At 47.9% G+C, this 70684-nt stretch overlaps 4 protein-coding genes across 5 annotated transcripts; 1 reads left to right on the forward strand and 3 right to left on the reverse strand.

The window, feature by feature from the left end:
• Positions 1-4485: 4485 nt before the first annotated feature.
• On the reverse strand, positions 4486-17052 carry PIGT (phosphatidylinositol glycan anchor biosynthesis class T). The gene is made up of 12 exons (XM_079946163.1): positions 16801-17052; positions 16071-16248; positions 14273-14400; positions 13870-13970; positions 13636-13722; positions 13021-13108; positions 12834-12931; positions 12566-12731; positions 11691-11891; positions 6883-7048; positions 6684-6767; positions 4486-6024 (listed from the first exon to the last, which is right to left on the reverse strand). Exons 1-12 carry the CDS (start codon positions 16985-16987, stop codon positions 5772-5774), a joined length of 1737 nt encoding a protein of 578 aa, XP_079802289.1. The 5' UTR covers positions 16988-17052; the 3' UTR covers positions 4486-5771.
• Positions 17053-22747: 5695 nt separating this feature from the next.
• On the reverse strand, positions 22748-25242 carry DBNDD2 (dysbindin domain containing 2; the record flags this gene model as incomplete). The annotated part of the gene is made up of 3 exons (XM_079945388.1): positions 22748-23415; positions 24775-24912; positions 25104-25242. 3 exons carry the CDS (start codon positions 25240-25242, stop codon positions 23210-23212), a joined length of 483 nt encoding a protein of 160 aa, XP_079801514.1. The 3' UTR covers positions 22748-23209.
• SYS1 (SYS1 golgi trafficking protein) lies at positions 25135-60130 on the reverse strand. 2 transcript variants are annotated; one of them, XM_079945387.1, is made up of 4 exons: positions 59961-60130; positions 59502-59743; positions 58094-58161; positions 25135-25250 (listed from the first exon to the last, which is right to left on the reverse strand). In XM_079945387.1, exons 2-4 carry the CDS (start codon positions 59661-59663, stop codon positions 25244-25246), a joined length of 237 nt encoding a protein of 78 aa, XP_079801513.1. In that variant the 5' UTR covers positions 59664-59743; positions 59961-60130; the 3' UTR covers positions 25135-25243. The 2 variants fall into 2 exon arrangements, with proteins under 2 accessions (XP_079801513.1, XP_079801512.1); XM_079945386.1 differs by lacking the exon at positions 25135-25250 and adding an exon at positions 55717-56940.
• TP53TG5 (TP53 target 5) lies at positions 47236-50135 on the forward strand (the record flags this gene model as incomplete). Its single annotated transcript, XM_079944582.1, has 4 exons — positions 47236-47283; positions 47585-47659; positions 47860-47990; positions 49490-50135. 4 exons carry the CDS (start codon positions 47236-47238, stop codon positions 49998-50000), a joined length of 765 nt encoding a protein of 254 aa, XP_079800708.1. The 3' UTR covers positions 50001-50135.
• Positions 60131-70684: the final 10554 nt, after the last annotated feature.

Consider the following 70684-nt stretch of genomic DNA (forward strand, 5'->3'; position numbering starts at 1 on the left):
CTCCCCATGCTGATGCGTATAGATCAACACTATGCTTTTGTTTTTTGGCCACACTGTGCAGCATGCGGGATTTAACTTCCCCAGTGTCCCTGCAGTGGAAGTCAGAGTCTTAACCACTGGACCACCAAGGAAGTCCCAACACTATGCTTTTGTTTTTTGGCCACACTGTGCAGCATGCGGGATTTAGCTTCCCCAGTGTCCCTGCAGTGGAAGTCAGAGTCTTAACCACTGGACCACCAAGGAAGTCCCAACACTATGCTTTTTAGTGACTGCATAATGGCCCACGGATCCCCTGTTGGTGAACATTTACATATTTTCCAAATTATAATTCTTTGCAATTATAAACAAATCTACAACAAACATCTTGATGTCAAGTTATGAGAGGCTATATGATTTTGGGGAAATTATGGTCTTATGATTTTGGGGAAATTACCAAACCTCTCCGAGCCTCAGTTTCTTCATTTGTGAAGTGGGGACAGTAATATCCTCTCCATTAGGTTAAATAATGGCAAGTATAGCAAACACCTAGGAGGGTACTTGGTGTAGAATAAATGCTGGGGGAAAAATACTCATTAGTTCTTTAAAAGGACACATAAGTGACAATCCTGTTCTTCCTTTACCTTGCAGCCAATCTTCAGCAAGAGGCTTCCCAGGAGTTGCTCCAAACTCCCCCTGCCCTCTGCCAGCTCCCCGCAGTGAGGGGCCCTTGCAAAGCCTCTTTGCACCGATACTTCTACAACTCTACGTCCATTGAGTGTGAGCCCTTTACCTATGGTGGTTGTCAGGGCAATGCCAACAATTTTGAGACCACAGAGATCTGTGTGAGGGTCTGCAAACCCCCTGGTGAGTCCTCTGATGGAAACAGGAGGAGTAATGGAGGTGACAGCATGCTGGGCATGTGAAGGGAGGTGGTGTTGGCGAGGATGCTGGCAGTGATTCAGATGATCATGTAAATATGGAAGTTGGTGATGATGGGAATAATGGGAATAAGAGATGGGTCACCGTGGGCTGGTGATGGGGGTAATGAGGTGTAGACAGTAAGGCTGCGGTGGATGGTGGCATGGATAGTAAAGATGAAAGGAAGCTTGGTTATTGCAGTAAGCCCTTTTAAAATACATGGTGGGGCTGGTAAAGGTGAAGACGGCAATGTAACTTTCACAGGGGGGATCGTGATGAACGTGATTGTAGCACTGATCACGGTGGGAGGTGACAGAAATGAGGAGGCCCCCAGGTTGGTGGGTGTTGAAGGGGTTGGGTAAGGAGTCCAGCTTGATGGCTCTGGCTCTAGGTCGCCAACAGGCCAGCCAAATAGGGAGCTGGCTGTCGTCTCCCTTACAGAGACCAAGGTCAAGAGCAGCTGAAGGTGATACCTGCACGTTCCCAGGCCTTGACCGAAAGCTGGCTCGGCTGCCATTCCTGCGCAGAGGCCCTGCTCTGAGCCCATCCTGTAACCCTCCGGGACTAAGTCAATAAAGTGTTCAAAGTTGATGTGACCTGAAGCCTTCCTACAAGGGCCCTGGGCCTGTCCTCCAAAACTGCTCACAGCCACAGGGGCAATCAAACCTGCATCACCCCCACCCCTAACCTCCTTCAGACCCACATTGCCCTGTGTCCCCAGAATGAAGATGAGGACAGAGGACACAAGTTCCCCTATCGCCAGGGGTCCTCATGCAGGCCAGACTGAATGGAAATTTGGGGACCTTGAGTGTCTGTCCCTAGATCCTGGCCTGCTGCTCTTTCCTGCCCGGGGCTGCAGGATGAGCCAGAAGGTTCTTCCTGTCCAGCAGGAACCATGGCCTGGAGGAGTGTGGAGAGGGGTGGAAATTCAGGGAATCTTGGCCAGCTAGGGTGGCACTCCCCTCTCCACCCAGAGGGATACTGGAAAAATGAAATTTATACATATTTTTTAAAGTGTGGTAAAATACATACAACATGAAATTTACCATTTTAACCATTTCTAAGTGTACAACTTAGTGGCATTATGTATACTCACGTTGTTGTGCTAACGTGACCACCACCCACCTCCAGAACTTTTTCATCTTCCCAAACTGAAACTTGTACCCATTAAAAATTAACTCCTCTTCCCCCTCCCTGCAATCCTTGGACACCACAGCTCTAATTTCCGTCTCTGTGAGTCTGCTCCAGGAACCTCAGCGAAGTGGAATCACACGGTATTTGTCCTTTCGTGACTGGCTCGTTTCACCTAGCATCATCCATGTTGTAGCCTGTATCAAAATTTCCTTCCTTTTTTGGTTTTTGTTCTTTTGTTTGTTTTTGTTTTGTTTTCGCTGCTCCGCACAGCATGAGGGATCTTAGTTCCCCAACCAGGGATTGAACCTGTGCCCCCTGCAGTGGAAGCACGGAGTCCTCACCACTGGACCGCCAGGGAATTCCCAAAAGTTCCTTCCTTTTAAAGACTAAATAATATTCCACTCTTATATACATTTTTGAAAACCAGACAGGTCTGCCTGACCACCATGCCCACCACCCCCTGTAACTGTCTCCTCCTGTCCTGCGTCTAATCTAACCACTTCCTCTTGCTGAAAGGGAAACTGCTGGGCTTCCCTGGTGGCGCAGTGGTTGAGAGTCCGCCTGCCGATGCAGGGGACGCGGGTTCGTGCCCCAGTCCGGGAAGATCCCACATGCCGCGGAGCGGCTGGGCCCGTGAGCCATGGCCACTGAGCCTGCGCGTCCGGAGCCTGTGCTCCGCAACGGGAGAGGCCACAACAGTGAGAGGCCTGCGTACCGCAAAAAAAAAAAAAAAAAAAAAGAAAGAAAGGGAAACTGTTGCCCAAAGTCAAAGAGCAATACTAGAAGCCAGAACCTGGAATCCCTAGGCTAGATCCCTGTCCTGGTGATGTCACTGGTTCCCTTGGTGTGCCCTTCCCACCTCCATCCCCTTCAGATATCCTATTGCCCAGGAGCCAATCTAGATCATGTGAAATCACATCAGGAAGGACATGCTGAGTAGCCAGCCTTGCCCCAGGCTCAAAGTGGGAACCCAAAGTTGAATGGACCGGGACTTCCCTGGTGGTCCAGTGGTTAAGACTTCGCCTTCCAATGCAGGGGGTGCAGGTTTGATCCCTGGTCTGGGAGCTAATATCCCACATGTCTCACGGCCAAAAAACCAAAGCATAAAACAGAAGCAGTACTGTAACAAATTCAATAAAGACTAAAAAAAAAAAAAAAGGTCCACATCAAAAAAAAATCTTAAAAAAAAAAAAGTTGAATGGACCCTTGGGCTTTATCAAAGGCCTGAAATACTTAAATTAAATAGACATGAGTACATATATATTTGAGACAAAGGGCATGCTTTTCTCTTTATTTCCCCACTCTCTGTCGTGTTCTGAACTGTTACCAGAGACTGAGCTCTAGAAGATAAGCGTGAGGGTAGCCTTAACGACATGCCAGGCATTGTTCCAGACACTGCAGCTACAAAAGACAAATCCTGGCCCTTATAGAGAGTAATCGTTAATAAACAAGATAAGTAAGACACACAGCACTTTAGATGGTGGTGAGGGCTACAGAGGAAAACAAGATAGGCAAGCGGTGAGCTGGTAGCTGGAGCAGCAATTTAAAATCGGGTTGGCCAGGAAGACCTCATGAATAACTTGATGGTGGAGGTGGTGGAGAGGAGTTGGATTCTGCATTTATTTTGAAGGGAGAACAAACAGATTTGTTGACAGAGCACAATGGGGAATGAAAAGAAGGATCAAGGATGAGTCAAGGTTTCTGGCCTGACAACTGGAATGATGAGAGCTGCCATTAGCAAAGATGAGCTGACGATGGGTGAGCATGTTTGGGGTGGGGGTGGAGATTATCAGAAGTTTGGTTTTGGGGATATTGAATTTGAGATGCCTTTAGACATCCAAGTGGAGATGGCAAGTAGGCAGCTGGGTAAATGAATCTGGAATTCAGGGACTAGCCAAGACCACTTCCCTTATCTGCCCACCTGCATTCTTATCTCACCGACACCCTGCGTATTTACTGCTTGGAAGTAAACTTGAGTAAAAGCATCTGGACCCAGTTGCTTTTGCCCATGGTCTGGACTAGCTCACTCACATCACCTCCCTTCCTAGACACACACACACACACACACACACACACACACACACACACACACATCGTTTGTATGTTCTAGAGGCTCTTGGAAAACCTTCAGAGGTAACCTGAACAGCCCCATCTATGTTAGCTGTACAGACATGACCAATCCTACTGTGCTAAAGACTGCACTCATACTTGTGGGGTTTCTAGAAAGCCCCTCACCCTACCCATCCCTACCTCTAGACCCCAGACCCCAAGCCAGAATAGCCCACACCCATTCATACATTTATGTCTGTTGACAGCACTTACAACTTGTCCTGAGTGCAGTCAGGTCCAGATGGCGGACAGCCCCTGTGCCTCCAGGAAGCTCCTAGTCTAATGGAAGTTAAAGGACAGTAACAGCCAGGGTGATAAGGAACATGAAAGCTAAGTCCAAGGAGGGGAGGGGCACACAGCAGCTCGGTGTATCAGGGAAGAATTCCTGGAGGAAGGAACATCTCACCTCGTTTTGTAAGTCAGAGTGAACCTAGCAGTTGAGGGGGTCATGTGGTTGGTGGAGCAGGGCATTTTGTTTGATGGGCAATCCACCAAACCACTATGATGGGAGAACTGGGGGAGGGAGGGGCAGACCACAAGTAGCTTATACAGTTGATGCCAAGTGTGTAAGGAGAAGAGACAGACGATGGGGGCAGGGCAGACATCTGCCTAAGGACTTGTTTTACAGGAATCCAGGGTTATACAACCAGGAGAGGTAGGCAGGGGTGGGCTTCAAAGCCTGTGGGTGGTCTAAGGACCACCTGCAACAGAAGCTCCAGAGGAGCCTGATAAAAACATAAAAACTCGAAGTCTAGGCTACACCCAGAACGACTGAATTCACAGGGTCTGGACCCCAGGAATCTGCACTATTTCACAAGAGCCCCACATGATTCTAATACACAGTCTGGTTGGAAAACCACCACACAGAGTTCTTCCGTCACTCCAGCCCTACCCTTGGTGATGGGGACTGGTTCTCAGGGCTCCTAAAAGGCGCAGGATGATTCATTTTCATGGTCATGGAAATGTTGATGTAAAACACTCCCAGCCAAACCCAGGGAGTTCTGGGAATTACAGTCAGACATGGGCGGGGAGGGAAGCAGGAGACGGGAAGGAATTTCTGGCAGGGGTGGGAGGAGGTAGGGGAATTTTATTTGGTTGGTTGGTTGTTTCTTTGGTGGGGAGGAGGGGATGGGGTAGGAGGTCCTGTTCAGGCACCCAGCAAACACGCCCTAGTCCCCAGCTCTTCCCAGGCCTCAGGGACAGGAGGCAAAGAACCAAGGAAATAGGCACTTTTTATTCCACACCCAGTGAACTCCACCTACTGCACGATACGAATTCCTCAGCACATCCTATTATCCAGGCCACCGTATAACAGAACTTTCTGCAGTGATGGAAACATCTGTCCTCGCTGCCCAGTACTGCAGCTGCTGATCACTTTTGGTTACCGAGCACTTGAAATGGGGCTAGTACGGCTGAGGAAGTACACTTTCAATTTCAATTAATTTCAATTCAAACACACATCTGGCTAGTGGCTACTGTCCTGATAGCGCCACTTGAGGCCCTGGCCCAATCCAGGGGTCAGCTTGGTTCAAAAACTGCCTCGGGGGAGGGCACGCGGCAGAAGCAGCCCTGGGGGTCCGTCACCACCCGCCTCGGAGAGAAGCAGCAGCCAGCGGTGAGGAGGGCGCGCCTCAGAGCGGGGGGACGCCTCGGGCGCGCCGGATGAGGTTGGCCAGCCGCCTGGCCAGGCCGCCCTTGCGGGGCTCCTCAATCTGGAAGGTTCGGGTGAGGAGGTTGTAGAAGGAGCCGTAGCACACGGCCACCACTGTGCACGTGAGGCAGATGACGTTGTAGGGCATGCTGAAGTCCGGCGTGGGCAGGCTCACCAGCAGTGGCTCCGTGTAGAGCCGCACGAAGTAGCTGGAGCTGTCGGAGGCTGGGAAGCTGGGGGTTGGGAGGGAGAGGTGAGGCTGGACTGGCTGCTACCCGCGCCGTCTCGCCACCCCCTCCTCGGACCGCACTGGGCCAGTCTTGGCAGTAAGGGTTTTCAAAGCCTTCTTAGCCTCAAAGCCTTTTAAAGCTCAACACAGAAATCTGATCACAGGAGAGCAGCTCCGGTGCTGAGGGAGAGGGAAGGGGCCCTGCCTCCACTTGGCTGCCTTTTCCTTAGCCTTCTGGTCTCAGCCTAAAGGCCATCTCCTCAAAGCAGCCTTCCTGAATGACCCACCAGACTACTCCCCAGTGACCTAGCAGCTCCCCTCTAGACTGAGCACAGGAAGGGCAGGGGCGAGTCTGTTTTGTTTACTGTGGTACACATGGTGCTCTCTGAAGTACCTGGCATCTGATAAGCGCTCAATTAAATATTTGTTAAGGGAAATAATGAGTAAACTTGGGCTATACATACTGCGCTTCTCACCTATTGATTCTCCTAGAAGCTCTTTAGGATCATTCCATAAAGGCTGTACAAATATTAGAGACCACTAGGGTTTTAATTAGGACTGAGGGAACCTACTCATTAATTTGGAAGAGGCAGCATGTAGCCCCAGCCCAGCCCGCAGGAACCTGATCCTCTGTGCTGGTGTCACGGCTGAGGTCACACTTACAGGGTGCTGAAGAGGGGACTCTCTTCCCAGTCCACGGGTTGGGCGGCCACCTCGCTGGGCACGAGGGCACTGAGGACAGATGGGCTGCAGAGAAGCAGACAGATATTCTGTGAGCCGTGTCCCTCACAGCTCCTCCATCAAGGGTAAGTGGCAGAGAGGGTGGGTCAGGAGGGTGGGGGCAGCAGGTCGGGGAGCCCACCTGACGTAGAAGCCGTGGTTGGGGTCTGGGGTGTACTCGGTCCACTTAAGCAGCGCCCGCTCAAACTGGATGGAGACCTTGGTGACCGAGCTGGCCGGTAGCTGAATCAGCATCTCCAGGAGGTGGGGCTGCATCCGGTCCTGGGCAGGCTGGTAGTGGATGTAACCTGGGGGAGAGGTAGGGGCCACCCATAGCTCTTTTTTTGTTAGTTAGTTAGTTAGTTAGTCAGTTATGGCTGCATTGGGTCTGTGTTGCTGTGCGCAGGCTTTCTCTAGTTGCTGCGAGCGGGGGCTACTCTTCATTGCGGTGCGTGGCCTTCTCATTGAGGTGGCTTCTCTTGTTGCGGAGCATGGGCTCTAGGCGCGTGGGCTTCAGTAGTTGTGGCTCGTGGGCTCTACAGCGCAGGCTCAGTAGTTGTGGCGCACGGGCTTAGCTGCTCCGCAGCATGTGGGATCTTCCCGGACCAGGGCTCGAACCTGTGTCCCCTGCATTGGCAGGTGGATTCTTAACCACTGTGCCACCAGGGAAATCCCACCCATAGCTCTTTCCTGGGCTCAGACTACCTGCACCTCTCATCCCTACCTATCAAGGCCTTGGGGCCTGGATCGGGGTGCCCAGAAGGAGGGTTTTGGATCACAGAAGCCAGGCAGGCTCACAGGAGGGAGGACGATCGCAGAAAAGGGAAAAGGTGTTTCCAGGGCAGCCGCCATCCCAGGACGTGTTCAACCTAATCCACCTTCACATCATGAAAACTGGGCCACCAGACATCAGGTGCCTCACGTGATGCGAAAGGCAGTCCACAGAACCACCTGGGAAGTTTTCTTGCCAAAAATATAAGACCTGAATCTAATCAAATTTCTAAATCTAACCACTGATACTCAAGAATACACAAGGGACAGGAACATGTTAAACACGGGCAAATCCAGAATGCAGAACATCCTATACAACAAATGACCCAGTTTTGCCAACAAATAAATTAAAAAAAAAAAAAAAAGCCTGGGAACTGTTTTATAGGTTAAAGGAGATTTAAGAGTACCACACTAATCAAGACGTGAATAACAAGGGAAATGAGGGTGAGGGGGAGTGTATACGGGAGCCCTGTACTTTCTGCTCAACTTCTCTATAAACCTAAAACCTAAAAGTCTATTACCTTAAAAAAGAGAGGGAGAGAAACTTAAGAGCATATCAAGCAAATGTAATGTGACGAGGTTACTTTGGTCCAATTCAAACAAACCAACTATAAAATTATTTTCAAGAACACTGGGGAAACAGGAGTGACAATGATAGATTATATATTTGTGTACTTTAGTATTTAAAGGTGAATTGATACAATGTCTAGAATTTAAGATACTCCAGCAGAAACATAACCAAACCAATAAATAAAGGGAGAGATGAAACAAAAATGACGGGAAGCTGTGGAACAGAATAGAGAGCTCAGAAATGAACCCACACTTATATGGGCAATTAATCTATGACAAAGGAGGCAAGGATATACAATGAGGAAAAGACAGCCCCTTCAATAAATGGTACTGGTAAAACTAGATAGCTACATGCAAAAGAATCAAACTGGACTACTTTCTCACACCATATACAGAAAAAAACCTCAAAATGGATTAAAGACTTAAATGTAAAACCTGAAATGATAAAACTTCTAGAAGAAAACATAGGCAGTATGCTCTTTGACCTGGCAATATTTTGGGGGGTATGTCTCCTCGGGCAAGGAAAACAAAAGCAAAAATAAACAAATGAGGTTACATTAAATTAAAAAGCTTCTGCACAGCAAAGGAAACTATCAACAAAATGAAAAGACAGCCTACTGACTGGGAAAGGTATTTGCAAACGATATATCCGATACAGGGTTAATATGCAAACTATACAAAGAACACATACAACTCAACATAAAAAAAAAACCCAAAATTACAAACTGGGCAGAGGACCTGAACAGACATTTTTCCAAAGAAGGCATACAGATGGCCAACAGGCACACAAAAAAATGTTCAACATCACTGATCATCAGGGAAATGCAAATCAAAACCACAATGAGATTATCACCTCACACCTGTCAGAATGGCTGTCATCAAAAAGACAGCAAACAGGGACTTCCCTGGTGGCACAGTCGTTAAGAATCCACCTGCCAATGCAGGGGACATGGGTTCGAGCCCTGGTCTGGGAAGATCCCACGTGCTGTGGAACGACTAAGCCCATGCACCACAACTACTGAGCCTGTGCTCTAGAGCCCACGAGCCACAACTACTGAGCCCAGGTGCCACAACTGCTGAAGCCTGTGACCCACAACAACTGAGACCACAAGCCACAACTACTGAAGCCCATGTGCCTAGAGCCCATGCTCCGCAACAAGAGAAGCCACCGCAATGAGAAGCCCGCGCACTGCAATGAAGAGTAGCCCCCACTTACCACAACTAGAGAAAAGCCCATGTGCAGCCACAAAGACCCAACGCAGACAAAAAAAAAAAAAAAAAAAAAAACCACAACAAATGACAAGTGTTGGTGAGTATGTGGAGAAAAGGGAACCCCGGTGCACTGCACTGGGAACGTAAATTGGTGTAGCCACTATGGAAAACAGCAGGGAGAGTCCTCAAAAAATTAAAAATAGAACGACCATACAATCCAGCAATTCCACTCATGGGTATTTATCTGAAGAAAATGAAAACATTAATTCAAAAAGATATATGCACCCCAACGTTTACTGAAACATTATTCACAATAGTCAAGATATGGAAACAACATACGTGCCCATCGATAGACAAATGGATAAAGAAGATGTGGTACATATAAACAATGGAATATTAGCCATAAAAAAGAAGGAAATCTCGACATTTGCAACAACGTGGAAGGACCTAGAGGATCTTACACTAAGTGAGATAAATCAGACAAATACTGTATGATATCACTTATATGTGGACTCTGAAAAATAAAAACAAATGAACGAACATAACCAAACAGAAACAGTCAGAGATACAGAGAATAAACAGGTGGTTGCCAGAGGCTGGGGGGGTGGGGGGCGAGGAGAGAAATAGGTGAGGGAGGGTAAGAGGTACAAATTTTCAGTTGCAAAATAAATGAATCACAGGTATGAAATGCATAGTGTGGGGAATATAGTCAATAACTACGTATAATATTTGTATGGTGACAGATGGTAACTAGACTTATCATGACGGTGATTTTGAAATGTACAGAAACACTAAATCACTATGTTATGCACCAGGAACTAACATAGTGTTATAGGTCAATTATACTTCAAAAATAAACAAAAAAGGGGACTTCCCTGGTGGTCCAGTGGCTAAGGCTCCGCGCTCCCAATGCAGGGGGCCCGGGTTCCATCCCTGGTCAGGGAACTAGACCCCACATGCCGCAACTAAAGGTCCTGCATGCCACAATGAAGATCCCGCACACGGCAACAAAGATCCCGCGTGCCGCAACTAAGACCCACCGCAGCCAAATAAATAAATAAATTTAAAAAATAAAAAAATAAACGAACTCATAGAAAAAGAGATCAGATTTGTGGTTACTAGAGGTGAGGGGTAGGGGGAAGGGGAATTGGATGAAGGCAGTCAAAAGGCACAATCTTTGAGTTCTAAGATAAGAATTAGGAAAAAAAAAAAAAGAATTAGGGATGTCATGTACCACGTGGTAAATATAATAGGCACTGTTGTGCATTATGTATGAAAGCTGTTATGAGTAAATCCTAAGAGTCCTCATCACAGGGAAAAAACAATTTTTTTTCTATTTCTTTAATTCTGTATCTGTACAAGATGGTGGGTGTTCACTAAACTTACTGTGGTCACCATTTCATGATAGATGTAAGTTAAATAAGTATGCTGAACACCTTGAACTTATAATGTGCTATATGTCAATTATATCTCAATAAAACTGGAAGAAAGACATCAACAACAACAACAAACAAAAAATAGTATATGAAGCTGGAGACCGCTGAGGCTGGATAATGGGTACATGGGGGGTTCATTACACTATTCCATTTGGGTATGCGTTTGAAATTTTCCAGAGCGAACGGTTAAAAAAACAAAAGAAACAAACAAAAAAACCCCGAAAATCCTACAAAATACATTGGTAGGATGTTCGAAGTAGAGATTTTGAAGGTGGTACAGATAGTGGAGCTGAAAATAAGTAAAACTATTAACCACAGGCTTGAAAATATGGTAAACAACAGAGGGGTTTAGAGAAGATTGTAAGTCTAGCTGTTTGGGATGTGCTGTAACCTCTTCCTAGGAAGTCGTCTTCTGTATTACTAGTCTCCCTCCACTCCAAACGAAAACAAGTGCTTTTGTGCTATGCCTGGCATCTCTTAGAAAGCACTCAGTAAATATTAACTCTTCCTTAGAAAAATAATAGAAAATAAAAACAAATTTTAAAAATCACACCTCTTTACCCCACCCGAGGAAGCAAAACCATCTATTCCAGCTGTTATCTTCTTTGTTTCCAGTACTCTGTTTTTCTTGCTAACCCATTCTCCACCTGAAAGAGCCTATGAATCATCAGAAAACAAAAACATGTGCCCAGAGCACCAGGAAGCAAATGAAAAAGATATGGAAACTCCTGCCCTTATCAAGTCCTATTAAGAGTCACCAGAACTACGTGGTTTAACTCTTTTGGCTTTATAAATACTTCCAGATCTGGCATTGGTGAGGTTACCCTTTCCATTTCTCAAACTATTCCTAACTCGTGACGCCTGTGTAGACTGCCGAGGCACTTCCGGAATGACGCTGAGAACTGAGGCTTTGGGGGACCTGGAGGGGAGGTGGCGGGCTGGGTCGGGACTCGGCACTTACTTGGCTTGTTCTCCTTGCCCTTGGAGGTGATGGTGAGGGTGTGCACGTACAGCCGCAGGTACCAGGGCACAGTGTCCAGCAACAGCACGGGGAAGGCCCGGTACGGGTGGGTGTTGTACAGCAACGTGCTCAGCTCCCCGTTGTGCAGCCCGTAGCCGCTCACGTACCGCTGGGCGTACAGGAAAGGTGTGGGTGGGGCCTCTGTTCAGAGAAAAGTCAACAGTTAACCACTGCTTTAAAAAAAAAAAAAAAAAGCATCATTCCCCACCTTCACTGCCTGGGCCAGGTTCAGAGTCTCAAAGCCAGGGAGGGGAGGGGGTAATGCTTTGCATTCAGAACTGGGAAACCTGCATTCTGGAACCATCCCTGGCTTCCCCAACCCACAGCAATGATAACAGAATTACTAATATTTACTAAGTACTTATACAGGCCGAGCTCTGTGCCCCCAAACCAAGTGCTCCTCACGATATTTCACATTTTTCCTTGGTAACACTGAACATAATCACAATTGTTTGATGCCTGCTTCAACTATCAGATGTTAATGTTGCTCGAAAGCAGGGTACTTCTGTCTTCAAAAAAATTTTGTTGACTGAATGAATGAATGCATGATTGACCTCCATGTTTTCCATTAATTACCTCACCTGATCCGCTAGGTATTACTGTCCTCGCTTTCAAGACGAGGCAGTAAGGTTAGGAACCTGCCAAGGGCACAGAGCTTAGAAGAGGTGGAGTTAGAATCAGGACGTCTGACTCAAGAGTTCTGGGTCTAAACACAAGCCTGTTACCTCGCGGTGAAGAGGCAGGACTGTGAGTCTCCCCCACGAGCTGAACCCTCTGTAGCCTATGGGGGCTGCGGCTGCCCACCTCCCACCCACCATTCCCTGGGGGTCTCTTCCACTTGAGCTGGAGGTTGAGGCTGCGCGAGCTGTTGATCACGGCCGTGTCCAGCAGGTCGTAGACGGCATAGGTCTTCCGGGTGCCCAGGACGACGTCCTGGTACGTGGTGAGCGGGGCCGGGTACACCTCCAATGTCTCATTGTCCTGGGGACACAACGGCAGGGCTGAGAAGTGAGCGGAGGGGCAGGCTGGTCTTGGGGGCTGGGGGCGGGCGATGTGTGTGGCTGGAGGCCTTAGTCTTAGTACCTGGCTATAGTTGGTGACGTCCACATAGACTCGGCTCTCCGAAGCCAGGGGGCAGGGCTCTGTGAGGGTTCGGGAGAACATCCGAAAGAGGGACCAGTCTGAGGAGCAGAGAGAGGGGTTGAGCAGGGGCGGGACTACGTCTGCTCCACGTAGATGGGGTGGGGCTGGCAGTGGGTGGGCAGCTTACCTTGCTTCCCCTGCCCCGTGACGAAGGCATCAAATACAACGGACAGGGTCTGCCTCAGCTCCCAGGAGATGCTGGCACAGCGTGCATCCTACCACGAGGGCCAGAAGGCAGCAGTGAGGGCCTGCCACTCCCCCAGCCGCACAGCCCCAGGGACTACTACCCGGACTCAGTCCCTTGTCCATCCTGTACCTCCCCATCCATCAGTTTGCTACCACCCACTACCGAGCACTTGCCCTCGTGCCGGCAGCTTAACGCCCATCACTGGGATGAACCATCACTGATAACCAGAGGAACTGATACTACTATTATTCTCATTTGACAGATAAGAAAACCTGGGAACTAAAATGACTCACTCAAGGTCAAGTCAGCTGGTGAGTGGCTGAGCTAGCAGCTGCACCCACACGGCTATCACTCTTAACCACGACGAAGACTGAGTGAATGCTTGCCAGGCAACCACTCGGTTTCCTTGGTGCGTGGCCAGTGCCCTGACTCATCATCATCACATCTCCCACTGACTACTGGCTCAGCCCTCGGTAGACACTGGGCTATGTGCTTTACCTGCACCTTCTCTCAGAGCCCCTGGATGGCCCCCATCGCCTGTTCCCCGTGACTTACTCTGCAAACAGGGCGGATATGCACTGCCTGGGAGTGGTAGCTCGTGTGAAACAGGCGATCGGCCTTCAGCAGCACAGAGAGACCTGCCTGGAGGAGGTGGCAAGAGAGAAAACGTCAGTGTCCCACACGGCAGGGCACCCGGGCATGGGGCCGAGGTCAGGCAGTGAGGGGGCATCTGCCGACTCCATCCACTCTCTGGGGCTCCCACCTACATTGAGGCCCCTCTGGCCTCACCTTGGAACTGCAGGGCAAGAGCTTCTTCCACGGGGTGAGGTTCTCAGTGCAGACGACCTCCCGAGGCAGCACCGCATAGCGCAGGAAGGAGTGATCTGTGCCTGAGAGATGGAAGCCTGTCTGGGGAGGCTCTCAGGTCGCCCCTCCTCAGGACCCACACATACTCTCTAGTACCACCGCCCTAACAGTGTCAGCTCAGGGGGAAGCGGGGAGGACACCCTCCTCCCTTTGGGAGAAGGTAATGCGGAGACAGCAGAGTCTCGGGAAACCTTCCTCTGGGGCCTGCACACCCAGGGGATTTATGACCTGGCCCCGCTGAGGAAGAAGGAAGCAGAGGGGAAAGGAGGCAAAGGCTTGCGTAGGAGGAACAGGAAGAAGGAAGGGGCCGTGGAGGCTGTCTCACCATTGGCCAGCCCCAGGGGTTTGAAGGAGGCGCTGGGCGTGACTGTGTTGGTGGAGTCAATGAAGTTGAGAGAGGCGCAGAAGATCCCCGAGAGGACGTTACTGAGCTCCTTCCAGGACTTATCCACACTAAACGGAGACACAAACCCACTCACTGTCCCAGGGCTGCGTCTGCTTCCTCACTCCCCTCTGGACACCCCTGCATCCCCAGAGGCCTCTGCTTGGGTGGTTCCTCCTCCCGCCTAGTAATGCCCTCCTAACTCCTCTCTGCTCCCCTTCGAAGAGGTTCCCTCCTCCAGGAAGCCTTGCCGCCCTCCTCAACCACAGCCTCCTCCTGGGCTGCTGCAGTTCTGACCATCCGAGCCTCTCACCAGGGTCCTCCTGGGAAATGGCTGGGTGGCAACAGCATCTCGTCCTAAGCATCTTTTCTCCTCAACTAGGCTGTGAGCAACCTGAGGGCAGGGAGCAAGTCTGGGTCACCCACGTACCTCCCACAATGCTATGCAAAATGCCCCACACGCCAGAGGCTGAGATCAGCTCACTGATCCAACCTGAGGTGTGCTCAGCTGGGCAAAACGACATACTTCCCTGTGAAAACCCTGGGTGAGTCCTGATTCTACGCTCAGGGTTGGGAAGTCTTACATCTACAGAGGCTCACTGAGCAAGGGAAAACAAGCATTCTAGGACCCCACAGAAACATCAAATTAAATTAGACTTTTTTCTTAGAGAAATACCAAAACAGATTTGCTCTTTATACTAATAACAGAATAAAACTAGAATTCTGAACATCACCTCCATATTATAGGTAATTATGAGGGGAGACAGTGACAGCAGAGCAGATGGGACAAAAGGCAAAGAAGCCAGGGTTCAGACAAGAGAGGAAGCCTTGGCTACTGTGGGGTTTGCTCCTCATTTGACATCACCTTAGAGCTGTCCTGGGGGTTTTCAATAGTCCTCTGTTCAGAGCTTTCCAATTGCTCCAATCCTTAGGCCTCAAATAAAGACTGCAAACTGGAAGCCTGAGAGCTCTACCCAAACCATAGCCATGTTTCATTTGACGTGCACAACGTTAACCCATGTGGCATTTCTTAGATGTTTTAATTACTTGCTGACACTTAAACTTGCCAATTTTCACATTAAAATCCAGATTGCTGGTAACTCGTTAAAAATGAGAGTATCTGACGACCCTAGGCCCCTATTCCCACGTGGCAACAATCCATAGGATTGAGTGGCAGCTGTCCTCCCAAGCTCTGCCACAGGCCTCATCACTCCCTATTCTGACTCCATTTTTTTTTTTTTAATCATACACGTGCTACTGATTTCCCACAGTCGGATTAAGAGGATACTGTGGTCCAACCACAGTACCTAACCACCTCCCTCCGCCCCGCAAATAAAAGCAATTTTTCTAATACAGAGATCTGGTGTCTTGTAGGCCAATTCTAGCCCACATATACTTTGTTTGGCCCTTGTGGCATTTTGTTATTATTATGTGAATGAATGTCTTTTAAAAGGCTGTCCAGTTTGCCACAGCTTCCTACTGCCTTACATCTAAGTAAGCTTCACATATTTGTTATCTGCATCTGTAGATACACACACACGCTACCTCAGGTCTGGAAGTATTAGGGGAAGGAAGTATATTCAGCCAAGTAAAGAATGCCACTACGTCATAATACTTCTTACTTCCAACGCCATATTTACCCCCATGGAACTGCTGCCCCCAAGGGCAGTAGCAGGAGGACAACACCTGCCCTGCCCTGTTCCCACCACAGCCTGCCACAGGCCTCAAGGTGGGCACTCACTCAGTGACGGTGTCTTGGAACCAGGCCCACAGCTCTGCACCTGATGGGGCCTGCAAGAAGGGTGTCCCCCAGTATCGAGTCCTCCAGAAGCCTTGGGTTAAGGACAGGTGCAGCTCCCGTAGAGAATACTTGGAGATCAACTGCCCCAGTGCTTTGGGGAAGAGCCTATAATGAGATACTGGAGAAGGAGGTGCAGGTGAGTGATGATCCTGGAGGGAGGGTTCTCAGCCACCCCAAAGAGACAATACACCCCAGTTCTGGGGTCAGAGGAATCTAGATTCCTGACCAGACTCAGTCACTTACAAGCGATGTGATCTTGGACAGGTGCCTTACCTCTCTATATCTCCAATTTCTTCCTTGTAACCATTCACAGAACTTATCACCGTGCCCAGCACCCACGATAAACCGTAACCGTCAATAGCATCATCATCAGTGTTGTCAACAGAGGGTTTTAACTAAATGTTTAGAGTGGCAGCCTGGAGCTGCGGAGAGAGCACTGGACTAAAAGTCAGGAAGAGTCACTGCTCCTCTCCGGGGCTCAGTTCCTTCACTGGTATAACGGGATTCTTCAAAAACTATCCCATCCTTCTACAAGGACCATCTGTGTCAGGCCCCAAGCCCAGGGACCAGAACCTCACCCAAGGATCAGTCCTCGCCCCCAAGGCTAGCCTCCACCCCACTCCCAGCAGGTGCCACAGATATCTTTCTCCCGTCAGTGTCCTCTTCTCACCTTCTTCCCGCTGCAGCTCCGAATCCCAGCGCGTGCGGAACTGGAATGTGGCGGCTACGTCCCCAGAAGGCAGCGGGGTGATGACGAGCTCCTCCCGCAGGCTGTCGCGTGGGGGCTCCGTCTGGCCCCAGACGCCCGGCCCGAGAAGCAGCAGCACCAGCAGAGAAAGCGGCGCTGCCGCCGCCATAGCTGCGGCTGTTTCCGCCTCCCAATGGCCCCGCCCCCGCGAAAGGCCGGCTTCCAATAGGAAGAGCGTTTGAGAAGCGACTTCCGGTGCCGTCCCGGAAGCCGGGGTGCGGCTACGACAGCGACTGCCAGGATAGGCCTTTGAAGGGCTGCTGGGTGTAAAGGGGCGCTGATAGGGCACAAAGGGCAGTGGGCACGTGGCGTGGCTGGGACCTGGATTGAGGACCCCCGCTTCCCCACGACAAAGTTCTTAATAATACCGACCGCCATTGTGCCTCCGTGATAGTTGAAGAAACAGACTGAAAAATTATTACTTTTGCAAGGTCACACTGCCAGGCTCCTGTCTCCCTGAGCTTCGTGTCTCTATTTGCCCTGTCCTAAGCCTAGCCAAGAACTTTACTGCAAAACCCTCAAATAACTCACCCTTTTATTATGAAAAATTTCAAACATACAACAAAATTGAAAGGATGAATACCTGTTAAAATGACCATCTGTATCCGCATCACCCAGATTCCACTATTAACATGTTACTGCACTTGTTTTATCACATATCAGCTTCTATCTCCCCCAATTCATCTTATGTTTTGATGCATTTCAAAGAAATTTCAGACATAAGGACACTTCCCCTTAAATGGTTCAGCATGCATATCATTAACTAGAGTTCCATAGCTGTTTACATTTTTCTTTTGGTGTAAAATTTACAAACAATGAAATGCTCAACTCTGAGGTGCACATTCATTGAGTTCAACAAATGGATACACCTGTGTAACTCTTCAAGATATGTTTGGAAAATCCCTGAAAGTTGGCTAATGCCCCTTGCCAGGCAATGTCTGTGACCCCTGCCTTCCAGATGCAACCACTGTTCTGATTTTTCTCCAGAAAATGGATTAATCTGTTCTAGAGCTTCGTATAGATGAAATCATCATATAGTATGTGTACTTTTTTTGTAAAAGGCTTCTTTCATGGGAAGAATGTTTTGGAGAATCATTCATGTTCTTGCATGTATCAGCAGTGTGTGTCTTTTCATTTCTGTGTAGTAGTCATACATTGTCTGAATATACCATAGTTTATCTGCTCTCCTGTCCATGTACACCTGAGTTCTTTCAAGTTTTTAGTTCTTATGAGCTAGGCTGCTATACAAGTTTCTTTGTAGGCATATGCTTACATTTCTTTTAGGTAAATATTTAGGAGTGGTCAAAGAATAGGTATATGTTTAATTTTACAAGAAACTGCTAGATCTTTCTCCAAAACATGTCATTTCATACTTGTACCAACAATGTATGAGAGTCCCCATTGCTCCACATCCTGGTGAACATTTAATTTGCGGGGCTTTTTCGTTTTTGCCACGTGGGCGTGTTTGTAGTAGTATCTCATTGTGGTTTTAATTTGCATTTCCGTGGTACCTAGTGATGTTGAACAGCTTTTCATGTGCTTCTTGGCCATTCATATCTTTTTTGCGAAAGATCTGTTAAAATCTTTTTCCACCTCTCCCCTTTTGTGCTGACTTGAGTTGTAGGAGTTCCAAGCAATTCCTGCTTTGGTTTTTCCACCTGCCCAATGGGGTACACATTCATGAAGGATTTTGTAGAGTCTTTTGGTAAAACTGACAACCATCTGGCTCTGAAGAACCAGAGATTTGGTGTCTGCCGGGTCTGCCTAGATATACCCCTGACCAACTGGAGAGGAAGTGTCAAAAAGACGTCTTTGTCTCATTATGCTCTCATTCTACTTACATCCAGTGTTCCTGCCCCACTAGACATGGAATAGAAGGAAGGCCACGAGCTTAGATGTCAGACAGACGTGGGTTCAAATCCCCACACCAGCCTTTAATCCATATGAGCATGAGCAACCTGAGTGCCACTCTTCCTGCTCTGTAAAACAGATAAACCTGCTTTCAGGGTTGTTGTAAGGATCAGAAATCAGGTACATGTAGAATCTGGAATGTAGTAAGTGCTTAATAGCCTCAACTAACCTTTACTCCAAGAGCTCTGTGAGGCAGGCACTATTATCTCCATCTTACAGATGAGTAAACTGAGTACAGAAACTGAGATAATTGCCTAAGATCACAGTGAGTGATGGAGCCAGAACTCGAGTCCACACTATCAACTTCAAAAACAAATTTTTTAAGGGAGTTGCTGTTATGATTATGATTACCTTGTACTTCTATGCTTTGTTTCCTTTTGAAATTGCCTGTCCCCATCACTCAAGACCAGCCACCCCCAGAGAAGACCTGCCTTCTCCCTCTCTAGTGTGCTACAGCCCACATTATAGTTCCATTATCTGTGGCCATGTCTCTTCCTGGAAGAGCTCTTGGCCACCTTAGTGTTTCTGTTGCATAAGCAAGGAGGCTAGCACATAGTGGGGGCTCAGTAATATTTGAATGAACAAACAAGAAAATATCATAACACCGTTCCATGTTGTCCCCACACCGCCATACTGTTCACAGTATCAAGTTCTGTGCACCCCTGGGGACTACTACAGTGTGAGCCGTCCTGGGAATCTTCCCCTGAGATGTGGTCCCTCCTATTTCCTCCACAGCACAGGATTCTACAGGAGGAGTCTGTCTTCTTCCCTCCTCTCAAGAGTCTATGACAAGTCTATGCAATGGACAGAAGACACCACACTGTGGCTTGGAGACTGATAGCTGGACTGCTTGCCTCGGAGTTGGAGCCAAATCATCCCCCATCTCCAAGGGCCCTGTGTGGCCTCAAATAAAACAGTCAGCTGGAGATGCTGGCTCTGGCTCTGAAGGCCAGCCAAGCCCCTGTGGTTTGGCAGAAGAAGAGGTCATTGTCCAAACAGGAAGTGGTCCTGGGGTCTCAGCTGACCCTAGATTTTCCCAGGCGGGGCTGGGGCTCATAGCAGCTGAACTGGAGGCTCCCCGTAGGCTCACAAACAATTCCACCTCTCCAGAGGGCTGCCGATCCCTCTCCCTGGACAGGCTCCCTGCCCCAGACCCCACAGATCTTAGCATTGTGTGCCTGGGGTTGTTGACATGCTGACAGCAACCAAGCTAGGCTAGCTTCCCATCATTCACCTTGGAGGAGAATGGGGAGATCCCAGGAGCTGAGAAGCCCTCAGAGCTGACCTGTGGATATTATGGGGTGCACCCCAGGAGAAGGCTCAGCCGCAGTCAGACCGGAGGCTGAGCCTCGCTACTCCAAAGGAAGGGACAAGAGGACAAAGAACAAGAGGGCGGAGACCATGTCTTCTGTGTGCAGCAAAGTCATCGGCAACCCAGAAAAACCACAAAATTTAACATGAGGCCGGGCCCTGGCCCAGCACAGTGGATGATCTCAACTTGGACACAGACACTTTTAGACAAAAGGAACACAGAACTCCCACAAGTTTTTCAGTAGCGCTAGGAAAAGCACTTAAGAACTGTCACTTACAATGGCCTCCTACAGGGGTGGAAGCAAAATGGGGCTATTGGGAAGACTGCACCCCTGTCACTCAGCCTGGATGGTACAAAGAGCTTTGGGATTTAGGCCGAAGGTCACTGACTCCATGGATGGTTTGATGTATGAAGGGAGGTGGAATGATTTAGTTTTTCTAATATGAAAAATGACTTGATGTTCCTTAAGGCTAGGTCCTATAACCCTCCTTTTATTCCAGTCTCTCCCTGGGCAAGCTCACTTGCACCCATACCTAAACTTACTTCCTACGTACTGATAAGTCACCTACTGATTTTCCAGCCCAATCCTCTGATCTACATTCCACTCTCATGCGTCCAAGTCCCTACTCAAAATGTCCTCTTGGTCTCAAAAGCAACTCGAACTCAACATGTCCAAAACCCAATTTATGGCCTCTTCCCCAAACCTAGTGCTCTCCTAAACTCCCCATCTGGATGAAGAACCCTCCAAATTATCCTGCAGCACAGGGCAGAAGCAAGGGTGGCACCCCTGAGCCCTTCCTCTCTCACACCTACCTATGAAAATAGTTTGAAATTTGCCTCCCCAATATCTCTCCATTCCTTCCACTTTTCTACAGCCGCCCCACCTCCACCCTATTCCATTTTTACCTAGATGGCTACAGTCATCTCCTGGCTTCCAGGCATCCATTCTGGTCCCCTCCAATCAGTACATCTCTACCAGGAGTCCTTGCACCCATTCTCCCCCTAAACTACTCCTACTCCGCTTTCAGATCTCAGCTCAAAACCACTTCCTCCAGGCAAACACCTCTTGACCTCTCTTAATAGGCTATTAACTCCTTCCTAGCACTAGTCCTGGTTGCAGTTTTACATCTGGGTCCCCAATAGACCCTGAACTCCATAAGAGCAGGATGGGGTCTTTTTTTTTTCTTTTTTTGTGCCACTACCACAGTCCCAGGGCCAAGCTCAGTGTCTTACACATGTTAACACTGACATTTAATATTTATTGAATGAATGTCATTTATTTGCTCATACCCTGCCTCAACCCAGTTAAGCTAATCATCACCACTATCTTCTAGGCCACCGTTGTCTCTTGCCTGGATTACTGTGTTACGTCTGTCTGGAGCCTGTCCTCTTCCAGTATGTTCTCTACACTGCAGCCAGAATTATCTTTTTAGGAAGCAACATCAACCACTTGTAATCCTTCATTACTCCCAATAAAGTTCAAAGTCGTAACGTGTAAACTGCTAGTTATCTACCCAATGACTGCTGTCCCCTTGTTTCTCAGTAACATAACCCTGATTTTATCAAGACAGCAGGGTGTCCTACCAAAGGACTACCCCCGCCTCTGCACTAGCCAGGGTGCTTCTGAGAGGTCTGACAGGAAGTATAGGAATCAGACGCATTGGTAATTGAAACTTGAAGGGTTATTGTCTTTCCAAACGCCAGAATTTCCTTTCTTCTAGATAACATTGTGTCCCTAAGTCTATAAAACATCGGTAAATGAAACATCCCTCAGGTTACCAAGTTCTGGTCAATGAGATGTAAGTGGACGCTATTGGTTAGAACTTCCAGAAATGCTTGTCGAGGTGGGACTCAGCAGCAGGCCGGGCCTGTTTTGCCCATCCTTAATCTCTTCTCCTTCTTTCCACCAGCTTCAGAGACATGGTGGCTGGGGCCTCAACAGCCATTTCAGCCACGAGGTGTCAATGAGAATTCCAGCCACAGGCCTTAGATGGCTGCACAAAAAGAGCCCAGAAGGACCCTGGTGTCCAATAACTGTGGAGCGACCACATCGCCCTGCGCTTTGGACTTCCTTTACATGAGGAAACCAGGTTTATACCTTAAGTCACTGGTATTTTACTAGCAAACTGAAACTTGATACAGGCTTCAAAGCGTTTTACGACCTGACCTTTGTCAATCTTGCCTCTCCCTTCATCTGCTCAAATTCAACAATTCAGTCAAGCTGAATGTTTGTCAGCTCCTCGGGACTTTTCTCTCCATTTAAAGTCTTTCCAAGCTGCTCTTTCTGCCTGGGTTACAGCCCCGCCTGGCTAACTCCTCCTCATCCTCTGCAACCCAGCTTAAAAGTCACCTCTTCAACGACCATAAAAGCCAGGTTAAGATGCCCATTTTCTGGTAACAGAACAGTTCCTCGGCATGCTACTTATTACGCTGTGAATTGTGGTGCTGACTTGATTTTCTCCTCCATGAAGGCAGGCAGCCTGTCTTGTTCAAAACTGTATTCCAAATCTGCAGCTAATTCCAAATAACGACTTCTTGAATACATGGAGTAAATGAGTCATGGGAATATGGTATTGGTCAGAGAGCTAAAGAAATGTATTGGGTTTGATATCTGTACAATGTGAACAGATGAAGTGGAATGGTTGGCATGTTATTATCTGTTTATTATTCATACCGTGCCCTGTTCCGAAAAGGATGTAAGGAAGCAGGATGGCTGGAGTACCATCTCACTGGGAGTGTTAAGGAGTTCACATCCATTTAGAGACACTGGTTTAGGAGACGCTATCAGGAAACTGCAGGATAGTTTGGAGGAGGGAAGAGTGCTAAGAAAAGCAGTGGCATCTTGTCCTATCTCGTCTTCCATCTCCTCACTTGCAGGCCCTACCTCAGGAGTAAGCCAAAACCTGGCAGGGAGGTTGCAGCAGGGAAAGGTTAGCAGTAAAGCAGGAGCGGGTTAATTCCCAGAAAGGTACACCACCCACCGTCCTTTCCCCCCTCTGGTGCCTACTGCAGGTAAAGAGTCTGGTCTTCTCCGAAGCGCTCTGGCTGGGCCTGCGGTCTCAAGTGGAGAATAGGCAGCTCAATCAGTCTGTAGGTGTGGGCCCACTGCTAGCTGCAGGCTCCAGGCTCTGCCCCGCCATCTCCCCCATCCTCCTCCTCGTCAGACTGTGCCAAGGGCGTGTCTGCTCCGCCATCACTGACATCCGGGCTGTGCGGATTGGTGGAGGAGTCAGAGGACGAGGAGAAAGTGCGGGATGTGGTCCTGTCTGCCATGGGCATTGGCAGGCTCGGCTCCTCGGGACGGTCGTCCACCCCTGCCCAGAGAGAAGAGCCCGTCAGGGCCACGAACAGGGCTTCAGAGGACTCTTAGAGGCGCTCTGGCCAGGAGACACTGAGGCCCAGAGGGGAGCAGGGACTTGACCAGTCACCCGGCCAGGCTCCTGACTCCCAGTTCCTTCCACTTCACCGCACCACATCTGGGATCTAGAGTCTGGTCAATCAAGTCAAGAGTTCAAATTCTACCTACGTCACTTCCTTGCTACTGAGTAGTTTTGGGCAAGTCACTTACTTTCCCTCTCAAGGACTCTGCCCCTCCTCTGTAAAAAAGGGACCCCGACATTCCAGAGGGCTTTGAGGATGAAATCTGAGAATGCTCATAAACTGTCTGGCACATAGACCACCAATAAATAGCAGGTTTTCTTTTTTGTTTTGTTTTTGTTTTGTTTGCGGTACGCGGGCCTCTCCCTGCTGTGGCCTCTCCTGTCGCGGAGCACAGGCTCTGGACGCGCAGGCTCAGCGGCCATGGCTCATGGGCCCAGCCGCTCTGCAACATGTGGGATCTTCCCGGACTGGGGCACAAACCGGCATCCCCTGCATCGGCAGGCGGACTCTCAACCACTGCGCCACCAGGGAAGCCCAATAGCAGTTTTAAGTAAGAGAATATCTATCTTATAGGTTAAGGATGTGGGCTTTGGAGTCAGATAGCTCTGGTTCGAATCCAGCTTCTCTACTTTCTGGCTATGTGACAACAATATCTCTGAGTCTGATGTCCCTCTTTTATATATATATATATATATATATATATATATATTTTTTTTTTTTTTTGGCCGCATGCCATGTGGGAACTTAGTTTCCTGACCAGGGATCGAACCCACGCCCCTTGCATTGGAAGCCTGGAGTCTTGACCACTGGACCACCAGGGAAGTCCCTCTAATGTCCTTCTTTATAAGATGGGAATAATCCCACCTGCCCTCATAGGACATTGTAAGGACTGAGATAATATATGTAAAATAGCTTAGCACAGTATTAGAAACCTAATAAAGTGCAAAATAAATATTAAGATGACTAAAACTGCTTAAGTTGTCTAATATAAAAATCATATTTTTATGTTATTTTAATTATGTTAATTAACTACATTAATTTCACAAATATAAAATTGACAAAGGCTGAGGGGGTTGGGCCTTCCTAGAGTTTTGGATTAGGAATCTGTAACCCAGCTTCCCTCAAGGTCAACGTCCCTAAAATCAGAACAGACAGCTGTTTCATGGGTGGAAATGCCCACTCCCAGCCCCTACATGCACACTTCCCCAGTCCAGCCTTGCAACCTCACTTCAGAGCCCTGACATCCGGCTCTGGCTAACCGGTGCCCAAGTGCCCGAAGTAAAGGGGCATACCAGATGTCTGGGGGGTCGGTGGAGGATCTTCGCAAGGCAAGAACACGTCAGCTCCGTCCTGATCCCCCAGGTCGATAAGTTCCACTTGCTCAAGTGTGTCCACATTCACCTCCATGGATGAGATGCTACCTATGGGGGCTGCAGATCACGGGGGGGCAAGTCAGGAGGAGCCAGGCCAGAACCGACAGGATGGTCAGAGACATATGTCAGGTCTGGAGATAAGACGTTTAGGGGGCCAAGAAAACCAGGGGGGAGGTACCAAGATTCAGGACCTATAGGACTTCCTCCCTGCCCCACCCTAGTCCCTCTCCCCAGGATTCAGAACTTACGTCTGTGTGACTCGAGATGCAGGTGGGACAGGGGGAAGACAAACTCTGTCTCAGGCTGTAAAATGTCCTCAAAGAATTTCTGCCGCTCCCGAAGGCGGAGCTGCTGGCGCTCCAGGGCTGCCCGCGGATTTGGGTCCATGTCAGCTCCTGGAAGAGCAAGTACAGCTATGAAGTTGAGAGGGGATTCCGTGGGGGCCTGGGCTTGGGGAGCCCCCCTGCAGCCAGCATCCCAGCACTGGAGCCTCTCGACTTGACTACCTCCTCCCCTTTCCTAAAACAAAGTCCATTACCACAAACTTCAAGTCTCATGCAGAGGCGGGGCTGACCCTAGCTCCACAAAGGGGATGCCAGTTCCAGGCACAGCAAAAGAGGCTCCTCTGTATTCAGGGAACGCGGTCAATGGCCAAGTCTCAGCATCATGCCCTTCGGAGAGGGGTTGGAAGGGCTGGTTCAGCTCAAATGGGGGAGGCACGTTTTCCGCTCAATGGACCCAGCCTCTCCTCAGAAGGCTGGGGAAGAGGACAGAGAGGAAGGTCCCTTCCTCCAGGCTGCAGCTCTGGTTCCTGGCCATTCTTCAAAACCCAGACGAAAGCTAAAGTACCCCCTCCCCTACTCTCCCTCTCTCTCTACACACACACACACACACACACACACACACACACACACACACACACGTGCACACACACACACCACCACCACCACCAGCATCCCCTCCAAACCCTGCTCTTTAATCACAGACTTCTAGGCTTGGCTCTGCCCCTAAGGAAGTCAGCTTTCCAGCCTCAGTCTCCGCATCTGAAAATGGCATCATCCTCCTACCTGCCTCCAGCACAAGACACAGGCGGTGAAGGTGCTCTGCAAAACGGAAAGCTCTGGTCCCCGTGCTATTTACAGGACACCATCTCTTCTCTGCCCCCCACAGCTCTTTCTTTGAGCTCCTCTCCTCTGACACATCTCAATGTCTGCTCTCCCCACTAGGCATCGAGTAGCAATCGGAAGGGTGCAATTCAGACCAGGCCTTCCGGCCCCCAGTGCCGAGAGCTTTCCAGAACGCCATTCACTCGGATTCGCTCCATTCCGTTCCTGAGCCCATCACCGGAGGCAAGGGAGTATCAAGCTTGAGGACCAGATCATCATCCTCCGCCTACTGCCTTCCCCACCTCATCTGGACTCGGCATATCTGAGACCCTGGCCGGCTCCACCGGCGCTGGGGTGGGCCGCGAGAGACCCAAACCCAAGTGGGCCAGGCAGGGCCAAGGAAGTGTGGGGAGACCATGTGGCCGGGGCTGGGAGCGGAGGAGGGAGGCGCTGACGCCGATTCCTGGGAAAGGCTCTTAGCGCTGCCGCCCAGGTCACAATACTAAAAATACCCAGGGCCTCTGGGGCTGTCTGGGGGCGGGGAAGGGCGACAAAGAGGGTCGGGGTCGGGGAACTGGAGGGGACCACGGGCTCCGGGACGCCCCCTCTCTTTCCCCCTCACCCCATCAACCTCAGGAAACTGGAGGGGCTGCCCCCTGGGGAGGTGCGGAGCTAAGCGCTGGGGAGAGGAAGGGGGGTGTTTACATAACTGAAGGTGCAGGGGAGAGGGGTGGAGAGAGCTGTAGAGATTTGGGTGGCCGGAGGCGGCCAGGGGCCCGGCCAGTGGAATGGAGCGCTCCCTCTTCGTTCTGCCCCACCCGCACTGGAGTCAGCGAGAGCGAAAGAATTCCCTAAAAGGGGACACGCCGCGACCGCGGGGGAAGGGGGGGAAGGCGGAGGGGTCCCCCGGCCGTTCCGCTCGCGCTCCCCCCCGGCCTCCCGCTGCACCTGCGCCCGCCCAGCGGAGCCCCTACCTGCCGCGCCCAGAGCCCCCGCTGACTCAGGCTGTCCGCTGCGGCGCGACGGCGGTGGGGGCGTGGTACCGGGCAGCGCTGGCCGGGGTGGGGCTGCGCCTCCGGGTCTCCCCCGGGACGGACTGGCCCTGGGAGCCGGGAACGAGGAAGCGGCGGGAGGCGGAAGTGGGGGAGGGGCGGCGGCGGGCACACACGCTTCTGCCGGTCGCCCGGCGGCCGCAAGGAGCCCCTGCGGGCGCGATCGTTCGCAGTTCCAGGGCGGGCAAAAAGTTCCCGGCACGCATCCCTCCTCCCCGCGACCCGTCGGGCCTCTCGGCGCTCCGCCCGGCTCCGCGCGCTCCCATACGCGGGCTCTCAGCCCCTGCTCCCGGCTGCTCCCCGACTCCCGGGCAGCCCCGACGCAAGCTCCACGCGCCGGCACCCGGACTCCCCAGCACCCTCGGCCACGTTCGGCACGCTTAGACGCACACCCCTCGAGAAGGCGTATGCAGGGTCAGAGGGGCTGGGGACTCGCTGCCGCCCATCAGGGCAGGTGCACTGTGGCGGAGGCCCCCTTACCCTGGGACTCACCCCGCAGCCCCCGGTTCCCGGCTCCGGGATGGGCAGGGCCGCCGTCCAGCCTTCCAGCGCACTGGGCGGGGTGGGCGCGGGGACGGGGCGGGGTGGGGGGTGGACGCCGGCGGGAAGCCAACTCCTCCGGGGTGCCAAGAGGGACGCTGGGCGTCCCGCCTGGCGGGGGTGGAGGAGCGAAGCGGAAACTGTGGGCCCAGAGGGGAAACGCTTGCCCCTCTCGCAGTGCCTCCTGGCTCAGACCAGGGCCACAAGTCTCCTGGATCGAGGCACTGTGCTTATTTTCCTCCTCCTCCCTTCCACCCTGTGCCCGTACGTAGCTCCAGAAACCGCGGGGTGGCGGGGTGGCAGGGTAGGGGGGCGTCTGTCGGAGATGCTTCTGCCGTGGGGTCACTCGATCATTCATTCAACAAACATCCACGAGCAAGCCAGAAACTAGGAGTCATCCTTGGCATCTCCCTGTCTTTCAATGCCCACATTAAAACACATCTCCATTAACTGTCGATTCTCTTTCCTAAATATCTTTTCAATCCGCCGCTTCTCTCCGTTTCCACCACCATCTCTCCCTTGGCTCCTACGGAAACCTTCTCTCTGGTTTTCTTGTACTCTGGTCCTGCGGCGCTCCATCCCCACAGCAGTTAGTCGTCACTGTAGAATCGAGAGTGCTAACCATGGAACCCCACAGCAGTCATTTCAAAAGCGCAGGTCCGATGTGCCACCCCCTGCTTAAATCCCTCCTTTGTTAGAATGAAATCCGGGTGCTGACATCTGAGCTGAGTCTTAAAGAAATGAGTTCAACAAGCAGAGAAGAGGGGGAAGGGCATGTACAAAGGGACAGAGGTGTGAAAAGTCCGGACATATTCAGGCTTCCCTGTCAGGAGACCAGCACTCAGTACAAATACCTAAAGCTCTGCCTCTTCTATTGTTACTGAGATCCCTAAACAAACCTGTGAGATAAGTACAGCAAGCAGCTTTCCCATTATTTTACAAGCAAGGAAACCAGTTTGTGGGAGGCAAAAAGTGCAGTGGTTAGGAGCACAGGCCTGGGAGTCTCCTAGCAGTTTTAAGTAAGAGAATATCTATCTTATAGGTTAAGGATGTGGGCTTTGGACCTGAATTCCTTGGGTGATAAACCTAGCTCTGGTGTCTAGCCAGCTGTGTAAACAATTTCTCTGATCCTTGATTTCTTTGCCTATTAGGTAGGAATAATTAATCCCCACCTCCTATGAGATAATTCATATAAAATGCTTAGTACAGGACTTGGGCACTCTGGAGATGCTCAGTAAACAATAAACACTAGTTGTTTTGACTGTAATCGATTCTGAGAAAGGGAGGAAACTGCTTTCTTCCATGAATTTCTGAAATTATAGGAAGTAGGCTCTAACCTTCTACAGAGCTTATTATGTGCCTGTCACTGTTCTAAGTGCTTTGCATGTATTAACTCTTTTAATCCTCTTAATAATCCTGTGAGGTAAATACTATTTTTACTTCCATTTTACAGATACAGAAACTGAGATACAGAGAGGTGAAGGAACTTGTCCAAGGCCTTACAGCAACTAAGTGATGGAGCGGAAATTCAAACCCAAGTAGGCTGCTTCCAGAGACTGTGCTTATAACCATGGCTCCCAGCCTGCTCCGCTTTTATCCCGTTGCAGCTTTCATCTTCCGAGAAATGTTTTGCTCAGTCTGATTCTTATTGCTCATTAATGGATGGAGTAGATACTTGGTCCCGTTTTCTAGCACAGAGGAATGAGGCCAAGTCAAAAGTACAGTGGATGAGAGCTCAGCTCCCAAAGTCACCTCCCCCCTTTTCAGGCCTATCCCTGGGAACAGAACTGCATGGATTATTTTGAGCCGTCCCCAAGATGGTGACAGATCAGGAACCTCTCTGTCCCTTTGCCAGATATTTGCCACATACAAGGGTGGAAGAGGAAAAAGCATCCAAGTTAGAAATAATTCACAGGGCTAAGCTGGAAGGGTATTAGCCAAGAGAGAGGCCCAGGCAGCAGACCCAAGGGTGGATGGCAAAAGGAGTTGAAAGGATCAGTGAAAAAGTAGATGGCTTAGACTTCTGGGTTCCATCTAGGATGCCAAAGCTGGGAAGAGCATCATTACCACACTAATAATTTTTTTAAACTGTTAGGTAATTATGAAAGTATCACTTCCGTCAAACCCAGCAGTGAGCTAAGGCTGCAGAGCAACCAATTAACCTGAATTCCAAAGAAGGACAGGCACCTCCAAGAAGAAATAGGATGTAGGCATGGCACACCTCTGAAGTAGGAGGAAGGCAAGGTTTCCGTGCAAACAGGTAAGGAGAGTTCAGCTACACTTTTTATTGCTAAAGGCCAGGTGTGGCTAGCATGAGAGTATAGAATCCTTGGGAGTCACAGACACTAAAAATAATCATAGAAACAACAAAACCAAACTTTGTTCAACTCCTGACAAGATTGGCTCAATTCTCAACACTAATGGCCTAAGAAAAGAAGAGATATGATAATTTCCAGGCAAAAATCATATTGACCTCAGCCTCTACTGTTCTACACATTATGTCCAGGAATCAAAAATTACAACACGCACATCAAAAGCAGTTTAAGAAAAACAAAAAAAAAACCCCTATTGTCAAGAGACAAAGCAATCAACAGAACCAGATAACTCTCTGGAGTTACCTGCCAGAAAATTTAAAACAACTATAACAATATGTGAAAGGCTCTGTTGGAAAATATGGACAACATGCATAAACAGAAGGGGAGTTTTAGCAGAGAGATGGGGACTATAAAAAGGAGTCATATGGAAAATGCTAGAAATTTTTAAAACCTGTAGCAGAGATGAAGAATGCCTTTGACAGCCTCATCAGTAAACTCAACACAGCTGAGGAAAGAATCAGTGAACTTGAAGATAGGTCAACAGAGACTACCCAAACTGAAACAGAAAGAGAAAAAAAAGAGTGAAACAAAACAGAACAAAAACCCCAGAAGATCCAAAGCTAACATGTGCATAATTTGAATCCCAGAAAGAGAAGAGATAGAGATAGGAACACACACACACACACACACACACACACATTTGTAGAAATAATGGTCAACAATTTTCCAAAAATAATGAAAGAACCCAGAGCGAAGAAAATCATAGAATCAAAAAAAAAACCATTAAATACCAACAGACAAACACACACACACACACACACACACACACACACACACAATATGATCTATCATATTCAAACTGTTGAAAACCCAAGATAAAGAGAAAATCTTGAAGGCATCAAGAGGAAAACGACACAGTACCTATAGAGGAACAAAGATAAGAATTACAGCAGATTTCTCATTAGAGAAGAAATTATATGACTAGAAGATAATAGAATGATATCTTTAAAATGCTGGAAGAAAAAAAAGACTGTCAACTTGCAATTCTATACTCAGCAAGAAACTCTCTCAAACATGAAGGTGATATAATAATTCTTTTCAGATGATCAGAAACAGAAAATTCATTACCAGCAGATCAGCATTACAAAAAATGGTAGAAGTTCTCGAGGCAGAAAGAATATGATACCAGAGAAAAACCTGGACCTACATAAAGAAATGAAGATCTCCAGAAATGGATGGAATAAAGGTAAATATGAGACTTTTGTTTTTTAATCATCTTAAAAGATAACTGGGCTTCCCTGGTGGCACAGTGGTTAGGAATCTGCCTGCCAATGCAGGGGACACAGGTTCAAGCCCTGGTCCCGGAAGATACCACATGCCGTGGAGCAACTAAGCCCGTGTGCCACAACTACTGAGCCTGCGAGCCACAACTACTGAAGCCTGCTTGCCACAACTACTGAAGCGCGCGTGCCTAGAGCCCATGCTCTGCAACAAGAGAAGCCACTGCAATGAGAAGCCTGCACACCACAACAAAGAGTGGCCTCCACTTGCCGCAACTAGAGAAAGCCCACACGCAGCAATGAAGACCCAACGCAGACAAAAATAAAATAAATTTTAAAAATAAATAAATTTATTAAAAAAAAGATAAGTGTCTAAAGCAAAAGAGTAGCAATACGTGGTGGATGTAGAGCACATATTAAAGTAAAATGTATGACAATCACAGTAGTAAAAATGATGGGAATTGGAAATACACTGTGAAAGAGTCCTTCTGCTATATAAGAAGTGGTATAATATTATTTGAAGATTGACTATGACTAATTGAAGATATATATTGTAAATGCAAGGGCAACCCACTAAAAAAATGTTTAAAGAGGTATAGATAACAAGCCAATAGTGGAGACAAAATAGAGTCATAAAAGTTTTGGGAGGCATCCTCCCTGGGCCTCTTTGTGTTCAACATGTCAAGATTGCAAGGATCTGACTTCTCTTTCACCTGGGCCCTTGCTCAGTATTAATACAGCTGGCAGCTCTGAGAAATAAGACCGGGTCTTTCTCAGACAAAGGCAGGCTTGCTGACTGCTCGCTATAAAAGTGCTGGGCCTGGGTTCCTCAGCCATGATGCAAAGCCACTGTGTGGGTACCGTGCATCTGGGACCGCTGTTTCACTTGTTGAACTTCGGGCTGAAGGAATCAACACAAAACTATGCTGATGTTCATGTTGTTTGATGTTCTATGAGTAATAAACTGTCTTGATTGGATGCAGTAAGTCTTATTGTCTCTTTTTGGTACCCATGAGGTTTTTCTCTGACAAAGCATAATCAATTAATCCAAAGTAAGGGGGGAAAAAGAGGAAAAACAAAAAGAATGCACAGATGAAAAAATAGAAAACAAATAGTGTGATGGAAGATTTTCATCCAATTGTGTGAATGAACAGCAACCAATTAAAAGACAGGTTAGTAGACTGGGGAAAAATAAAGCAAGAGGCAATAATATGCTGTCTACAAGAAACCCAGTTTAACTATAAGGATATATATGAGTCAAAGGTAAATAGATGGAATAAGATACACCATGCAAACACTAATCATAGTAAATTGGAATAGAGATATTAATATCAGAAAAAGTAGACTTCAAAAGAAGGACTATTACCAGGGATGAAGAGGGACATTACATAATGATAAAATGTTGTTCATTTCACCAAGAAGACTTAACAATCATAAATGTGTATGTGTACATCTGTTAACAGAGCTTCAAAAACACGAGATAAAAATAGACCTGAAATAAGAAAGAGAAAAATCCATAATACAGTTAGAGGATTCAGCGCTTCTCTCTCAGTAATCAATAAAACAAGTAGGAAAAAAAAGTAAGGATACAGAAAACCTGAACACTACCAACTAGCTTGTTCTGACTGACACTTGTATAGCACTTTTACCAGCAGAATAAACATTCTTTTCAACTGCACATAAAACATTCACCAAGATACATCTTCTGGGCCATGAAACAAACCTCAACAAATTTAAAAGAACTTAAATCATACAAAATATGTTTTATGACTATAAAAGAATGAAAATATAAATAAAAACAGAAAGAGATCTGGAAAACACCCCAATACTTGGAAATAAAACACAACACTTCCAAATAACCCATGAGTCAAAGATGAAGTCCAAAAGGAAATTAGAGAAATATCTTGAATGAATAAAAGTGAAGTGTAGCAACCAGCCACCAAAAAAGCTCCCAATGTTCCTTGCCTTCTGTTTATTCATACTTTTGTGTCGTCCTCTTCTGCACTGTATCAAGGTTACTTTATGTGGTCAGTAAGACATGGCAGATGATGGTACATCACGTCCAAAATTAGGATTAAAAAAATTGGAAAACCCAGAGCTTCCATCTTGGGTGTGTGTTCTCTCTATTGCTTGGATCACTCACTCTGGGGGAAGCAGGCTATTATGTTGTCTACAGCCCTACGGAGAGGCCCATGTACCTAGGAACTGAAGGTTCCAGCCAACAGCCAGTGAAGAACAGAGGCCGGCCAGCAACCCCATGAGTGATTATGGAAACAGATTCACTGGCCCCAGTAGAGCCTTTGGAATGACTGCAGCCCAGGCCAGCAGCTTGAGTGCAACCTCTGGAGAGACTACGGCAGAACCATCCAGCTAGAGCAGTCCTGGATTCCTGATGCTCAAAACCTTTGAGATGATAATACTTCTTTTTTTTAAACTGCTAAATTTGGGGATGATGTGCTAACGCAGCAATAAGTAACACATAGGGATTTTGGTATTGAACAGGGGGCCACTATCACAGCGCTCTGAAATATGGGACCGGCAGTGGACTGGCCATAGACTTGGGAAGAGTGTACTCAAAGCCCAAAATGCCTTGAAAAAGCTCTTAAAAGAAGCCTCGTGCCTTTGATAAGATTGCAGCCAGGGTATACAGGAAAGTCAGGTAAACACTATTGGGAACTGGGGAAAGAGGAATTCCTGTTATGCTGTGGCACAGTTTAGCAACCCTGTTGCCTGTGGTAAAGCGGAAAGCAGAAAACGTGCCCAATGAGTTGGGATCTGGCTAAGGACATTTCCAAATCAAGTGTTGAAGGTGCCACCTGGTGTCTTCTTGCTCCTTATAGTAAAACGCAAGAGAGGAGAGAGAAACTAAAGCAGCATCTCTCAAATGAGTGATGGCGCCTGGGGCGGGGAGGCGGCGGGGGCGGGGGAGCGCGCGCGTGTGTGTGTAGGGACATTGGGCAATGTCTGGAGACATTTCTGGTTGTCAAAACTGGAGAGGGGACTTCCCTGGCCGGTCCAGTGGTTAAGACTCCGTGGTTCCAATTCAGGGGGCGTGGGTTAGATCCCTGGTCAGGGAACTAAGATCCCACATGTCGCATGGCAAGGCCAAAAAAAAAAAAAATCTGGAGAGGTTGCTACTGGCATCTAATTAGTAGAGGCCGGGGATGCTGCTAAACATTTTATAATGCACAAGACAAAACCCTCTTACCACCCACCACCTCCTCCCTCCACAAAAAAGAATTATCCTGCCTGAAATGTCAGTAGTGCTGAGGTTGAGAAATCCTGAACTAAGAGGAAGGACTGTTAAATATGAAGGAGCCAGGACTTCATGGTAGAAAATTCTCACTCTCTCTAAATGGCAAATGATAGTAAAGTTAAAAAATGGTTTCCTAAATTGAAAAAAGAGGGGATATATGTATATGTAGAGCTGATTCATTTTGCTGTACAGTAGAAACGAACACAACATTGTAAAGCAGCTCTACTCCAATACAAATTAATTTAAAAAAAAAAAGGTTTCCTAGCAAAGCTCAAATCCAGAGCATTACCAGAAGAACGTGAAATCTTTTTGGTCCAAGAATGTGAAATCTTTTTGTTTGCAAATCTTTTGTTTGCATCTCAGGAAGATTCAAGACAATGCATCCGAGTAGTCTTCTGTCAGATAAAAGACCCCTAAAGAAATGATGGGTGTGCCTCACAGATCCTTTGAATCAAGCAAGAAGGATTCTAGAAAGCTTAAGGGTGTTGCCCCTTAGCCAATTCAGCAGAAGCCTCATAGAGAGAAGGGCTTATCTCAGAGAAATTGGGGGCATGGCTTTTGTCTAATAGTGTGGATCTGAATAAGATTCAGAGTGACCCACAAGTTCTTAAAAGGATTCTATATCCAGAAACATCTCCACTTGGACTTAGAGGGATAAAGAGAGTATAAAATGACAAAAAAGGATTTCTAGTTCTGAACAAGATGGGTTAGATGCCTTCCTCTCTTTCCCTCCCACTAAGTGCAGCTTAACATGCTGGGCATTATATATATAAAACAAACGTAAACATAGTTGGCAGACGAGCTAGGAACCCAAGAACACAAATGACATAGCAGTGAGTCCCTGGGTTTTCTTTTTGCTAGAGCTCTGGAGAAGCCAAACAGGCACAGACAAAAATCGGCCCCACGAAAAGCCTGCTCTCTCTTGTCAAAGGATTGGGAAAGAGGCACCCTAGCAAGACAGAAATCTTTTGACATGAAGTGACCCCGCCAGCAAAATCCTAGAGGAGAAGCCTCACTCCCAGTCTTTGTCTCATGGTAACAAGGCACCTCTCCCTCTCACCTCCAGATGGTGTTATGTGAGAGGAGGCGGAACGGGGAGCCTGGGCTTCATCAGTGCTCAGCAGTAGCAAGTACCCCTCCCCACAATTTCCATGATGTCAGTGGAGGGCATGTGGGGAGGTAGGCTGCCCTCCCCATCCAACAGTAAGGAGGCACCGCTCCCTCCCCTCAGCATAAAGGTGGCCAAGAGTGGAGCCTAGATGTTCACCTCTGCCCAGCAGTAATGAGGGAACCAACCTTCCAACCCTCCCCTCCCCCTACAGGGTGGTGTCAGTGGGGGCCATGTGGGCAGCCTGGACTTTCTGCACTCCCACCTGGTGGTAAAAAGTTGGTGCCCCTATCTCACTGGCCCAGGACAATAGAGGCCTACCAACACAGAAGAGTTAAATGAGATCCAGAGTCTCACCACATAACTTCTGAAATCCAGGTCATAAATGAAAATAATTCACCATACCAAGAGCCAGGAAAATCTGAACTTCAACAAGTAAAGACAATCAACAGATGCTAGTGGATCACAGTGCTGTTGGAATGACCTGACAGGGATTTAAAAACAGTCATTATAAAAATGCTTCATCAAGCAATTGCAGGACTTCCCTGGTGGCACAGTGGTTAAGAGTCCGTCTGACAATACAGGGGACACGGGTTCAAGCCCTGGTCCGGGAAGATCCCACATGCTGCAGAGCAGCTTAGCCCGTGCACCACAACTACTGAGCCTGTGCTCTAGAGCCCACGACACACAACTACTGAAGCCCGTGAGCCTAGAGCTCGTGCTCCGCAACAAGAGAAGCCACCGCAATGAGAAGCCTGCGCACTGCAACGAAGAGTAGCCGCCGCTCGCCGCAACTAGAGAAAGCCCGCGCACGGCAACAAAGACCCAACGCAGCCAAAAATAAATAAATAATAAATTTATTTATTTAAAACAAAAAAAAACAAGCAATTGCAAACTTTTTGAAATACTGGATTGGCCAAAAAGATGTTATGGAAAAACACAAGTGAACTTTTTGGCCAACTCAATAAATGAAAAAATAAAAATCTCAGGGAAGCAAATAGCAGATACAAAGAAGAACCACATAGAAATATTAGCACTGAAGAAAAAGTAACTGTACTGGGTCGAACAGTGTCCTCCAAAAATTCACGACTACCTAATACCACAGATTGTGACCTTATTTGGAAATAGGGTCTTTGCAGATGTAATTAGTTAAGATGGTGTTGTACTGGATTAGGGTGGGCACTAAGTCCAATAACTGGTATCTTTATAAGACTATGTGAAAACATAAAAAGACACACAGGCGAAAACACCATGTGAAGATGGTGGCAGATATCAGAATGATAGATCGCAAGCCAAGGAATGCCAAGGATCGCTGGCAATCACCAGACGCTAGGAAAGGGGTATGGAACAGATTCTCCCTTGGAGATTCCAGAAGGAACCAACACCTTGATTTTTGGACTTTTGGCTTCCAGTACTGTGTGAAAATAAACTTCTGTTGTTTTAAGCCAAGTTTCTCGTAATTTGTTAGAGCAACCCTATGAAACTAACACAAATTAGTTTAAATTTAAAAATTTTTAATTTAAAATTAAAAAAAAAAACCCTCACTGGATAGGCTCAATAGAAGAATGAAAATAACATATGAAAGGATTGGTGAATTTCAAGATAGAACAGTAGAAATTACCCAATCTGAAAAACAAGGAAAATTAGATTTTAAAGAAGAAGGAAGGAAGGAAAGAAGGGAGGGAGGGAGGAAGGGAAAAAGGAAGGACAGAGCCTCAGCAACCTGTGAGACAATAACAAAAGATTTAACATTTGTGTCACTGGAGTCTCAAGTGGAGGGAAAAGAAGTGGAACTGAAAAAGCATTCAAAGAAATAATGGCTGAAATTTCCCAAAATTTAACAAAGAACTACACCCCCTCCCTATTTTTGAATTCTCCCTTTTGAAAAGATCAATAAAATTGACAAACCTCTGACAATACTAACAAAGAAAAAAGAAGAGAGAGAGTGACCTAAACTCTCAATATCATGAGTGCAACAGAAAATATCCCTACAGACTCTGCAGATGTTGTAAAGATAATAAGGGACCAATAGGAACAGCTCTACACACATAAATTCGACAACTTAGATGAAAAGGACCAATTCCTCAAAAAGTACAAACTGCCAAAATTCATCCAACATGAAACAGATAATTTAAATAACTCTATAACTATTACAGAAATTGAATTTGTAGTTAATTAAAAACAAAACACCAAAAAACCACAAAATTTTCTTGAAAAAGAAATCCCCAGGCCCAGAGAGTTTCACTGGAGAAATCTACACAACATTTTTAGAAGAATTAATACCAATTTTATACAATCTTTTTCAGAAAATGGAATAGAAGGGAACATCTCTCCACTTGTTTTATAAAGCTAGTATTATCTTGATACCAAAACCAGACAAAGACAGTACTGAAATAAAATAAAACACAATAGACACATTTCATCTAAGCTGACAGATTTGAGGGCATAGAGTTATTCATGACGTTCCTTTATTATCCTTTAGATGTCCCTGAGATCAGTAGTGACGGCCCCTCTTAAATTTCGTTTTTTTAAAATATTTATTTAAAAAATAAATAAAATAAAAAATTTATTTAAAATAAAATAAAATTTAAAAGAATTTCTTTAAAAATATATATGTATGTATTTATTTACTTATTTGACTGCATCGGGTCTTAGCTGCCACACTCGGGATCTTTGCTGCCATGTGCGCTGGCTCTAGAGCACGCTGGCTTAGTTGCCCCGTGGCACGTGGGATCTTAGTTCCCCGACCAGGAATCGAACCTGGGTCCCCTGCATTGGAAGGTGGATTCTTAACCACTGGGGTACGAGGGAACTCCCTTAAATTTCTAATATTGGTAATTTGTGTCTTCTTTTTTTTCTTTGTTAGTCCGGCCAGAGGTCTGTCAATTTTATTTATTTTTCCAAAGGATCCGTTTTTGGTTTCATTGATTTTCTCTATTGTTTTCCTATTTTCAATTTCATTGACTTCTCCTCTAATTTTTATTACTTCTTTTATTTTGCTTGCTTTAGGCTTAAATTGCTCTTCTTTCTCTAGTTTTATAAGGTGAAAGCTTAGATTGATTTCTGATCTTTCTTCTTTTCTAATATACACATTTAGTGCTATAAATTTCCCTCTACGCACTGTTTTCACTGCATCCCACAAATTTTGAGAAGCTGTATGTTCATATTGTTCAAAATATTTTTAAATTCCTCTTGAGATTTCTTCTTTGATCCATGTGTTATTTAGTAGTGTGTTGTTTAATCTCCAAATATCTTGGAATTTCCAGCTATCTGTTATTGGTCTCTAGTTTGTTTCCATTTTGGCTTGAGAACACACTTTGTATGATTCCTACTTTTAAAAATCTGATCAGGTAGGATTTATGGCCCAGAATGTGGTTTATCTTGAACGTTCCATATGAGCTTGAAAAGAATGGGTATTCTGCTGTTCTTGGATGAAGTATTCTATAAATTTTATAGAATTTTATAGTATAAAAGCCAACTAGATCAAGTTGACTGATGGTGGTGTTCAACTATATCCTCACTGATTTTCTGCCTGCTTGATTTATCAAGTATTGAAAGAATGGTGTTGAAGTCTCCAACTGTAGTAGTGGATTTGTTTATTTCTCTATGGCGTTCCACCACTTTTGGGGGATTTTTTTTAAAACTATTTATTTATTTATTTGTCTGCACCGGGTCTTAGTTGCGGCTCGCGGGATCTTCGTTGCCACGTGCAGGATCTTCGTTGCAGCATGTGGGATCTTTTAGTTGCAGCATGGGAAATCTTGGTTGTGACATGTGGGATCCAGTTCCCTGAGCAGGGATCGAACCTGGGCTCCCTGCATTGGGAGCACGGAGTCTTAGCCGCTGGACCACCAGGGAAGTCTCTGGAGTTCCACCAGTTTTTACCTCACATATTTTGACACTCTGTTGTTAGGGACACACACATTAAAGATTGTTTGTCTTCATGGAGAATGGACTCCTTTATTATTATTTAATGCCCTTCATCCCCGATAATGTTCCTTGTTCTGAAGTCTGCTTTGACTGAAGTTAAGATATAGCTGCTCCAGCTTTTTTTTTTTTTTTTTTGATTGGTGTTAGCATGGCACATCTTTCTCCATCCCTTTGCTTTTAAACTATCTTGTGTCTTTCTATTTAAAGTGGGATTTTTTTAAAGACAGCATATAGTTGGGTCTTATTTTTTTTATCTACTCTGACAGTCTCAGTCCTTCAATATTTAATATTTAGGCCAGTCACAAAGTGATTACTGATATACTTAGTATAAACATCTATCATGTTTATAACTTTTCTATTTGTTGCACTTGTTCTTTGTTTCTTTTTCTTTCTTTCCCTCTTTTTCTGCTTCTTTTGTTTTAATTAAGTATTTTATAAAATTCTATTTTCCTCTCCTTCCTTAGCTTATAAATGGTACTTCTTTTTAAAAATTTTTAGCTGTTTCCCTAGCTTGTAACATATGTTTACAACTAATTTAAGTCCACTCTCAAACTATAGCAGTTCAAGGGTAGTACAGGTACCATATAAAAGGACCTATATCCATCATAAAAATCGACATAAAAATCTTCAACAGGGCTTCCCTGGTGGCGCAGTGGTTGAGAGTCCGCCTGCCGATGCAGGGGACACGGGTTCGTGCCCCGGTCCGGGAAGATCCCACATGCTGCGGAGCGGCTGTGCCTGTGAGCCATGGCCGCTGAGCCTGCGCGTCCGGAGCCTGTGCTCCGCAACGGGAGAGGCCACAACAGTGAGAGGCCCGCGTACCGAAAAAAAAAAAACAAAAAAACTTGAACAAAGTATGAGCAAATTGAGTCTAGCAAATATAAAAAGAATTAAACACCAAAACCAAGTGAGGTTTATTCAGATGCAAGCCTAGTTCAATATTCAAGTCAGTTAATGTAATCAACCATAGTAATTAACAAAAGAAAAAAATCACATGATCATATCAACTGACGCAGAAAAATCATAAAATTCAATGGCTATTCATGATAAAAACTCAAGAAACTAAGAATAGAGGGTAACTTTGAACTGGATAAAGACCACCTACAGAAGATCTACAGCTAACGTCATACTTAATGGTGAAAGATAAGATGCTTTCCCCTTAGCATCAAGAACAAGGCAAGGATGTCTGCTTTCACCACTTTTATTCAAAATGGTACTGGAAGTCATAGCCAGAACAATAAAATAAGAAAAGGAAATTAAAGGTACACAGATGTGGGAAGAAAATATTTGCAAGTCACACATCTTACAAAGGACTCATATCTAGAATATATAAAGAACTCTCAAAACTCAACAGTAAAAAAACAATCCAATTAGAAAATAAGCAAAAGATTTGAACAGATATTTCACCAAAGAGGACATAGAGATGGCAAATAAACACATTAAAATATGCTCAACATCGATAGGCAGTAGGGAAATGCAAACTAAAAGCATGATGAGGTATCACTACACATCTATTTTATACCAGTTAATTAAAAATTAGTGACCATACTAAAAGCAGGTCAGGATGCAAAGAAGCTAGATCATCCAAACATTGCTGGTGGAATGTAAAATGATACAGTCACTCTGGAAAAAGTTCGGCGGTTTCTTAGAAAACTAAACATATACTTACCACAAAATCTAGCAATCATACTCCTTGGCACTGATTACAGAGAAATTAAAACTATGTCCATGTGAAACCTGTATATGAGTGTTCATGTCAGCTTTATTTGTAATAGCCCTAAATGAGAAACAACCCAAATGTTCTTCAGTGGGTGAATGGTTAAACAAATTGTGGTACATCCATACTGTGTAATAATAGTTGGCAAAAGAGGAACAAATTAGTGATACACACAACTGGATGGATATCAAGGGCATTATTCTGAGTACAAAAAAAGCCAAGCCTGCAATGTTACATCCTGTATGATTTCATACATGTAACATTCCTGAAATAATAAAAATATAGAAATAGAGATGGGGGACTTCCCTGGTGGCTCAGTGGTTAAGAATCTGCCTGCCAATGCAGGGGACACGGGTTCAAGCCCTGGCCCGGGAAGATCCCACATGCCGTGGAGCAACTAAACCCGTGTGCCACAGTTACTGAGCCTGCGCTCTAGAGCCCACGAGCCACAACTACTGAACCCCGCGTGCCTAGAGCCCGTGCCACAACAAGAGAAGCCACGGGGCAATGAGATGGCCGCGCAACCCAACGAAGAGTAGCCCCCCGCTCACCGCAACTAGAGAAAGCTCACGTGCAGCCACAAAGACCCAATGCAGCCAAAAATAAATAAATAAATTTATTTTTAAAAAAAGAAAATCAAAAGAAAAAAATTAAATATGTATCCCGCTTTGAAATATATATATATATGTATATACCCCAATAAACCTAACTTTAAAGAAAGTAAAGTACAAACTATGAGATGAAACAAAACAATGACGAAAAAAGAGTAGACCCTCACAGCCATCAGGATAGCTACTATAGAAAGAAAGAAAGAAAGAAAGAAAGAAAGAAAGAAAGGAGGGAGGGAGGAAAAATAACAAGTGTTGGTGAGGATGTGGCAAACCGAAACCCTGTGCACTGTTGGTGGGAATGTAAAATAGTGCAGCCACTATAGAAAACAGAATGGTGGTTCCTCAAAAAATTAAAAATAGAGGGACTTCCCTGGTAGTCCAATGGGTAAGACTCCGAGCTCCCAGTGCAGGAGGCCCAGGTTTGATCCCTGGTCAGGGAATTAGATCCCTCATGCCTCAACTAAGAGTCTGCATGCCACAACTAAGAAGTCCACATGCCGCAACTAAGACCCAGCGCAGGCTAAATAAATAAATATTAAAAGAAATTAAAAATAGAATTACCATATGGCCCAGAAATTCCACTTGTGAGTGTACACTCAAAAGAATTTAAAGTAGGGTCTTAAAGAGAGATATTGGGGCTCCCCTGGTGGCACAGTTAAGATTCCGCCTGCCAAGCAGGGGACACGGGTTCGAGCCCTGGCCCGGGAAGATCCCACATGCCGCAGAGCAACTAAGCCCATGTGCCACAACTACTGAGCCTGCGCTCTAGAGCCCACGTGCCACAACTACTGAAGCCTGTGCACCTAGAGCCCATGGTCCACAACAAGAGAAGCCACCGCATGTGAAGCCCACACACTGCAATGAAGAGTAGCCCCTGCTCGCTGCAACTAGAGAAAGCCCGCGTGTAGCAACGAAGACCCAACACAACCAAAAATAAATAAATTTTTTTAAAAAGAGAGATATTTGTACACCCATGTTCATAGCAGCATTATTCATAGTAGCCAAAAAGGTGGAAGCAACCCAAGTGCCTACCAATGGATTAGTAGATAAGCAAAATATGGTCTATACGTACAACAGAATATTATTCAGCCTTAAAGGAAGGGAATTCTGCTATAACGTGATGAACCTTGAGGATATTATGCTAAGTGAAATAAGCCATCACAGCAAAACAAATATTGTATGATTCCATTCACATGAGGTCCCTAGAGCAGTCAAATTCATAGAGACAGAAGGTAGCAGGGTGGTTGCCAGGGCTGAGGGGGAGTTGGGAATGGGGAGTTGTTATTTAGTATTGAGTTTCAGTTTTGCAAGATGAAAAGAGTTCTGGAGATGGATGGCGGTGATGGTTACGCAACAGTGTCAATGTACTGAACACTACTGAACTGCCCACTTAAAATGTTTAAGGTGGTAAATTTTGTTATGTGTATTTACCACAACTAAGAAAAACAGACTGGAAGTTTCTCACTCAAGTGCCTTGGATTTGGTCCAAAAGGCTGACCAGCTGTGTGTCCTTGGGTGTCACTATTCCCATAAATGGTTTTTCCTGTGTAAACGGAAGAGACAAACAAGACAGAATATGGGAATTTGCTTTAGGAGCCATTGCTGGGGTACAATGTCTGGTCAGGGAGAATGCCCTGCCCCCTTGGGGATGAACTCCCTAAGCTTCCAACGGGAGGGAAGTGAATGACGATGAAAAGAACAGGCTAGAACAGAATGGCAGAGGCGCGCGCCAGCCCCTGGAGCTCAATCAAGCCCCGTTGCCTCGGTTGCTGGAACGCTCCCAGGATGCTCTGACCCTCAGGACAAACTCCCTGCCCCTGAGCCTGTGATCAAGCCCTTAGCAGTCTGTGTCTTGCTCACTCCTCCGGGTTTGGTCACTGCCGTTCTGGGCTCCTACTTTCCACTCCAGCACATACACCAGTTCATAATTCCCTCCCACACCTGTACTTTTAAAATCCCCTCTTTTGAGAGTGCCCTGCCCAGCCCACAGCCCTCTGCCTGGAGGCCATACTCCTCCTTTGTTCCTCATCACCATCTCTGCGAAGACTTCTCTGGCCTCCCCACACTGCTCCTCTGTGTTCCAGCGGTGCCCGCCCCCCAGCCCTTATCATAGGTAATGCCATTTATTTCACTTTTTCATGAAATACTTAGTGGGCACCTATTGTCAGCCAGGTACTATTCTAGGCTCTGAGGGGTTAGCAACGAAGAGAACAGCCAAAAGTCCCTGCCCCTGAGGAACGCATATTCTAGAAGGACCTCTCCCCTGGGCCTGTGTGCCATCTTCAGTGGGGAGCGCACAGCGGGGCCCCAGTCCTTGGTGCCCAGGTGCTGAGTGGCGGGGGGTAGACGACCCTGATGCAGCCCACCAGAGTCCAGCAGGGTCCAGGAAGAGCTGAAATCGCGCAGGGAGAGGGAAGCAGAGGAGCCACGGAGAGTGCTGAGGCAGAGGGAGAGGGGCGGGGCTGTGCTCCGCGCCTTCCCTCCCAAGTCACCTCCTGGGTTTCTTCCCTGGTGCACAGAGTGTTTTACCACCCGCTTATCTTTGCCCTAATAATAAAGGGCATGTACATGTAAGAAGCTGTTCGGTAGTCTGGTCTTGGTCCATCACCCCTAAAAGGCAGAGCTAAGCACCCCAGATGCACGCACACCCCTCCGCCCGGGTACGGTGTGGATGTGGTACCAGATTGGCTGACTGAGTGAGGTGGTGCCCGAGAGGCTGGATCTCACCAGCTCTTCTGATTATTCAGATGCAGCCAGCTGGGCAGATTACTCAGCGCAGCCTAAGCTGTTAAAATCTCCCATCATCTGTCCCCAGCCCTTCACCACGACTCCGCCTCTGCCCTCATCTCCTGACGCCACTCCTTCCCCCTTCCCTCACCTCCTCCAGGTCTCTCCCCAAATCTCATCTTGTCGGTGAAATGGCCTCATTCCATCCTTTTTAATACAGCAAAGCTTCTACTTTTGTTCTCCCTTTCCGGCCCACACTGTTTACTTTTCTCCACACACTTACTCCCATCCAACGTTAACAGAAGCGTGCTGGAACCGACTCTGAGGGCTTACAAAAGCCTATGACATTTTTAGGAACTTGGTTGGCTGGTTGTTAAGCAATGCCATCACTAAAAATTAAATTATACCAACTTCATCAAGTTAATGATATTAAAAACAAAGGTGAGGGGCTTCCCTGGTGGCGCAGTGGTTAAGAATCCACCTGCCAATGTAGGGGACACGGGTTCGAACCCTGGTCCGGGAAGATCCCACATACCACAGAGCAACTAAGCCCATGCACCACAACTACTGAGCCCACGTGCCACAACTACCAAAGCCCGAGCACCTAGAGCCCGTGCTCCACAAGAGAAGCCACCGAAATGAGAAGCCCACGCACTGCAACGAAGAGCAGTCCCCGCTCACCGCAACTAGAGAAAGCCCGCGTGCAGCAACGCAGACCCAACACAGCCAAAAATAAATAAATAAAAAATAAATTAATTAAAAAAAAAAGATAAAAACAAAGGTGAAAAATGCTCAAACTCATCACTTTCTAATTTTTACTACCTTTTGCTATTATCTATGACCTTGAGAATCTTTACAGCTGTAGAAATATGGTAGAAATATATAATATATAATGGCATGCTACTGTGCATTTCTTTTCAACTCTGCATTCACTGACATCACACTGGTAGCTTGAAATCGGCCCTGGTAGGAGTATTTACACCACAGAAATAGGTAAGTATGATAAATCAGGTTTTGATTTATTGTTCTGTTGATTGTCTAGACCAGCAGTTGGCCATGGGCCAAATCCAGCCCACCAACTATTTCTGTAAATAAACTTTATTGCAACACAGCCAGGCCCACTCATTTCCATATCTGTGGCTGCTTTCACATCCCAAGAGCAGTTGAGTAGTTGCAACTACATGGCCTGCAAAGTCTAACATATTTACTATCTCATTCCTTACAGAAGAAATTTGCCTACCCCCGGTCTAGCCTTAAGAAAGTAACGGAGGAAATGTTAATAATGTAGATTAAATGTAAATATGTTCTGTCTATAGCTGCTACAGGCAGATCTCATTTTATTTCGCTTTACTGCACTTCACAGATAGTGCGGTATTTACAAATTGAAGGTTTGTGGAAACCCTAGTTGAACAAGTCCATAGGCACCATTTTTTCAACAGCATTTGCTTGCTTCATGTCACTGTGTCACATTTTGGTAATTTTCACAATATTTCAAACTTTTTCACTATTATACTTGTTACAGTGATCTGTGACCTTTGATGTTGCTGCTACGACTTGCTGAAGGCTCAGATGATGATCAGCGTTTTTTAGCAATTAAGTATTTTTAAATTAAGGTATGTACATTTTTTTAGACATAATGCTATTATTGCACACTTAACAGACTACAGTATAGTGTAAACATAACTTTCATATGCACTGGGAAACCAAAAGATTCAGGTAGCTCGCTGTATTGCAGTGGTCTGGAACCGAACCTGCCATATCTCTGAGGTATGCCTGTACATTGAAAATGGCCACACACGTGCAAAAAAAGCTGAGCAAATATACTCCCGGTGTTTGAAAACTGTGACCTAATACAGCAGAGAAGTCGATCAGGTCACTGAGAAATGAGTTGAATTCCAACATCTTTGTTCTTTCACTTTTTCACTTTCTTACATCAACATTCATGTTGGAACTACACTTGTTCATCAGTTATAACCATAGGTTGACTATGGATGCAAGAGTTAGGCAAAATTCAAGAAAAGTATACTGTAAGAATAAACTGGCTATACCGAATTCACAATAAAGAGTATTGTAGAATTTTATTAGGTTTCTTTCAGTAAAATTTATGATAAACACACATTCACACACACATATACACACTTTGTTTCAGAGAGCCTATTGTTAAACCCTTACAAGCACACACATTCTCCACTAGAATGTAAGTTCCTTGATGGTAGGAATTGTTTTTTTTTTTAATCCAGCGCTTAGAACACACCTAACACATAGCAGATACACAGTCAACATATGTGACATGAATCAACATATGAGCATAGTTGGGAACCCACGTTTCATGGGTTGACGGTCAGACCTTACGTTTCCAGCTCCAACATTATCCAGCTGTGTGGATAAATTATTTAATTTCTTTGAACCCTGGGTTCTTTATTAAAACAAACAAACAAACGAAAAGACGGGGGAATCTTCCTACCTCACAGGGAGATGGTGACAATATATGCCTCTGCCCGGCACCTACCAGGTTTCTCCACAGACAGGAGTTTCCTCCTCACCCTCCACCCCTGCCATCCACATACTCCTCGGAGACAGCCCTGCCACTGTCACACATTTCAGTGATGTCACAGCCCCCTCCCTGGGAGCCCCAGCACAATCATCCCCATGCCCAGCCTGAGCGCTGGCTGAGCTGAGAGAGGCGGGGGGCAGGCGGTGCCTTGCTCCATCTGTCTCTGAGGCCTCACAGCTCCAGCATGAGTCCATCAGCAAAGAAGAGGCTCAAGAATACAGTGGTTTCCAAGGTTGGATTTGGGACTAGACCCAGTGGGGGTCTCAACAAAGAGTCCAACCATGTCCAGGATGGGGACCTTCCAGCCTGGGGGGAAGAGGGAGAGGTGAAGGGTGAAGGGAGGTCAGGAGAGTTAGAATGGGCTCCCTGTTTCCACCCCCAAACCAAGGTGACAAAACTCCCAGTCTAGGGTTGGTCACACCAAGCCCAGCCCAACGGAGAGGCATTATGGAGGCGTTCGGGGGGTTCCTACTGTGTTAGCATTCCCTCTCTCTCTCTCTCTTTCCCTCTCTCTCTCTCTCTCTCTCTGTCAGATGCAAGATGAGGAACCACGGGACAAGATACAGCAGCCTGTCAGCAAAGTAATTGCGCGGAACCGACTTAAAGCGGTGAGGCGCCCCGTTTTGGTGTCTGCTTAGGAGAGCCTGAGCCCCCATGCAGTGTTGCTCCTGGCTGCCAGGCCGAGTGACCCGGGAGGAGTCACCTGGCCCTGCCCTGAGCTGAGCTGAGCCAAAGTCCGGGTAGCGGGGTGGGACGCTAGCCCAGGAAAGCTGAAGCTTCAGTTTTTCTGGCTCCTCGCCCCTGGCAGGTGCTAAAAAACTTGGCGCTCTTGAAGCTGCTTGAGAGCTCGAACCCTCGGACCCAAGAACTGCATAACCTGGCCAAAAGGTGTTGGAATTCCCTGCTCAGAGCTCCGAAGATCCACAGGGTCTCCTCTGGGTGAGCATGGCCCACCCGCGGCCCCTATCATGGGCCCAATAGCCACCTTTACTAGGAACGGGCACTATGCTAAGGAATTTCGCAACCTGCATTTTGACTAGGCTCTGGCAGAAAGGTAGTTATTTATTAGCCCTATTTTACTGAGGAGCTGAGGCTCAAGAGATGTTGTAACTTATCCCGTTAACTGGACTGGTAAGTGGCAGAGCTAGGATTTGAAGCCGTTCCCAGCTGATATCAGAGCTGTTGTCATAACCCTGGTCATAATCATCCAACCACGGGACTAACCACCACCTGGTGCTCTGAGCACGCGGGGCCACCCCTTCTGCCTCTCCCAAGTCAACACCACGCAGAGATTCACCTGCAAACTAGTCATTCTGCTGAGGCTCAGTTTCCTCACAAGTCACATCAGGATGCTAAGAAAGCTGACATGAGGCACCCGCTAAGTGCCAGGTACCATGCAAAGCATTTTCCCACTTAGTTTATTCTTCACAAAAATCCTGTTAGGTAGAAGGAATTACCCCAGTTTTACAGATGAGGAAACTAAGGCTCTGACAGGTTACCTTTCTTGCCCCAAATCACACAGATGGTAAGAGGCAGAAGCAAGTGTGAATCCCAGTTTGTCTCCAAAGCCTGTGCTCTCCAAGCCGCTCTGCCTCTTCCCTGCCTCCTGCTTTGCAGGACTGTTGTGAGGGTCCTGGGCCTGACACCCAGTGGGCACCCAATCGGCAGTGGCCATTATTATCCTCTGTATTGTCATTATCCTGAGCCTGAGGCCTCTCTCTCTCCACACACACTCAGCTAGGACGGGGGCTGCCACATTGCAGGGGACTCAGTCTACGACAGACACCCCTGGGGAAAGTCTCCTAAGCCCTCTAGGTAACTCCACCCCTCTGGCTCCTCCCTCTGAGTTGGCGTCCTCCTCGATGCAGGTGCTCAGGAAACACTGAGCCAGAAGGGTCAGGATCATCTAGTCCCAGAGATTTCCAAGCCTTTTTAAAGCAGCAGAGCCACTCTTCAAATTTCTGTCCCCAAGCCCCAACTGTGTCGTTGGAGGGAAGCTATCCTGCCCCTCACCCTGCCCCTCCAGGGGTGGGGGGTGGTCATTTGAGATATTTTCTAAGATTTCTTGGAACACAATATGAAAAAAAAAAAACCCAAAAACAAAACACTGGACCAGTCCACTCCATCAGTTGAAATCCAAAGAGGCAGAGCCCTAACCTAGTGGCCGATGCAGGCAATATATATTTCTAGGTATCCTAACTACTAGCCATTGCCTCAGGCCTTTCCAACCTCTCACATCCCTTCTGCCTGCCCGTCCTTATCACCACACCCCCTGCCCCCAGGAACAAGACCTCTGAGTGGTAGAGAAGCTTCTTTTCAGGCCCTCTCTAGCTTTCCTGACAGGCTCCCTGAGCTGAGTGCAGAACCGTTGTCTCGGTCTAGCTGGAGGCCCAGGACCTTGGTCTTGCTCTGCTGACTGCCGCTCCTCTCCCTGCCAGCCACGAAGACGTCTGGGATACAGTAGAACAAAATAACAAAGATCTTCAGGAGGCTGGGTGTCCCAACAAGAAACTGGACTCCAAGAAATCAGAGCCCCTGAGGGAGCCTGAGGACCCGGAGCAGTCAAGGCCCAAGGCGGCACTGCGGAAGGGGCACACGGCACAGCAAGCAGTGCCGCACGAGGAGGAGCGGCCGGAGCCTGAGGTCCCCGTGACATCAAAGGGTCGTGGCCTGCCCACTGGCCCTGGAGCCCAGGAGAGGCAATCACCCACTGTGGACCCCCGGGTCGTCTTCCTGAAGACCCACCAGTACAGAACTCCCATGGAGGACATGAAACAGCTGGACACAGCAGACCAGTGGATCTGGTGTGAGGGGCTGCCCACACGAGTCCACCTCCCAGGGCCCCGGGTGATGTGCAGACCATCCGCCCTGCGCTCGGTCAAGCGCTGCTGCACCCGCCTCTGCTCGGCATCACTTGAGCTGCCAATGGTCCGTCCATACAAGATGTGACAATGCCACTGCCAGGCTAGGGTGAGACACAAGCCCCAAGCCAGGCCCTGAGCTGGGCCCAGAGTCAGAGGGCTTAGGATCCAGAGTCTTGGGGGCTGTGGCTGGCGGTGCTGGGAGGCCCTACCTTCATGCCCAGAGAGGCGGAAGCCATTGACCAAGTCCACACAGCAGGGCAGTGGCCAGGCTGGGTCCTCTCAGGACCCAAGTAGGGGCTCCGGGGAAGGAGGGCACTGGGAGTGTGGTTCTGAGGTGGGTCATCCACTGCCTGGAGGCCTCAGGAGGGGCCATCTGCTATGGCTCAGAATCTCACAGAAGTCTGAGTAAGTGAGTTTAGGGATTTCCAAATGTGGGGCTAAGGGGAGGGGGCGTGGTCAAGTAAGGCTCTTCTGCATCTCACCCCCTCTTAGGTAAACTCTGCATTTGTTTTATTTATTCGTGCCTCAAATAAGACCTACTCTGAACAAAAGTTCCTTAGCAAAAGAAAAAGTAGAAATACTCCAGCCCCTCCACTGAGGTCCCAAGAAAGGAAGGGGGTGATGGGCCTGGGGGTCCAGTTGAATGGGAAGCTGCCCCTTCAGCAAACCGGGCATCGCCAATCTGCCAGACACCGCAGCGCCCTGGTCCCTGAGCCCTCTCCCTGGACGCCAGCGCCCTCTGGGGGCGGTCTTAGCTCCTAACTGACGCTGAGGTCTCTGCTCGCAGGTGTGACCTTGGATGGGAGCCAGAGGTGTGCGGAGAGGGCGGAGATCGCGCAACCATCTCAACGGGAGGGACGGGCGGGAAAATTCTGGAGTCTACAAATAAAATCTCCCATATGGCGCTGAAGAATACTGCCGCTGGCTCTGCCTCTTTATCTGGGGCTGGAAAGGCTGGAGGAAAGAGGCCCTCCGCGGAGGTAAGGTGGGGGAGTGGTGAAGAGTGTGAATCACGACTTCAGGTTAATTCCACTCCATCCCCAGGTCCCTACGGTCAGTGTAGAAGCCGTAACAAACAAGCAAGCGGGCTGCTCCCCTCCCCCGCCTCTGCAAGCTGGCCTCCTGAGCGGTGCTCTCCATGAAGTCATAGAAGGGGGGCGTTGGTTGTGCGCTTCCCGGGTGCCAGGTGCCTCACAATGGCCCTGCAGGCCAAGGAGAGGAGGAAACCCCCGCGGCGCCGAGAAGCTGAGGTCTTGCGCAGGCTCACGCCGCTGGGAAGTGGCACAGCAAGAACTCTAATCTAGGTCTCCTGGCTGCTCCCCGTTCCATTTCCCGAAGAAGGGGAAAAGGTGCAACGCAGCATCCAGCCCGTCACGCACGTGCATTGCGCCCTGATTATCACGGCTCCGGGTGTCAATAAATGCCAGCCGGAAATGTGAAATGTGCCCCGCCTGGGTCACGGAAAGCACCGAGTCAGGCGGGGAACTGGTACTTCGTCCTACTGCTCCCGTGGGACACAGCGCGTCCATCCTCCAACCCCGAGTCCGGTAGGAGCCACAGGGCCCTGAATATGCAGTTGGGGAGAGGAAAACAGAGGGGGCCCAGGCTTTCTCTGCACAAAGACTATGATCCTGGTCCTCCGTATTCCCCTGGAGACAGGCTGTGTGCAGCGGGCGCCCTCGGGAGAGCAGCAGAGCCATCGAGGGGCGCAGAGCCCTCCACCCTCACTCCCAGGGAGTCAGGACACTGATGGAGATCCTCAGATTGGGAGGGAGAGAGAAGGATGGGAAAGGCTCCCGCTAAACCGGCCGGCTCGCACCCCTCCTCTCCACTGGGCCTTAGCACCCTGACTGAGCATCCGCCAGGAGACCGCCAGCGGAAACCGGGCCGCGAGAACAGCCTGAGCGGGGCCTGGCGCTGGACCGCTCTGCACCGCACTGCTCAGCCTCGGGAATGGCGACCTAACGCCCCCCGCAGCGCGCTCCCTACCTGCGGCCACCCAGGCGCGGCGCTCCCTTCCCGAGCACCCCGCCCCGCCCCCTCCGCGCAACCTCCACTCCCGTAACCACTTCAAGCTGTCTTCCCGCTAAGCTTGCAATCCAGCCCATTTCCTGGGTAGTCTCCATTTCGGTTCCCTTGCTGGGCATCATCAATCACACCAACCCTCTATTCGATCTTTCCTCCCAAGCACCTTCCGTTCCATCAACCTTCAAGTAAACTTCTGTCCAGCGTGCTCTATCAGCGGGCGATTAGGGCAGCGCACTCCCAAACAAAAAGCCAAACCCTGTGTGTGTGGCGGGGTGAGGGTGGGGGCATGCACTAGGCTTCATGGGAACCTTCCCCGGGAAGCCCCAAGTGGGGGCCCGAATGGCCTGAGCCTAGGCGAGGTTGGCAACTTCTGCTTTGCCCAATTGGGAGCCAGAGCTGGGCCCCAGCTTCCCACGGGCAATGCCATCAAGTGAGCACACAGAAGCCTGTGTGCCTAGGCTGGGACCCAGCGTGGCCAGGGTGCCGCTGGAGAAGCAAGGATGCAGGCCTCATGCATGTGAATGACTTCCAGCAGTGCACTCCTTCCAGCCTTATCCCTTCCACCTGCTGGCATTAGGCTCAGGCAGCCTGCCTCCCATAACCCCAGGACTAGGGTCTCCCCACTACCATTCTCCCATTGTTTAACCACTTCAACCTGAGGCCCCTCTTCAGGGCTCAGTCAGATCCTGATTTGGGCAGGATGCTGCAACCCATAATCTCAGGGATAAGAGACCGCAGGAGAAATGGCTCCCTAACAGTTAACTGGGGGAAATTTTTTAATGTTTGAATTTTAACAAGTCACACGACCTCTCAGAGCGTATTGCATCTGTTTATTAAAAGAGGGATACTAGTAGCCATTCCAGAGGGCTTTGCGCAAATCAGGCTTGATGTAGTTGAAACCAGTTTGTGGGACGTTGAACATTCGGCCTGTTTTCCAGGCCTCCTTGCTGTAATAAAGCCAGTACTGGCCCTGTTTCTCACTTATGAGCGGCTGCCTAACTGCCCACCTTTAGGGAACTAGCTGCTTGGTTAAAAAGCCAGTCTTATGTTCACATTCACAAAATAGCATCTGGATCCCGGAGACTGTCCCTCTCCCAATCTGGGCCATGTACCACTTAAACATGATTGGTGGATGAATGGGGCTGAGGTTGCTGAGGCAGACAGGCCTAGCTTCTTATCAGCTGTTTGATGCTGGGGAAAGCTGTTTACTCCTAAGCCTCAGTTTCATTGTCTGCAAAATGGGGAAAACGGTGGTGCCTATCTCATTGGGTTAAGTTAGAAACATAAATCACTTTACAGTGCATGGCACATAGGAGCTCAATACTTGGTGGCTGTACCTAGGTCATGGGCAAGCCTGTCCCCCACCTAACAGCTGAGGCTTTGAAGAAAGATATCTCCTCTGTAAAATGGGAAGGGGGCAGCGGTCCCATAATTCTAACTGCTTAGATTCATGGATCACTTTCTTATAGGTCAGGCACAGCACTAAATGCTTTACATTATGACATCTCACTGAATCCTCACAAAAACTCAGGGAAGTTCAACCCAGGGAAGGTTAAGTAGCTTATCCAAGGTCTCAGAGCTGGTAATGGGACTCCAGGACTTAACCTTGCACTCCGTTGCAGCTCTCTATAGCCTTCTGACATTGGGCCCCTAGAAGTCTCCCTGGCTTGGCCAGGTAGGCAGGTCAGGGATTAAAACTCTCAGCTCCCTCTACTCCCCTTGCTTCAATGTTGTTCTACCATCCTTTGCTACTTTCCTACAGAAAACCTCAAGCACGCAGTAGCTCTTAATTCCCTCTCCACAAAGAACCTCTCTTGTGCCCAGAACTGGCCTCTCCTTCCCCTGCCCCTGAGGCTGTAGTCCCTGGGTTACAGGCTGACTGCCCCCGGGGACTGCGAGAAGGAAGCTACCCTGATCTGGGAGTTGTTGAAGAGAGGCTAAGACTCTGCTTCCAGGGGAACCTAACCTGTTTGAGCTGTGCCTCACATAAGACTCACGGGGACCTGGAGCTTCCCGCCTCACTGGTGCCTGCTGGCTGCCCTTCTGACCCCCATGTGGCTCTGATCTGGGCAGGCCTGCCTAGAACTAGGGGTTAGAGGCACCCTCTGAGCTAGACATCCCTTTCTCCTTTCCCATCCTTCTTGCGGGTTATAAACTATTCTGAGCACCAGCTATGCACTAGTCTCCACTTGTCTCTCCAAATGGTAGTGGACGGGATGGGGCGGGGGGGCGTCTAGACGTCAGACCCCTACGAAGTCAAGAGCTACACCAACTCAGTGGTAGGGTGGCGGTAACTTTCGGATCTAGGTACTTTCCTTTATCCTTTGGAAATAAAAATATTTCCAACATTCCTATGTTCACTTGGAAATCTGTGGCCATATTTAATGTACTGCCTATCCGTTTTCTTGGAAAGCAAGTAATATTCACACAGTTTACATCCTTAGTATTTAAAACAATACAGTAGGATGAGAAAGTATGATTATAAGGTGCAGATTGTTTAAGCACTAAGAACTTAAACATCTTTAACTATTAATCTCCTCAGAATGAGCTTATTAATGTCACTACCGGAACCCACATCCTGGCTCTGCCAGCTCCTAACATGTAACCTTGGGCAAGTTCCTTACAGTTTCCTCATCTGTAAGATACAGATGATGCTGTTTCCTACTTCAGAGGGTTGTTGTGAAGATTAAGTGAGCAAGGAGGTGCAGAGCACTTAGTCTACTGCTGGACATCTCTTTAGGAAGCACTCAATGCATGTTATTTATTACTTCCATTGCCCAGTCCTCTCTGGAACTTGCCTCTAGACACTGCTTTGTCACTTTAGAATTCATAAAAATCTCAGGAAACTCACATATGTTTGACCCCCAACTGTCATTCAGCTTAGTCATGATATTGTTAAAAAACAAAAAAAACCCACCTTGGCTCCCCTGACCTTTGGTAGTTTTCATAAATCCAACTGACACTCAAGGGGCAGAGATCTGTCATCGACGATGTGCAGGACAGCACCAGCCTTTGTGGGAAACTCCCAAAGAGGTGTGCCAACAGCTGGAGCTACCACCACCAGAGCTGGCCACGGGAGCCTGTGGCCACACGATGTGAGTGCTCTGAGGCTTGCCTCAAAATAGTTAGTCACCTGCCTTTAGAGTCTGGGGGGAAATCCATCCACCCAGGGGAAGCCATTTCAGCTGGTCATACCTCCTGGACCCCGCAGTCAGGATTAGAATCTCATTAACAACCTGCTTCCTCCCAGCTTGGCTAGAGTTCCCTGAGTTACTGAGGTGCCTCACCCGAGCATTTTCCCAGCCTCTGCCCAGGCATGTTCACTCTTAAACCTTCATCCTGTCGGCCTCAACTTCCTATTCTGCAGGGCTGGGAGCCAGGAGGCTAGAAAGGCTTCCTGGGGAGATGGCAAAAGTCCCCAGCCGTGTAGCCCTAACACTGAAAGCTGAGCACTGACAGCTCTCTCAGGCAGGCTCTGGAGGACCCAAAGGGGAGCAGCAATGGTTTCCAGGCAGAAATGGGTCTAGACCAGTGCATTCCACTGGGCACGTTCAGAAGTCACTGGCAAATGGCAAAGGTACCCTGAGCGTCATGGCAGTTCACCCAAGGCGTGGCGGAGAAGGCTGCAGGCGGGGGTGGGACACAGGTGTCCCCGGCACTTAGTGTTTTAACCAGGTGGAGGAATACTTGGGTTCAGGAAAAAAAGAAGGTGGCCTAATCATTCTGTATAGCTCCCGAGCACAGTATTACAAAATAAGCACAGGCAGAACCGTGGAAAATACTGTATTTATGTACACGGGAAGGGCAGCTGTAAGCCCCTCACAGAGGACACTCCACCCCGAAGAAAAATCTTAGTAGCAAATTCCTATCTCCCTCGGCACTATCAAGTGCACCTCAAGCTGGAAGGCTGGGCTTCCTGTGTCTGGGCGCCCACTGTACCCTTCCCACTGTGTAATTCCAAACAAGGCGGGAAAAGGGAACTATTGCCAGAATGGAGGTCCGTGGGAGCTGGGATGCCCGGTCATTCCTAGAGAACAGGCAGTGACTCTAGTTCGAGGGTTAGATGGGGAGCGACGCTAAGATTCTTCTCTGGGTCCTACGGCCTGCAATGTTGAAAGCTGGCAGCAGGGTGGAGGCCCAGTAGAGAGAACCGGAAGGAAGTCAGTCATGGGTTCACTGGTGCACACACACGTGTGTGTAGCAGGACACAGGTTGTGCGTTTTCTTTCTGCTTGATGCCTCCACCTGCCATCCTCTCACCGACAGCAGCCTGCTACTTTGCGCCTACATCTGTCTGTGGCTCTGGATCCAGAAACCCAGTGTTGCTCCAAACAGAACAGCTGCAGTCCAGCAGCATGGCAAAGCTAACAGCTGTCCCAGGGAGGTAAGACAGGTGGCTAGAAGAGTGGTTCGCTGTGATCAGATACCCTTGATTATTTTTTTTTTTCCTTTTTAAAATAACAGGCTGGTGACAGGTATGGTGGCTCAAGAGTGGCATGGTTCTGATTCTGTTATTACCCTGAAAGAGGTCCCCCTTGCCGACCTCCCAGATACCAAGGCTTCAGTGAACGGAGGCCGTTCTTGCAGCTGTGATCCTGCCTGCTACCTGCCTTCTTGACGGGGCCTCACTCTCTCTCCCACACCAACAGAGACTTCACATTTCCCGGGTTCCTCTCAGGCCTGGGCTGGACCTCATCTGGACAGTCGGAGCAGCCCAAGGTGTCAAGTGCCCAGCTGGGTGTCCAAAGGACCTGACTCTAGACACTGGACTTCGGGGCTGAGTTGAGGGGGATCTCCTTGAGCTCCGACCGCATACACAGGTACTCCCCGATGACAGCCATGAGTGCAATGCACACGGCCTGGACCAGCCACCAGGTCAGCGCCGAGGGGAAACGGGAGCTGTAGAACCAGCAGCCCAGGAGGTGAAAGAAATGGACAGTGACAGTGAAATCCAGACACTGCTTCCCTCGCCGGATGAAGTACAGCAAGCCCAGGGCACTGTGGGGAGAGGACAGCAGTGAGTTGTCACTGGGTTGTCCTGGCCTTAGATTAGGTTATTTGGGGGAGCAGGGACAATTAGGATGACAGCACAGTGGTCAGAAGCAAGCGAGAGAAGTGGGAGGCAGGGGTTACATTATCAGATGCCCAGAGGAACCTGGCAGGTGATGCTGAGAGTGGATCAGGCTGGGGAGAAGGAAAGAGTACGAGCTTGATGATCAATGCAGCTGCCACTCAGAGGGATCCCAGCGATTGGTGGGGACTGTGGCAGCATGAAGCATACCTGTTTCATCTAAAGTGCGGCCTGCAGCTAGGCAAGTCACCATGCTAGAATGCTGGCCTGGAATCAATCGATCATCCCATTTTTTAAGAGAAGCCAGAAATCTGTATTTTTAACATAAAATATCCTGATTTTCAACTAAGTGAAAAAAGTCTTAAACACCCTGCATGGGTTGACAACTGTGTAAGCCAAACAGAACATATCTGGGAGCCAAATTCAGGTCAAAGTCACCCCACCAGTTTTCAACCTCCAGTGTAAGGTCAAGAACAGTAATGTGAAAGGCATCGTTCTAAGTACCTCCTGTGAATTAACTCATGGAACCCTTACCACTATGAGGTGGGTAATATTATTAGCCTGATTTTACTGATGAGGAAACTGGGGCTTAGACAGATTAACTTGTCCACAGTCACTAGACTAGTGGTAAAGCTGAGAGTCAAAGCCAAGTGAGTCGGCTTCCCGAGCCTAAGCTCTTAGTCACTTCCCTAAACCACCTCTCAGTCAAAGCCCTCAGGGTACAGATGAGGACCCAAGACCTAGAGAGAAGGGAAGGAACTTGGCCAATGGCACATGGGCCAAGAATAGACTGACTCCCGGTGCAATCCTTTCCTCATCTGATTCCACATCAGGGAAGTGGTCTGAGATGAAAGCTGTCCCAAGGCAGCATGCACAGAGTGACATAAGAGCTTTCCAGCTAAGTCAAAACAGCGATCAAAGAAACCCTACAGTGGAGCCAGTCCCAGAACTGGCCTCTGCCACCCATTTTAGTCCACCACTGCCCAGGAACAAGTGCCAGTCTGTTTCACGTCCGAATTTAGGAAGTTAGTTCCAGTGCTAAGACCCCAAAAGCTGGATAGCAAAACTGGTGATACTCACCAGGTGAGGGCGTTGAGGACGAAGGACATCGTGGAGAGCCGGCCTGGAGGGGTGGAAAAGCCCAGGATCTGAGGGGGAATCACAAATGGAAATATGCTGGAGAAGTGACCTGGCAGAGCCCCAGGCTCCAGGACCCCAGCAGCCCCGCTCAGGAACAAACATCATTCCAGGACCACAGAAGCCAACAGGCCTCTTCATCTGTATGGCAGCCTACTTCCACCAAGCTGCTTTTACAGACATCCACCACTGTATCTCATCTGACCCCTCACAGCAGCCGGGAAGGGATCATTATCCTCATTTTACAAAGGAGGAATGAAAATTCAAAGAAGTTAAGTCACTTGCCCAAAGTGACAGGGTAAATAAACAGCAAAAGAGTTAGAATGGGGTTCAGCAAGACTCCTAAGAAGGTACTACTAGGCACCTGGTGGGTGAGTGACCTCCACCACTGTCCATACGGTACTATCCAATACCAAACATCTGCACACTTTCAGCTTTCAAAGGCCTTGACATTCATTATCTCATATCATCCTCACAACAACCTCATAAAGTTGTTATTGTTGTTACTGTTACCTCTTTTTGGATAATAACTTGCTTATTATTACCTTTTTTTGGATAATAACTTGTCCAAGGGCTACATAGAGAATAAGCAACAGGAGGAAAGATTCCATCCCAGATCTCCTGGCTCCAAGAACTGTGCTTATTATCATATACCACAGCTGCCTCTCTGAAGCAAAACACCTCTCCACCCTCCCATTACACTTTATAAGGCACTTTCTTACTCCTAGGCCCCTCTGGCCCTCATAACATTTTGCTGAGGATTATTCTATTCCAGAAGAGGAAACAGGCTCAGAAAGATAAAGCAACTTGCCCCAAATCCCACAGCTGGTATGTTTCAGCCTACATTGGACACTAAGCATTTCTGAATCCAAAGCCAGGCTCTTTGTACTGCAGTCCACGACCTCTATGCCAGCGGTCTCATGATTTTGCAGACAGGAAAACAGGTTCAGAGAGATGACAACACTCGCCCCAGGTCACACAGCTAGTACATGGAACTTAGAGACCTGACTCCAAAGTCCAGGAAGTTCCCATTATACTCCGTGAATGCTCTTTTATCCATCCCCCCGTCCCCAATTTGGCACCCGAGAATCTGGGACTCAGAGAAGTGAAGTCACTTTTTCAGTGTCAGAAAGGAGATGTATCAGGTTGCCTGGAACGCAGGCCCCTTCCTTTGTACTAATCTGCCTCTCTGTCATTCCATTTTATGGATAGGGCAGCCGAGGCTCAGAAAGGTGATATCCCTTTCCCAGGGCCACAAAACGAGAAGGTGGCCCAGCCAGGTCTAGAGCCCAGTAGTGTCAGACCACCCGGTGAGGCCGAGACGCCGCCCGCGCCGGCCCGGGGACCATACCTCGGCGTCGAACATCTGGTCCAGCGAGGGGCTGCTGCGCACCAGCCCGTCCACCAGCGCCAGCCACAGGCCCAGCGAGCCGTAATACACGGTCTGCATGAGGACGATCTGCGACAGGATCAGCAACGGGTCCCACACGTAGCTGCGGAACTGGCCCGCCATGCCGGCCCGCGGGGCCCGGCCGCCGCCCGGGCCTGGGTCAGCACCACCGCCGCGCCATGGGCCCCGGGCCGCCCCGGCACCTGAGAGGACACACGCCAGGCCTCAGCCCGCCGGCCGTCACCATGGCAACGTCGCCCAGTCGGGAGGAGGGACTGGGACCGAGGGGGCGAGCCCATTCCGGGAGTTGGGGGGGAGGCCGGGGCGGACAGACCCATTCCCGGAGTGAGGGGAAATCCTGCCCGTTCCAGCAGCTGCTCGGGCCCCGCTCGTACTCGAGCTCCTGTGGGGTTCACTCACCGGGTGACGGACTCGAGGATCGAAGCTTCCGAGCGCAGCCCAGCCTCAACGACTGGCCCCCGGAACGGTGCTGACAGGCAAGACCATGGAGGAGAGGCCCTACCGGCCTAGAGAGGCAAAGCTCCAGCTCCTGCTGCGACTGTAGCCGCTGCGTAGGAAGGAAGCGTTTCCGGGGACAGCGGTGGAGGGGCGGGGCTGACATTGCGCAGGCGTAGCGGGTGCAGTCTTCGGTTGAGCCACCTAAACGAGAGTAGGGAAGCCCGGAAGCGAAGTGTGCACATGCGCAGAAGAAAAAATGAAGGCGAACGGAAGTGGGGCACCAGAACGGTAGAGCTAGCGTGCCCTCTAGAGGGAAATCTTGAAGAAAAGGAGGACGGCTAGGGTAGAAGGTAAGAGGAGGGGTCAAGGGCGAGGGAAAGATGTTTGGGAATTAACGAGGTGATAACGTCGACTCTGTTTTCAGCCTAGATTCCCAACGTTTTCTTCCTCCTAGTTATATCCTGGGATAACTTGAACTTGCCAGCAATTCCACACATGATTTTGCCACTGTTTCTGGGTTACAGATGGTAAAACTAAGGGCCAGAGAAGGAAAGGAATATACTGTCTCAAAGACATAGAATTAGTGGCAGTCAGAATTAGAGTTCAAGTATTTCCAATACCACAGCACTGATTTCGTGCCCTACTGAGTGCCAGGAAAATTTGCACACGTTCGAATGAGACAGCCCCTGCCCTCAGACACAACCTAACTGTATTAGAAGGCAGAGTAGTGGGTGTTTTATAATGTGGATATCCATATATATATATATATATATATATATATATATATATATATATATATATATATATTTAAAATGGGGGAAAAAAGCCCAGGTTCTGAAGTCATACCTGGAAGCAGATCCCGATGCTGCCTGCCGCCATAGCTATTTCTCTCTGCCTTCTCTTCTGAGTCCAAATAGTGTGGACAGTCAGTAAATACGTGCTGAATGAGTCAAGAATAGAGAAAGGGCAACAGCAAATTGATGAGTCATTTCACTCCTGCCTCAGCCGACCGAAACCCATCGATTTCCTTGATCCTAGGTTCTCCTCCGGAAAGGAAAGAAGGGAAGTAACTGGTTCCAGGAAGAGTCCAGGTTTTCTAGCCTGCTCTACTAGCTGTGTGATTAGCAAGCCACTTTCTTCTTTAAACCTCAGCTTCCCTGTTTATGAAATGAGGAGTTAGACAAGATTAATGTTTTCCATCATTTAGTCTGCCCTCCACTAATTATTTTCCCATTAAAAAAAGCTTATCAAAGATCTATGTAACTTGCCAGTCAGAACTTCTGAACAGCATGCGTTAACCATGTTATCACCTTGAGTTGTTACAATTCCAGACAAAGGTAAAGAAACCTGAGATGCTATCAAGAGTAAGTGTGTGATTTCCCTTATCGTTTGGAAATATTGTAAACAGTTCACTTGGACTCCAGCTTGGAAGTCATTAAGGCTCAAAGATTTCTGAGGTGATTTCCAGTTCGACTATTCTTTTAGGCACCTCATTTCAGCTAACCAAATCTCTCTGGTGTATTAATGACTTACATGATCTAGTGCTTCTGAGAAAACATCTTCTGTTTATTAAGTGTCTATGTGATCTTGTTTCATCCTCATAATCAGAGAAGGTATGGGAACTCCCTGGCGGTCCAATGGTTAGGACTCTGCACTTTCACTGCCGAGGGCCTGGGTTCGATCCCTGGTCGGGGAACTAAGATCCCACAGTGGCCGAAATCATCATCATCATCAGAGAAGATAGATATTATCCCCCACTTTAAAGGTGAGGAAACTGAGGCTCTGAGAGTGGGGCGTGACTCTACCTAGGTCAGAGAGCTCATAGGAAGCTGAGCTGGGATTCAAACCCAGGACACCTGACTCCAAACACCAAGATACCATTCCAGAATTTTAAAAAAGAAAAAAGAAAGAAAGGAAGAAGACAGTGAAATATGTGTGGGATAGTGGGAAGTGGGGAAGGAGCAGTGAATCCCTAGGCTTAAGTGGTTCAGGGTGAGGGATTACGGAGAGGTTGGAAGAGAGGCTCAGGAAAAGTGCTCTAGAGGTTCAACTTAGTTTCGGCAGGCAGCTTCCTTTCTTCCAGGTGCTAGATGGTGTGTCTCTTCCTGAGTTGGGCCCCCTCAAGTCACATCTGGGCCTTCTCCACCCCATCTCTCCCACAGAAGAAAGGGGAGGGAACACCTTCCTTCCTGGAAAATGCAGGTAGCCCTGAGGCGTTGGGACTGGTGGATAGCTGGTGTCTGAGTCATCCCTGGATCCTGGAGCTTGCCTTTGGGAAACCCCCATGGGCCTGCCAGACAGCAGTTTCCTTTTCCCTGTAGAATTTCAGCTCTTGAATTCCTACCTTTCCAAGCCCCGGAAATGGGCAGTGTCCCAAGTCTTAATTTGGCTACGAGAAGGAAACTAAGCTGAGGAAAACCACGGTAATACTCTTGGCCAGTCTTCGTGACCCATTTTGAGAATTTGACTACAGGTGGCCTGGAAAAGGAAAATGAACTTTGGGTTCAGACCACAAAGCCTGTGCTAGGGCCCCGCCAACTTGCCATGTGACCTTGGGCAAGTCCCACGCTGGATCTTAGTATCCCAAACTATAAAATCAAAGAGGTTCGTTGGACTCCAACTTCCAAATGCAGTCCATGGCCCTGAGCCATCTGAGTCACCTGAGGAACATATACAGTCAGATTCTCAAGCCTTGCTGCAAACCGAAGTCTGAATCTCCAGGAGCAGAGTACAGAAATCTGTAAAGAGCTTCCCAAGTGATTCAGAGGAACATCCGCCTTTGATAATTACAGAACAAGATGATCTGTAATTGACCTCAAACTAACTCTGCTGCTAACAGAAAATTGTGCTGTGACCTTGCCATGTCCACGGCTCTCTTTGGGCCTCAGGGTTTTCTTCCCCTGTCTGTAATATGAGTGGGTTGGACTAAAATAGCTGATCTCCAAGGGCCTTTCCCACGCTGCCAAGTTTGTAGTTTTCAAACTTATGAATGAAACTTTAAACTTTGGGTCAGAGGCAGAATGACAAAAAGCCACAAGCTGGGACAAACTGTCCTCTGGGCGCAGAAGAAGAGACTGCCTCTGGTCACTTGGTCATTGACGTCACTCTCACATTGGGCTCCCACTGTGAGCACATAAAGACAACTCCTGCTAGGGGCACTTTCTAGATCCACCGCCGTAAATCCCTTGGGAAATGCCCTCTTAGAGGTCTATGGACTTTGGAACCCTTCTTGTCTTTGAACACTGGCTCTACTACTGTCTTACTGGGTGACCTTAGGGAAGTTACTTTATCTGAGTCTCAGTTTCCTCCTCTATGAAATGGGGGTCAGAATATTACCCATGTCCGGGGCTTTCCTGAGAATCAAATGTGTGTCGGGCATTGTCTCACTGCCAGATATGTGGTCAGCATTATGTAAACATTAGCAAATTAATTACTGTTATTATTTCTTCCCTTGGAATGTGGGAGTGGTAATAGCTGTTCTCTCAGATTTATGGCAAGGATCTAAGTAGATAACAGACAGAGTGAGCTCCTATTACCTGGCACATAATAGGAGCTCAGTGAATGTGGTACCTTCTCTTCCTAATCCCATCCCACCCCTGAGTTCTCCAACCCCCACCCCCCCCCACTTCTCCCTTCTTCCCTCCCAAGGCTGCCCTACAGCCTCCGCTCCGTGATCTTTTTCAGGGAAGGTTTGCAGGAAAACACTTAAGGGAGACACATGTCTCAGGTTATGCAACTCTGTGCTTACATTTTTTGGAAACTCCACGTGGGAGGCTAGCGTTTGGCTGCCTGTCCTCTGCATTGGTGATCATCCTGGGCTCTGGCCAGTGAGTCACTCTCTTAGAAGGAAAACCAGAGAGAGTTCATTCATTGCCTGCTTGTTTTTTCCTCTGGACTGAGAACCCTTTGTTACCTCCACTGTTTTAAGGGCTGCGTGTGCCACTGTTTCTGGGGAAGGATATTTGCTGAGCACCTACTGTGTGCCAGACACATATTATCACATTGAATCTTTTCTTTTTTTTTTTTTGGCCACGCTGCGCAGCCCGACCAGGGGTGGAACCCACGCCCCCTGCATTGGGAGCCCGCGTCTTAAACACTGGACCGCCAGGGAAGTCCCCATTTAATCTTTATTTAATTTCCAAAACGAGCCTGTGAATTGTAGGTACAACGAATGGTGCTACTTAACAGATGAAGAACCTCGGCTGAGGAAAAGGACAGTTTACCCAAGACCACACTGGTAGAGCTTGAACTCCAACCCAGGTCAGCCTGACTCCACACATACCTCTTCCCAGCGCACAATAGAAAGTGCACTGGACTTTACAGTTTACATAGAGCTTTCAACTACATGATCTTATCATCCCAACAGCTCTGGGGAGGTGGGTATATACATTTTCCCCATTTTACAGATGAAGAAACTGAGGCTCAGAGAAAGAAGTGACTCAGCTCAGTATACAGCTGAGGTGTGGTTGGTCTTGTCGGTTGGAATGATCAGGGTTAAGAAGCCTCTGGAGCTTTAATCTTTCCACTCCAGCCTCCCACTTCCTTACACCAGAGGGGGTCGAGGAACTGGTTTTCTGTGTTCTGTGCTCAGTGGTCAGTGGTTTCTACAAGTCACCTCTCTGTGGAGGATGGACGATGCCAAGCATTCCAGTGGGTGGCTGGGCCTCCGAGCAGAGGGTGTTTCTCTTGAATCAAGAACTCTTTTCCAGGGATTGGTTACCCAGGCCAAAGACACCCTGGAGATAAGTGAGATTTTCTGAAACAGTTACCCCAGCCCCTCAGGTTTTCTGACCCCACCGTGTACTGTACTCTGCCCCCTCCTAGAAATTACTCCTTACTCTGACGTTGAAGGATTCAGGGCTTTATTTTAAGAAGAAAAGATGTTTTCTTTACTTTCCTTTTCGTCTTCATTCACTCAGTCAGTCATTCAATCATTCATTTGATAAGTATTCATTCAGCATTTACTATGTGCCAAGAACCGGTCTGAGTATACAGATAGAGATGAATAAAATGGGGACCTCCCTGGCGGTCCAGCAGTTAGGACTCTGCCATTTCACTGCTGAGGGCGTGTGTTCAATCCCTGGTTGGGGAACTAAGATCTCGCAAGCCGTGCGGCGCAGCCAAAAAAGAATAAAGAGAAAAATCTCTGCCCTCGTAGAATTTATTTTCTCATGGAGGAGAGAGACAATAAACAAGTCAACCAACAATGTAAAATTGAACATCAAGCAGAGAGAAGCACTATGAGTAAAAATGAGGGTCAGGGGACAGAGGCAGTAGAGGATGGAGGGTGAGAGCTGTCACTTCAGAAATGGCAGTCAGCAAAGCCTTCCCGGAAGAGGTGGCATTGAAGCAGAGATCTGACTGAAGCAAAGGATGAAGCCAACTGGATATCTGGGGAGAATATTCCAGATAGAGGGAACTCAAGGGCAAAGCCCTCAGGCAGGAATGAGATTGGCATATTCACGGGAGAGCAAGGAGGCCAGTGTGGCAGGATCTGAGTGAACAGAGGGAGGAACGGAGGTTACCCCATCACCCTTGACCAAGAATGGACAGCTTACAGTTTATTTTCAACTTACAACACCCCTGGGAGGTGAGTGGGGTAGCTGGGTGGGCGTAGGTGGGAGGGATGGGAAGAGGGGGCAGATTCACTCGTTCACAAATATTTATTTATTTATTATTTTTTTAATAACAAAAAAATTGGGGGGTGGGCTGTGCCACACAGCTTGCGGGAACTTAGTTTGCTGACCAGGGATCAAACCCAGGCCCCCTGCAGTAGAAGCGTGGAGTCCTAACCACTGGACTGCCAGGGAAGTCCCCGCAAATATTTATTGAGTGCTTACTAGGTAGCAAGCGCTGTGTTAGCCTATAGGTATCCAAAACAGACATAGCTCCTCCCTTCAGGGATCTTCTGATCTAGCGGGGGAGATACACAATAAAGCAGGAAAATCAAGAAATAATTGAATAAAGATAAATCGCAGTGAATGTGATAAAAGAAACCATGTAAAAGAATTTGGGCAGGAACATAATTTGGCCTCAGGGGTAGGTCTGTTTGAGGAAGTAGTATGAAAGGAGTAGCCCTGAAAGATGAGTGGAGTTAGCCAGGACAAGGATGTGTCAGCGCATTTATACCAGTCCCTATGTCATCACACAATGATTCTCGTTTATTAAAGGAGAAAACAGACTTGAGACATGGGATGTCAGTCGCCCATGTGATAAATCAAATGGCCAAGCCAGGCTTCCACCGAGGTTCTTTACCTCCCTGCCCTGTTACCTTCTGTTGCACCAATAGCTTTTGCTGTTTGCGAAGAGCAGATTCTGATGGCTGTGGCATCTAGAAAATAATTGTGTTATCTCTTCCTTGACTAGATGTGGCTAGAGGCAGGGGAAAAAGACCTCATGGAAACAAGGAAGATGGGAGAAAATTGTACGTTGAGCTGAATGATTGGTGAAGGGAGGTGATGGGCTGAGGATGGAAGTGCCCTGCTCTGTGCGCTGCACTCCAGCCCTTGGTGCTGCCGGGTGTGAATCACATGGCACTAAGCCAACCACATCTAAGTGCTCAGAGGATGCTCTCTATCAGGGACTCAGAAGCAATAGGGTGTTGTGGAAAGAGCCCAGGGCTAGAAACCAAGGGATCTGGGTTTAGATGAAAGCTTCGTAACCTGGGAAACTCACTTCATCTCTCCGAGCTTTCGTTTTTAAATGGTTATAGTAACACCAGTCCTGGCTACCCTCTAGGACTGTTTGGGGTGTATAGATGCAATAACCTAGATGAAATCTCTTTGTAGAACTACATAGTACTCTGTGAATGGTTGGAATTACTAATATCTATGCCTTTCTCTAACTGTCAGAGTAGGGGACTGCAGGGGAAGCAGTATGCAGGAGGTTCTCAGGGACCAATCTCTCAACCTCTTTTCTAGCATCTTCCTCTCTGCTCCCTTGGGGACAGTATACTTCAAAGATGGTTTTGAGGGGAGAACAGGAATGAGAGCTGTGAACTCAGTGGGACAACACAGTGAGACAGAATCAATGAAACCTGATTTCAATCCTGTATTAGTCAGCTGTTGCTGCATAACAAACAACCCCCAAATCTCAGGGGCAATCAGCATGTATTTCTCAATGGTGGGTTTGTAGGTCAGCCAGAGCAGCTTTGTTACAGCTTTGCTGTCATTTCTCCTCTCTGAGCCTGTTTTCTCATCTGTAAAATAGAAGTAATACTACTTTACAGGGTCAGAATGAGGATGATGTTCAACCTTCCCTTTTAACTAAACAAACCCTCTGTTCAGGATATGTTAGAAGCTAGATGACGTTCACCCTCTAGACCCACTAGTAATCCAAGAAGTGGTCTGACCTGAAAGCTCTCACTCTAGGAGACAATGAAGGCTACTGGCCAAGCCAATCAGACTGGCTGTCCCCCAAATTCAGACTAGAATAGAGAGCCAGTAAGTCAGTAAAAGAGACAGAGGCACACATCCAGGAAGAGGAGATACCCTCAAATAAAGATCAGGCAGGCTTCAAGAGCTGAAGATAAGTCTGCCAGCCCCTGGAATCACCTCAGCTATTGATATCTTCCTTTCAGTTTCAGTCTTTGGCCCCCCTATATTCCTCTAATAACCCCCAAGCCCTTTTTTCTTAAAGAGTCCTGAGTGAGACATTGCTCCCTGCACTTGGAAGCATTGCACTAACACGGAGAAGATGCATATAAAGTTGCCAGCCCTGAGCTTGGCATATAGTATGTTCTTGGCCCCTGGTAGCTACTGTTCACTAATCAAGGAGCTGCTTAAGAGCAGGGATGGGGTCTCATCCACCATGGTTTTTCAAAAGGCCTCTCACATAGAAGATGTTCATCAAATGTTTATTACAGGACTTCTCTGGTGGCGCAGTGGTTAAGAATCTGCCTGCCAATGCAGGGGACAGGGGTTCGAGCTCTGGTCCGGGAAGATCCCACACGCCACGGAGCAGCTAAGCCTGCGTGCCACAACTACTGAAGCCCATGCCCCTAGAGCCTGTGCTCCACAACAAGAGAAGCCACCTCAATGAGAAGGCCATGCACCACAGCGAAGAATAGCCCCCGCTCGCCACAACTAGAGAACGCCTGCGCGCAGCAATGAAGACCCAATGCAGCCAAAAAAAGAAAAGAAAAGAAAAAAAAGTTTATTACATAAATGACCAAATGAGTGAATTTCTATGTCTGAGCCCCTATGGAAAAACATTCAAATGGCATTTATCCATTTATCCACAGAGCAAAGAGCAAAGAGTCACCGAATATCCACTTGTGTCAGATCTTGGACAAGGTGCCAGGAATCTCTCCGTGGGCAAGACAATATCCCTGCTCTCGTGAAGCTTATGTCTGAAGTTGAAGTGGATGATAAACAAGAAAAAGGATCAATATATGATGTCAGGTAAGAGAAGTGTTATGACAAAAAAAGTAAAGCAAAGCAAGGAAAAAGAGTGACTGAAAGAGGGGAGGGCTGTTTGGAGAATTCTTTAACATACCTTGTGGGTGCTGACTCACTGTGTGGGCCTTGGTTTGCCTGTCTCAATGGGAGTGCTGTTGGATTGAATGGGCTGGGAGAATCCTTCTGAGCCCAGTGTTCCCAGTTTCTGTGGCTATGCAAGGCAGCGGCTGGACATTCCACAGCCTCTGGAAACCCCAGGTTGTCATTATCTGGAGCTGAAGAGAGATTTGCATGGAGCAAAGAAGACCAGAGAGGGCTGGTGCCATTCTGAGAGAGAGAAGGCCCCAGGACTCACTCTCTCAGATGTTCTGAAAATAGTGACATGATTCCCTGTTGTTTACTGTGTGTGGAGACCTGTTGCGGAGGGAGCTTCCCAACTCGAGACTGTCACAGGTAGACCTCTGTTATCATAACAACGGGTAACATCTATGTGCAAGGTATGTGCTAAGAACCATACTCTCAACACTCATGATATGGGAACTATGACAACTCCCAAGTTACAAATGAGGAAACTGTGACACAGAGAGGTAAAGTATCCTGCCCCAGGTCACACAGCCATGATTACAGCCCAGATCTTTCTGACCCTGAAGACTGGCATCTTAATTTCTAACTCTGACACGAGTGAGAAAGGGATGTATGCCAAAGGAGAGGGACAAATGAAATACAAGTTATCTCAGGGGAAGGAGAGATGAGAGGTAGAAGGAAAGAATGAGGGATTTTCAAAGGCTTCCTGGAGGAGGAGGCCTTGGAGGTGGGTCATTAAGCACAGGATTGGTTGTAGCTTCTTGAGCTTGGTGTCTCAGTCTGGTGCAGGGAATTGGGGACTTCAGTTCAGTTCTACAAACCTTGGACTACTGCATTTTGTTTTGTGAGAGCCAAGAAAAAACCGATTAGAACTTTTTAAAGGGGCCCAGGGTCCGGTCAAATTGTTTTTAACTCTTCCGGGGTCAGGACTTTGTGGCTCTGAAGAGAGACTCAAATTTTATGCCCCAGAAAACTTTACATAGAGACACATACCCAACAGAAGTAGGGACCATCCACATACTTTTATCCCCAATCCAAGGAGCACAGTTTAAAATCCCACAAATTCACAAATAACTACGTTCAAACATGTTGGATGCCTTCAGAGAGATTCTCAGAACTTGGACAAGCAGAGATTAATTTCTTTCTTTCGTTTTTTTTTTTTTGATGGTTAGCTGAGATTAATTTCTTAATTTCAGGTTAGGATAGATTTATAGAAGAGCTTTCACTAACTGTCTCAACTTAGCACTCCTCAATCCTTTCTGCTAGTTACTCGCTAATGATTATTGAAAAACTATGTAGAATGGGCATCATCAGAAAATCTACAAACAACAAATGCTGGAAAGGATGTGGAGAAAAGGGAACCCTCTTGCACTGTTGGTGGGAATGTAAATTGATACAGCCACTATGGAGAATAATATGGAGGTTCCTTAAAAAACTAAAAACAGAATTACCATATGACCCAGCAATCCCACTACTGGGCATACTACCCTGAGAAAACCATAATTCAAAAAGACACAGGCACCACAATGTTCATTGCAGCACTATTTACAATAGCCAGGTCATGGAAGCAACCTAAATGCCCATTGACAGACGAATGGATAAAGAAGATGTGGTACATATATACAATGGAATATTATTCAGCCATAAAAAGGAATGAAATTGGGTCATTTGTAGAGACATGGATGGATCTAGAGACTGTCATACAGAGTGAAGTAAGTCAGAAAGAGAAAAACAAATATTGTATATTAATGCATATATGTGGAACCTAGAAAAATGGTACAGATGAACCAGTGTGCAGGGCAGAAATTGAGACACAGATGTAGGGAACAAACGTATGGACACCAAGGGGGAAAAGTGGCGGGGGAGGGGGGTGGTGGTGGTGGTGTGATGAATTGGGAGATTGGGATTGACATGTATACACTAATATGTATAAAATGGATAACTAATAAGAACCTGCTGTATAAAAAATAAATAAAATACAATTCAAAAAAAGGTTTTACAAAAATTTTAACTGTTTATAGAGATATAATTGACATAAAATAAATGACATGTATTTAAAGCATACCGTTTGACATCTGTATACACTTGGGAAACCTGTTTTACAAACTTAGATAATTATTAAGCAGAAAAAGTGAGGTTCCCCGCTCCACGAGTCACATATCCCTGAATGAATATTGCTTGTGCTAGAATGAGATAGGTTTT

The sequence above is a fragment of the Stenella coeruleoalba genome (assembly GCF_951394435.1).
Source record: "Stenella coeruleoalba genome assembly, chromosome: 15".
NCBI lineage: Eukaryota > Metazoa > Chordata > Mammalia > Artiodactyla > Delphinidae > Stenella > Stenella coeruleoalba.

Bases quoted from the DNA above. Each gene is read 5' to 3' on its own strand.
- PIGT (XM_079946163.1), bottom strand. From the start codon at position 16,987: ATGGCGGCGGCAGCGCCGCTTTCTCTGCTGGTGCTGCTGCTTCTCGGG. The intron at 13,723-13,869 runs GTGAGGCCAGAG...CACCTCCTCCAG, and splicing joins TCTTGCCCTGCAGTTCCAAG to GCAGGTCTCTCTGTGCTGCT. The intron at 12,932-13,020 runs GTAAGCTGCCCA...TCTGCTCCTCAG, and splicing joins CACGGGGCAGGGGAAGCAAG to ACTGGTCCCTCTTTCGGATG.
- SYS1 (XM_079945386.1), bottom strand. From the start codon at position 59,663: ATGGCGGGCCAGTTCCGCAGCTACGTGTGGGACCCGTTGCTGATCCTG. The intron at 58,162-59,501 runs GTATGGTCCCCG...ATTCCCCCTCAG, and splicing joins ACCAGATGTTCGACGCCGAG to ATCCTGGGCTTTTCCACCCC. The intron at 56,941-58,093 runs GTGAGTATCACC...CTCTCCCCACAG, and splicing joins GTCCTCAACGCCCTCACCTG to TGCCCTGGGCTTGCTGTACT.